The sequence below is a fragment of the Haliotis asinina genome, chromosome 1 (assembly GCF_037392515.1).
Source record: "Haliotis asinina isolate JCU_RB_2024 chromosome 1, JCU_Hal_asi_v2, whole genome shotgun sequence".
NCBI lineage: Eukaryota > Metazoa > Mollusca > Gastropoda > Lepetellida > Haliotidae > Haliotis > Haliotis asinina.
The window spans coordinates 74,495,656-74,557,831 of NC_090280.1; the positions used below are offsets into that span (position 1 = coordinate 74,495,656).

The 62,176-nt window shown below is 40.8% G+C and overlaps 2 protein-coding genes across 2 annotated transcripts; one reads left to right on the forward strand and one right to left on the reverse strand.

The window, feature by feature from the left end:
- Window positions 1–310: 310 nt before the first annotated feature.
- Window positions 311–23,478, forward strand: LOC137282512 (uncharacterized). Its single transcript, XM_067814270.1, has 22 exons — window positions 311–384; window positions 1,237–1,344; window positions 2,266–2,342; window positions 2,494–2,601; window positions 3,610–3,684; window positions 3,806–3,934; window positions 4,190–4,450; window positions 4,934–5,072; window positions 5,367–5,581; window positions 11,946–12,895; window positions 13,080–14,271; window positions 14,455–15,854; window positions 16,117–16,759; window positions 17,009–17,125; window positions 17,341–17,648; window positions 17,889–17,996; window positions 18,110–18,266; window positions 18,459–18,642; window positions 18,805–20,414; window positions 20,517–21,776; window positions 22,003–22,521; window positions 23,016–23,478. The coding sequence occupies exons 1-22, from the start codon at window positions 311–313 to the stop codon at window positions 23,279–23,281; spliced, it is 9,900 nt and encodes a 3,299-aa protein (XP_067670371.1). The 3' UTR covers window positions 23,282–23,478.
- Window positions 23,479–24,879: 1,401 nt separating this feature from the next.
- LOC137282521 (uncharacterized) lies at window positions 24,880–48,118 on the reverse strand. The gene is made up of 23 exons (XM_067814282.1): window positions 48,071–48,118; window positions 47,794–47,883; window positions 47,338–47,445; window positions 46,335–46,411; window positions 45,274–45,381; window positions 43,622–43,696; window positions 43,283–43,411; window positions 42,402–42,662; window positions 41,815–41,953; window positions 40,703–40,917; window positions 39,434–40,380; window positions 36,548–37,739; window positions 34,750–36,110; window positions 33,975–34,623; window positions 33,687–33,803; window positions 33,147–33,454; window positions 32,919–33,020; window positions 32,238–32,394; window positions 31,753–31,936; window positions 28,617–30,211; window positions 27,076–28,329; window positions 26,306–26,830; window positions 24,880–25,783 (listed from the first exon to the last, which is right to left on the reverse strand). Exons 2-23 carry the CDS (start codon window positions 47,865–47,867, stop codon window positions 25,518–25,520), a joined length of 9,843 nt encoding a protein of 3,280 aa, XP_067670383.1. The 5' UTR covers window positions 47,868–47,883; window positions 48,071–48,118; the 3' UTR covers window positions 24,880–25,517.
- Window positions 48,119–62,176: the final 14,058 nt, after the last annotated feature.

Genomic DNA, 62,176 nt, shown 5'->3' on the forward strand with positions numbered 1-62,176 from the left:
TCAAAATCAAAATGCGATACGGCTCGATTGGTGTCACACTGAGCAGAGTTACTTCCTTTGGCGTACCCAAATCTAACATGATCGGTTCAAATCCAACTGTGCCTTCATTATATATCTATATTTATCAGCACCATACATTTGTTCTTGGAAGTTCTCCAAAGTGAAAAATGTCTAGACCTTGCATCTCTTCAGACTGTGTTCCCACCTGAAGATGACAAGTGGAATATTGCTTGTAGCAACGTTACATCAACATCAACCAATCACTATGATCTTCCACCAACTCTCCACATTTTCTCTTTCCATGTCAGCGATGAGATCCTGGACATCCATTGTGTTTTGGGTCGTCTACATTTGCTCATCTGCGGAAGGGCTCAGCAATACTGGGTATGTCATCTGTTATCACCAAGGATACGTCATTCCCTCCGCTTCTGATGCACGCCTCCACGAAGCCCATAGAAATGGATACATCTCCTTTCAAAACTACCTCTTTGGTTGTACATCTCTGACTCTACGCATTTTCCTTTGTTAACACTCTGAGTTTACTCACAGCCTTTATCAGCGTCTGCCCATGTGTTGATTTCCTCTTTTATTATTATAAACGTATGTAAATTTTCCATTCCCTTCTGATGATTTGCTCCATCAGGGCCAGTAACAAACAGAAACATCTCCTCTTTTTCAATCTCTGGCTCTCCTGCCTTTTCCTATGTTACTGACTTTGTCAGCTTACTGCCTACTGCCTTCCTGCCTGACATCATGTTAATAATTTATGGGGTTTTTGTTGTATAGAGTACATCAATATCCCTTCCACTTCATGTTACATTCCTGCTTGACAATGGTAGAAGAAAGAGCTTCGAAAAGTCACTCTACAACAGAAGTTGATATCCATAACGTTTGTCAGTATTGTACTTCTCAGCTTTAGATATGCCACTTAAACAAGTCAAGCGTTGTTGGTAAAACTGTTGCAAACAAACATCTACAATTTCTTCTGAGAGAGTGAGTGACTGAATGAATTTAGTTTTAGGCTACAATATACAAATATACAATCCAGTGATCAACACCATGAGCACCAATCTACGCGAGTTTGGATACGATAACATGTGTCATTGTGCCAGCGACCCTGACAGACTGAACCTGTTAGCCGCCTCTAACGACAAGCATTGACTACTGAGGATCAATTCTAGCACGCACCTTCACTTTTCATCTGGGAGAGTATTTATTTATTATTTCCTGTTGCAGGGCCCATGTCTGTCACCACACAGTAACTTACTCTGGTTCCTACCAAGAAAGGTACACGACTCATTGTGGGACTTTCCACTGGTCAAGGTGTACCCGTCATCGAACCAGGTAAACATGAATTGTGCCCAAAAAGACTGATATTTTCCTATCATACTGTGATTGATTCGGTGAGATGGTAGGACGATAAAGAGGTTTGTTTGAACCATTCAGTTAGATGAGTGAATTAGTTTTGCACCGCGCTCAGCAATATTCCACCTATTTATCGGTAGTCTTTAAAGAATTGAGGTCTGGCCAAGGCACTCCAATGATCAACATCATGAGAATCGATCTTCGCAGCTCGGACACGATGCCATGTGTCACCGGCCCGTCATTTCTTACGATAAGCATGGGTTGATTAAGACCAGTTCCAGCTCGGATCTTCATTCATTCAGAAGTTCAAGGTCATTACTCATCAATAACGATGCTGCGTTTGATATTACGATATCAAGTGGAAGGTGCATGACATAACACAATTTTCGGGAAATGACGTAAAAACGTCATTGACACAACCTAATGGTAAGACAAAATAGCGGTTGATTTACGTCATACTGGTAACGCAGTAGGGGATTTACGTAGCAGAATGGTGGGTTCAATATCTACCACAGGACAATAGCTCAGCACAAAATGTTTAAATTTCCTCTCTACTGAGTCAACTGGTTTATTCACAAGATAAACACACGTGTTTGCTGCTGCTTCCACGTACATATTATCCAGTGTTTAAATGGGGATGCTGCATTCATATTACGCCGGTCCCTTTCTGACCCTACTTGGATCTGACTTACATTATCGAACTTTAAAGTTCTTCTGGTTCATCATTTTGAAACAATGAATGCCTGATACAATTTTGTGAGGTCAAATATTTTTTATTAGAATTTTATTATCGGAAACATTCAATTTATTGTCGGATACTTATGCTTACACCTGTGCTTATTTTCTTCTGCTTATCACTAGTATAGTCACATGGTGACATCAGGTATTGGCGTGTTGTAGGTACCGCGTACAGTCACGTGTAGTGTATGAATGCTGCGCTGGGTGGCGAAGTACCAACGGTGTCGACTGCAGCACAGGTACTGGCACTTATTATTGTCACTGATAACACAACAAGCAACATTATAAGCAAGGGAGATTATGTAAGTAAATTCGAACTGACATTCAATTACCTTATAGCATTGACAATATCAGTGTTGATTGAATTGCAAACGCTGCCGTCTCCTCCAGCAATCTGTTACGGAAAGGACAACACCAATGGAGCTTGCAACCAGAGGGGAAGCTGTGTTGCACCAAACAAGTGTTCCTGTCGAACTGGCTACACTGGATTACAATGTGGTAAGCGTCATGCCATCATGTATTCTTTTCAATTTGGGTATTCAAGATTCCAGGGTGTTCCAACAACCGTCGACAACGACGACTGACGGAAAGCAAACTGCTACAACGGACGATCGTTTTAATATCGTGCCTTTCTTGGTTTTATCATTAAGTGCACACCCTCTTCTAACGGCACTTGGTCCGCAAATACGACGTGATTGGTTGTGTTCAGATGTTGTTGGCAATTATCGCCATGATCACATCCCAAGTTTTGTCCCCATTTACCGGCTGCTATATCTTCTGTCAACGCGGGCTAGATGGTCGTCTGGGCAATTAGCTCGGAATTAAGGTGAAGTGTACGTTGACGAAGACAAAGGCATAGTTGAATTCTAACTGCACTGCTTCCACAAGACATGGCATCAATAAGTACACACGAATGAGATGAACGGAGTTTCAGCTCAACTCCAGGGCGTTTCCTGCAAGCTTCACGTCCCTACACAGGCAGTCGGAATACCGACGGAACACCTGTACATTATGGGTATGAACATATATGTAGCTCTAAACAACAATGGACAGGGGAAGGCTCAACAGTGTACAGACAGAGAAACAATACCACTTCTTTTTACACTTGATGTGATGCTAAATGCAGCCAAGAAGGATGACCAATTAAGACCATAAATACCATATACAGTAATTAAAGACAGTGACAGTACGGTTCGGGTTGGCTGATAAGACAATTTACAGTGCGTTAGTGATAAGGATTGGGAATGCAGATTGAATACTTACAATTAGTTCTAGAATGGCTTGGCTACATACTTGGTCTTTGCAAATACTTGGACGATGGATGTCCTGAACTACACTCTATAATACTTCTTTGCATATTGTAAACAGTTATGTATTACAATAGCTTACTTTAACAGTTGAATATTATTATAACAGATATTTCTAAAAGATTCGGTCCACTGATAAAGTTCATTTCAAGATACACAAACCATTTTAGAATTTTTTTTTTATTTTTCGTCATTTCAGAACAATGTCTTGATGCTCGAGGTGATCCTGAACATTCAATCTGGTGGAACATAACCAGTCATCCTGACTGTGCTCGTGAGTTCTAAAATTGAATTGAACCAGGAATATAGAAGCATACTCGTAAACGGTGAATATCTGAGTAATTACTTGCAAAGTTATTTCATTGATACATTTGTTACGTATTTTATAATGTCAGTGACGTGTTCGTGGAAGAATCAATGGTGTTGGCCCGGCGACTGTCTAGACAGAAGACTGAGGACATCTTGTAAATGTAGGACGGGCTTCGTGAAGAAAGATGGAGGTTCCAGCTACACAAAGTGTGACCGTGAGTCCAAAAGCGATCGCCTCAAATTTTATATGATTGTTGTACAGAAAGGATTGGCGAATGTCATTACGGGAGACCAGTTAGTTGGTCAGTTATCATTTCAATACTTTCCTTGAGAACAGATCTAATAACACCTTCCCGGCTATTGCTCTGTGCACATAAATGTACAAACATAGCATTTGTGATCAAGCCATCTGATTGAATAGCTCTAACAACACCTGTGTATGTTTATGACCCTGATTGTGTCATTCACAGTTACTTACAAACCCGAACTTTTAACCTGCAACATTGGGATGACGGACGCACACCATAGCATAAGGAACTCTACACATGGATCCAGCACTGGCTGTGCACATGAAGCAGATACCTACGTCAACTTGAAGCCAAAAGCTGTTTACTATCTGCTCTTCTCAAGGTTCGACAACATTAATATAAAAAATCCCCCGAACTACGTCTACGAACAAGGCTATGGAATCGTGACGTCATCGGCACAATTGAAGAAGATTCTCATTAACGGTACAGTGATTGTAATATTCTGACCTATATGTGACGACTCTTCATCCCATGCACAATATTAGAGACATTTGCTTAGCAGTTAGAATACACTTATGTTTTGGACTGATTTTGTACCACAGGAGGGTTGGGGTAGCCTAGTGATTGCAGAGTTCGCTTGTCATGCTTAATACTCGGGTTCACGTCCCCACAGAGATACAATGTGTAAAACCCATTTCTGGTGTCTCGCGCCGTGCCATTGCTGGAATATTGCTAATAACCTCACTCACTCACTAACTCACGAAAATATTATCAGCGGAATAGAATGGAAAAGAGAACGTTACCTGGCGAATAGAACTAACGTTCCATCTGCATATTCTTTACAACACTTCAGAATTAAATTTCGTCCTGCAGTTAATCATGCCCAGATGTGATCTTGAATTGATTTGAAGTTGATGACTGGGCATGATTGGGTTCTTTACATTATTTAGTAAAGTTTCAATTTAGGAGCCGAGACTACTCTATCAACAATACCATTACACGGGGCCAGTGACTGCTCGACAGCTCTGAGTGATACTTCACCGTCCAGCAATCTGGCATGTTCAAGAACCCTTCCGATTTCAACAGATATGCATGATGGGGAGAGGTAATTGCGTTTAATAAATTAAATGCAACTTTGGTAAATTGAAATACTTATAGATTTAAAAAGATTTCGGTTGATTGATTATATAAGGCATCAACGAAAACGTGTTACTCCCTCTTTAGACGTGCACCTTACGTTTTCCTCAAAAAGTTGACGTGACACTGCATGTGTTTGTGATGACTGTCCCCGTTTCACGTATCCTTTCTATCACCACATTTTCACATGGTCACTATCACCATATAACATGTACAAAGACCAACCTCGTGACTTCAAATAAGCTTAATTTCACCTCTCCAGGCTGTGCATCTACTTTTCCGCTACTGGAGGAGGATATTTCAAATATCAGAACTTCGACAAACATCATTTAGGAACCCAGATTTACAGTCATCAGACTTCTACCAAACAGCTCTGTTTCCGGTATGACGTTGGTAAACCACAACACTGCTCCAAACTCAGCACAGGACACTGCGTGTCACAACCACTGGAACTGTCAACCCACGTAACACGAACTCGTATGTATTCTTAGCATTCATATTCACCATTATCTGACAGGTATTTCTTGGTTTTTGATAGTGCATACACATGGAAAAGAGTATTGCATTTTCAATATTTCCCCTAGTATTAGCACGCTGTTATGGAGGCGTAGTAGAGTCTCGGTAAAATTATTTTTAGTCCATTATCTCTTCTTAATATCTTCTACTTAGGAGATACTATCTCTTACGTAAGGCATAATATCTCCTACGTAGTACTTAGCATCTCCTACATAGGGCTTAATATCTCTTACGAAGGACCTAGTATCTCTTACGTAGGACCTAGTATCTTCTACGTAGTACTTACTATCTCCTACGTAGGACTAAGTGTTTCCTGTGGGAGATAAGCGATATATGTTAATATGCATTAATCTCAAATAGCCGACTTAAATCCCCAGACGCGGAAAGAATCTCATGTTTCTCTGTTTCAGTCACTGTTAGAGTCTACAGTCATTGTGTGTCATTCATTTTAAGAGTCTGCGGTTTACCATCCGAGTCTGCTATCATGTTTTTCATTTACTTTAAGAGTCTATTGTTTCATTCACCATTAGACTCATGTGTCCAACTAATTTTTGCACATTACTGTCTGTCAGGTATAGGATCAACTGTTGTACTCTACTGCCTCGCGTTCAGTTTGCTCTACCGTTCGGCGAGTTATTTCATTGTCATATGCTGCATTTTATTACACTTTACTATTATTCGTTGGATATTGCAGATGATTATTCGTTGGATATTGCAGATGTCGTTGTCATAATCTGTCTGCAGAGACGTGTCTTAGACTATCGGTGACAATCTGTACGTGCTTATTCCTTTATATTCACACCACTACAATGACACTCTCTTGAATTTTTAAGAGTGGTATTGTTTTACGCCGTACTCAACACTTTTCCGCTCTGGTCAAGTCCACTTGTAAAGAATCACGAAAACAGAAACCTAGAAGAAGAGAAGCAAAGAATTGGAGGACGTGTTATGACTAGAATTTCATATCCGGACCGCAACCCGATCCAACTCCACTTGTGTGTGTGTGCGCGTGTGTTTGTAAGGGAAAGTGTGTGTGTGTGTGTGTGTGGGGGGGGGGGGGGGGGTATGAGATATTCAGTCGTACGGAAGAGATACCAAGTACTAACACCTACGTAGGAGAGAGTCACACCAATAACAAAAACAATGCTCACGGTGACCCTACTACGCTTCCGTACGCTACCATTAACCACAGCAGAGGAACTTATCCTCAGGGTATAATAAGTAATTCAAAAAGCTTTGTGTTGATATAAGGAAACATAGCAATTTATTGTTTCGTTTTGTGGAGCGGATAAGTATTAGTCCAGTCAATCTAACCGAAACATAGGGTCAACCATCAACTCATTTTCAAAGTAGGGGTATATGACACTGAAAATACAAAAGTCTAGAAAAATCTAATGGGTGGAAGATGTTAAAAATCAACCTTAATGTTATCCCCACAAAAGTGCTTTTTATGCTTTTGCTTAATTCACATGTCGGTTCTTATAGGTTTTCCTCAAACACATAATGCATGATTAGTCCATTTGTCCATATATATATATATATAGAGAGAGAGAGAGAGAGTCATGGGAAAAGTTAAAGAACATCGCATTTCAATGTGTAGTAGAAAAACGTACGTTCACACTATTATATTTTTCTTAGAGAAACATGAGCGTTTCATTGCTTTCTTTTACCAGTTTGACATAAAGATAAACAATACTTTCTTTCTACGTAAAGGTATTAAAAGTGGACAGATTATTATTTTCTGAGTGTCACTTAAAAATATTTTGTGATAAAAATCCTATTTGATTGCTTTACTGTTTTAATGTTCTATTCGCAAGTGCAATAATGGAATGTTCATAACGCTAATATCTATTTATGAATTCCATATCTTTTGTCAGAAATTCACAATTTGATTACCATTATACTTTCTTCTTATGTACATAATTGCACGTCATCATCCAAATCATGTGAGAAGACTGGATGAATTGCTGCAACTCAGTCCACGGCACTCTCCACATGCATCTGAGCACTTCAGTCCATGTTTCCTGCAAGAACAGCGTTTGGATTCGCACTCTCGTTTACAGTTACATCTGATGACATACAAAAGTTCTTTTGGAGCTGGCGGTTTGCTGCTTCTCACAGGCATCATATCAGTCTACCTTTCTCCATAGTCCAGTCCCATTGGTGTGGAAGCATGTCAGGATTGGTTGCTGTCCACTGACACACTTGGTAGTGAGTGTGGTACGACGCAGCGATTTGATGTCTGTGGGAGAGAATGCACATTGACAGGAACAAAAGATGTAGCAACCTTCTGACAAATTTTCCCAAATCTTAGTTCATCAAGGCTCTCATTTTCTGTGCCGCCATAGAGATGCACAGTAAGTCTACCACCTGTATTGATAATGTCTTCTCTGGTGGATTTGCTACAAAAGGCCTGTGCATGCTTGACCGTCGACGGCATGGAGGAGATTTTCTGCAGTCCGACTCCTTTGCCTATTCAAAGGTTCTAGATGTTGCATCACAAAGCATGAATAACTTGCAGTGTTTGACAGATGCTGCTGCCGATACTTTTTACTTGAGACTGTTAATGTTCAGTGATGCTTTTTTGGTTTGTTCTGATTTAAAACTTAATGTACATGCTACCTGATCAGCATGATAAAGCAAAAGAACCAGGAGATCTGTGTCTTCTCCTATTAGAATGGTTGGTTTGGTGGCGGCACACTGCACTGCTGTTTCTACAATCAGAAGATCTGCATCTTCACAAGCTTTCATAACCCTGTAACCACTGTCCTCAAATTTTGCACTCAGAAGATCAATAAATGCCTGTTTGTTCTCATTGTTTGAGAGAAACTGTTCTTTCTTTGACGTCAGAATCATTTCTTCAGTGAAATTTACTTTTGGACCACAGATGCCTCTTGTCCGTCGTAGGTGTGCAGTATCTTTTGTCGAAGGTCCTGACAAGTACCCATCAAAGACTATGGTCGCATTTGTGTACGTTCTACTGACATATTCAGTATAGATTTGGGAAATTGCGGAGAACGTTGAGCCAGTGGTCCATGTTATGCGTTGGTGAAGACTACTTCCATTTTAAGACATGGTGATACGAGTCTTCATGAATGTTCTGATTTGGAATATCTTTGCAGTGGATCTTCCATATTGCTTCAGTCGAGGAGGATTTTTGAGCTTCTCTCATTAACCCAGAAGAGTCAAAGAGCGAAGAAGGAAAGCTTGACAACTCATAGCTAAAGAGGTCTTAAACACTGTCAAACGTGGTATCTGCTGCAGTTATGCTGGCCTAAATAGTATCCACTGAGATCTCTGTGCTTCACCGACACCATGAACTCTTGTCATACCACCAGTTGACTTCCGACTTCTCATCAGCACTTGTTCAATTACTAAGTTTGAAGATAAACCAGCCCAATACCTGTCACTCCTTGTAACATATGTCCAGATAACATGATGTCCAGACATGAACGCCAGATAGACATCTGGATGATCCTGTTGGAGTCGCTGCATTGATTGCAAATAAATGTAGGCAGACTTGGTATACATATTGTGCCCACATGCAGCAAAAAAGGAAACATTTCCATAACTGCTTGGAGATGCAGATTCCATTTTTTTTGTGCGTTCTCCTTTCAAACACTTCTTCAAAATGTCCACCATGTCCATATAAAGAAGCCAAAGTGATGCTGTTCGTGAATGAGAAAGTGACTGCTTTGTCTTGCTAAGGTCTTTCTGTATGAAATTCAAAAATGGGCTACCGTTGATATCATTGGGAAATATTTCTTCTGCCATGATCTTTTCAAATAGTTTCGAAGCATCACAAAGATCTTCAGACAATGTGGTAGTGGATGATCCATCAGTTCGTGTATCAGCTTCTGCTGGCGTAGCATCTGTATCAGAGCTGCAGCTTTGTTGACAAGAAGATAATTGAGGACTCTATTGACAAGAAGTGTCCTCTGATAGCACGTGCAACTGCTTTTCCACTAAGCATATGAGCAACAGCATTTGAAGCATAAACCGTTTCCAGGGTCTCTTGCAACCCTGTTCCACCCATGATATAGCCAATGCATCCGAGCTTTCATACTATTTTCGACAATACATCAATACTCACAGATGATTCTTGAGCTTGAACATCACTTGTCAAATTTCAGTTCACCAAGTCCAATCTGGAGTGGAGCCTTGGTCTTGATGTCTGAATTACAGCCTGGCCAATGGAAGCATTCCACACTTCAGTATCCTTCTCAGGTATCATGGACATTAGGAGAGTCTTCAACGAGTTCGGAATGTAGTCGATGTTGTGTTGAATGGATGGCATCTCCTCTGATGATGGATAAGATATTTTTGAGGTGTTGATGTCCTTGATATCAGTTAGTGTAAGCTTTGCTGCTGTCTCCATTAGCTTTAGCTTTTCTGTAGTAGAGCCGTTTTTGTGTGGTTGTCCATAGAAGTCCTGGAGAACTATTTCTGCAGTTACTGAAAGTTACCACCTTTAACTTGCCATTCATTTCCGTAAGTGTTCTTGTAGTTTGCGTTTCATATAATTATGGCTATGAGCACTATCTTCTATCAACTGTGTCATATGGTGAACAAAGTTGCCAACTGTGATCTGTTCACTGTCATTATCTTTCACATACTCCATCACTTTCATGAAGGCCTTAGCGCGACTGGAATTTACAGAGTGAGAGTGCATTTCTGCTTTTGGTATTTGACGGCCAGTTTGAAAGTTAACATTGCATGGTTGATGACGCAATGCATCTGCAGCTGGTAAATCATTCACTGACTCAAGCTTTCCTTCAACAACCTGAGCCCATTTATCACCACGTTCCAGACATATTTTCTGGATGGTGCTTTGAAATTCTAACGTTCTGACAGGGTGTATTTCATAGGACCTCTTCTTCCCTGACAGACGTGCATATTGTCGACAGAACAAACTATGTTCAAAAGAGACAAAGCTTGATATTTTGGAACGTGTTGGTCACTTGAATCACTAAAAGGCGGATGTTGGGAAAGACTCTGTCTTATCACGTTTGGATTGGTATACGTCTTTTTTTGATTTTTTGATGAACAACTTGGCCAGCTTGAAGAAGCAAAGGGTCGACATGTGCTGAACTTGCTGAATTAATTCCATCGCAGCCTTTGTTCCTCAAAATTACAGTGGGCTTTTCGATTAAGGTTAAGACTGCATATAATGCATTTCTCCGTCGATGCTTTAAAATATCTGAAAATGGAATAAATGAATTTTATCATATAACTGAGAGTGAAATACATGTACAAATCATCTATTGGCTAAAGTGATGATAAAATGTATCTTCATTTTACATCAAGAAAAGACACATATCCACTTGTAACTATTTCATTATAAATAGTGCTTTGAATTATGTAAAAAAAAGTAATAAAAGACAACACCTCCTTCCGTAGATGAATATGACATAAATGATCCCTTACCGGTAGAACAAGCATCCATTAATGTCAGCTTTCCCTTTTTGACAGAAGTGATCACGACTGCAAAATAACAAAAATGCCATGTATTTCCATGCAAGTCTGTTTGACACTTATTTATATATTCTCTTGTGTGTTTTTTGTCACGTGTACTGTAACGTTTTACGAGAAAATGGGCTTTTTACTGAACTGAAAGCAATAGTGAACATTTTAGATGCATTATGGCCTAAACGGGCTTCTATAGATTTTTTTCTTCACCAGAATCACCCCTTGAAAATGTCAATATTTTATGTCACATAGCAACAATTAAGCATTATTATGTATAAGATGTCTACAGTTTCTGGCAATACTTCCAAAAACCCATTTCTAAGCTCCATGGATGGAGTGTTGTGAATCTGAGAAGGGCTATATGCAAAAAAAACAAAAAAAACTCAAATGCCATAAACATCAAGTACCAACTTTGGGTAGCTGGCAGTTTAGGAAGCCTATTATTTGCTCATCAACAACAAAATCAATTGATCCGCCAATCATAATGTTTTCTGAAATCTGATATTTGCTTAATGACGGCTACACTTACTACACGTGATGTTTGTCTTTGATCGTATCAGGTGTATTTCTGAAAATCGGTGTGTGGTGCGCTGGAAGGGTCAACGTAATCACGTAAACAGCCATGTATACATTAGAATATAAGTGTCAATATGGGAGTTGAAAAGATGTTGCAATACTTTTTTCAGTGTGTATGTAACACTTGAAAGTGATTATATTTACCACTGAATATTTGCTACTACCATCACAATCTACACCCGAGACGGCTTTTACTCGTTGTGGCGTGACTCCCCCGATGGGCACTCTTACTAGAAAACGAACTGCTTTTACATAATAGACTGAAACTTAAATATTGCAGGTGAAGTCCGTGTTAAAACATCTGGGTGGACGGACCCTGTTCCGACGGGAGGAAAGGCTGATACAGCATCGGGGTTGAAGTACATGAAAATACAAGTCCTCGAAACTGAACACAAAGGAAATGTGATCGACGTCATTCACACACCACTGAAAGGTTTGGACTTCAAATACGATAACAATTTCGACCTGGATACACCTATCCATCTCCCCAATAAGTATGGCCTTTATGTTGTCCTCCTGGAGGTACATGACACGGCTGGAAATATCCAATCTGTTCGTCGTTTGGTTCTGTATGACAACTCCTCCAAACTGATGACAGACTCCACGAAACCACTTCAGGTTGTGTCAGCGACACTGAAATCAGGGTACAAGTGGCAGACAAACCTGGGACCTGTATGTACGGACTGGAAAGGCCGTTACTACAATGATAAAATGAGGGACAATAATCTTCTGGAGCCGGTGCGTCCTCAAGTAGAAGTGGCATCTGGCTATGACCAAACTGTTGGAATACTTCCTGTTTCTGGGACTCCTAATGTCGATGGCATCGTCGAGGCAAAGTATTCCGTATCTGTTGATCATGGTGTCAGGTCAAGCTACGACTTGGTTCCCAAATTCATCAACCAGTCACTTTGCATCTCCCCCAAGCTGCTGGATGGCCAAACGTATAATATTTCAATAAGGCTTAAAGACATTGTTAACAACTATGTGGAGGAATCGGTGCGTGTCTACATTGACTCTACTGTTCCCGACATATCCAACATGTGGCTCGTGAAGAATGGAAAGAAGCAGGTGTATGTCCATGCCAGCCTCGATCTTTCTACCATGGTGCTCCAGTTTGATGTCAGTGATCCTCACAGCGGCATTGTGTATGTAGAGTGGTATCTTGGTACCAAAGACTCGTCAGACGACCTTGGTCATGGTGTACTGCCAGTTACAAAACTGAAAGAAAAGGTAATTATGAATTATAGTTTTTGAGTTTATTATGCCTATGCATGCATGTCCGATATGTAGTTCAAAATGTTGGAACTTTGGGCTTTTTAAACTTCCTTTTGTTTCATGACCCTTTACTCTTTAACATTACACAGTATACTTTTATTCATCATTCATTTCTATATGTTATATATTTTGTTTGCAGTCATGTCCATCCTCTATCAACTGCTATTGTCCATCCATTGGAGAGTGTCAGTTTCACAACTATACCGTAAAGCTAAATGCCCTTGTGGCAAACAAGACCAATCAAGCTCAACATAACCAACCCTTCTTCTTCACGGTCATGTCAACAAACGGAGCTGGCTTGAAGAACATCGACCACTTGGACATCCTCGTAGACACCTCCCCTCCTGAAGCAGGGATCGTTAACGAAGGAGCAAAGGACGGACCTGATGTGGACTACACAAGTGAAGATACTGTACTGGTCAACTGGGCAGGGTTTATTGACCACGAAAGTGGCATCAGCCATTACCTAGTCAGCCTGAGCCAGAAATGTCTGACACTTGATGACATGAAAACCATTACTGACGTGATTAGAATTCCAGGAAGCATCAATACAGCACAGTTTAGAATTCGTGAAGAGATGACGAAATATCATGTCACAGTTGTTGCCTTCAATGCTGCCCTTAGTCCTTCAAAAGCCGCCTGTTCTGATGGGGTAATCAGGGATAACTCACCTCCATCGGTATACAATGTCATCCTGAGATCGGCAAAGACATCAAAGGAACACGTCGCGTGCCTGAATGGGGCTCTTTGGCTTGTCAAAAGAAATCTAACATTACAGCTGTTTCAGAATACCAGTGAATGTTCACAGAGATGCAATTTAATCTCCGCATCAACCTTTGCCGACATACTGCCCAAGATTAACACCATTTTGAATGATACTGAAATGGCCAACAGCCTCTGTAGACATCTTCCATCTTTAGAAGATTCGGTGACCTTTCTTCCATCAGACAAGATAGACCTGCACTGGAACTGCACAGAGAATGAAAGCCAGATACAAGATTTCTCAGTAGGATTTGGTTCAGACAAGACAACGGTTCATGACCCAGATATTCTGGACTATGCATCCAGTAAAGGACGCCACTCATTTAAAATTAACCATGCTGGCTTTTCTGGAAAGAACATGTTCTACATTTTTCTGAAGGCAGTTAATAAAGCTGGACTGACTTCAGTTGTGACTTTTGGGCCAGTGATGATCGACAATACACCGCCTGTTGTTAATGAGGTGATAACACCAATGGCTGGAGGCGATTTTGTCACTATTACATGGAACAATGTGACATTCACAGATTCAGAGCAACAGGATTCCGAATTTACAGTTTTGTACAGAATTGGTAAGTTCTTAAAAACACTACTAGTTGTTCTTTTTTTTAAAACAAAAAAAAATAATCTGTGTTTTCGTTCAGTTAATCTTTGATGGTAACTCAGACAAACCAACGACGATTGTTTTGATGTGATTTTGATGACGGTTTCTGTTATTATTATTATTGGAAACAATGCTTTTAATTCTGTTTTAGTGCACGATGGAAATCACGTGACACCTATACTCCAAACGCCGAAGCACGTCACAAAAGCCTGTGAGATTCAAGGCTACGCTGGTTGCCTCAGATATCCTCTTGAAAGACTAAAAGAGATGGACTCGGAGCTCAACAAACCATTTATCTTTGAACTGTATGTGTACAATTCAGCTGGTCATTTCACTGTTGTCAACACAGAGGGGATTACGGTACCATCGAGATTCCCACCAGGACATGGCCTAGTCTATGACATTGACCCAATGGATGCTAATGGGAAGTATGATGTTGACTTTCACTCCACACTAAATAAGTGTTGTGTCAAGTGGAACGGCTTCCGTCATCACAGGGATATCCAGTTTGAAGTGGCCCTAGGGTCTGCTGTAAATGGAAGTGACATTAGTCCATTCAGATTTGTTAATGGTACGAGTTTATGCATATCTTCAACAAGCATCAAGCCACGTGTCAAGTATTATGCTACAATAAGAGCAACATGTTCTGGTGGAACATCATATGCTTCATCTGACGGTTTCATCATAATTGATCAACCAAATGATGACCAATTTGTCTTTGAAATATTTGATGGAGTATCGTGTGACATGGACATTTCTGCCATTTCTGAATTGGTCCCAGAAACAGATGTAAGTTCAGACATCAATATAACGAGGACATACTTTCCATCTGTATCTCTCGGTATAGGACAGAAATATCTTGTTAAGTTTGAACATTCCCTCAATGGCACACTAATGTCGGATGACGTTTTCTTTGTGTCAAAATCTAACACTGCTGGGAAGATTCAAGATCTGGACACGTATGAATTTGTTCCTTTTACACGTCGTCCTCGGTTCTACTCTACCAATACTACTGATGACATTTGCAACTCAACCATCCGCATGTGCTCACTGGACATTGACTACACGTTGTCTAAGAACAAAGTGTCATGTTTCTGGAAATATGCAGGTGCATGGAAAGTGCTTACAACCCATTTTGAAGCTGCTCTCAAAGAAAGAATGCACTGCACGAACAGTACGCAGTGTTATAAAACAGTTTCAACTATGTCTGTAAGCGGTGGAACCAACTATGCAGACTTCACTAATATAGTCCTCGAAGAAGGCAAGGTATACCAAGTGTTCGTGAGGCCCTGTTTTGACACTGTGTGTTCAGAATGGAAATTTTCAGATGGCGTTAAAGTTCTTCATGGACTGCCAAGAATATCAATGACAGCATCCTTAAACAACAGAGCCACATCAGCTTGTCATGCTGTGACAATTCATGTTGATAACACCGAATGTGAAGAAGAACCAGGAGATTTAAAGGCAATCATCTATCAGTGGACTGTTGTGGACAAACATAACGATACCTTAACCCCCTGGCAAACTGACCAGTCACTAGCCTTTGGAAAGGTAGTATAGTAAATATGTTTTTATATACAAATGAATGCTAACAAACTAGTTATAATAGCCCTAATGTAGTTTGCACACTGGAAATTAAGGTCACCGTTGACCTTAACATCATCGAAAACGAGATGGCTTTCAAAAGGGGATATTGTGTCTTATTGGGCTTGGTTTGCAAAAGGAGTACCGTGTCTGATTGACTACGTCCATATCATATTGTGTATCACAGATAATTCTTGTGACAACAGATAATTCTGCATCTTTCTTCCAGGCTGACGTCTGTCTTGAGGACCATGTTCAGTCACGCAGTGTCATAAACGTATGTGTCAGAGTCACTTGTCCATCTGGACTGTCTGGTACATCTTGTAGAACTCTACGTCAGACTACGAATCTCAGGAACCAGCCTGTTGAAGCGAACCAAAAAGATCTTCCGAAAATTATGAAAATGATGGAAATGCTGCAATTTTCCAATCTTCCCTCCTTTGATACTGACAGTGCCGAGTCTGACATTAAGCTGGCGGGTGCAATGCATGGATTAGAGGGCTTGAGGTCCACTTGGTACTTGATGACAGATCCGTACATTCCCAGTGACTGTAAATCTGACGACAAATGTATCACCAGTGTGCAAAAAGAAGGACCAGTTGCTAAGTTTCATGGTACACATTTACTGGATGGTGTAACATATTATGTATGCATCCAAAACAATAACACAGGATTAACAATGTCAGAATATGGAGATGGTGTTGTCATAGATGATCAACCGCCTATAAAGGGAGATGTTTGGGTGCTGAACCAACAGAATGGATTCCTTACCGAAACGGATGTTCTAGTGATGGATTGGTCAGGTTTCAGGGACCATAAATCCATGGACAGTACCCCTGAGTCAGGCATAACCCACTTCTCATGTGCCATAGGTAGGTTCATTTGTTGTGTTATAAAATGTAAAGATTCGTTTGAGCATACTCACTTTGTTTGCTCACTTATACAAGTGAGCAGAGGTAATCTTTGACAAAGTTTTCCACTGGTCAAGCACAAGGTATAGTGTTCGACAGCAAAATCGAAACACCAATAGGTGAGTTATATAGCTCTGTTCAATAACATTGACACAGCAATTCCATAACCACTGATCTATACATATATGTCCCCATTTCCATGGATTCCAGGTTCCTATCCAGGGGGACAGGATGCTATGGCTTTCACAAATGTTGGCTTTTTACATCATGCACACCTTTGGAACATAACGTTGGTGAATGGGAAAACCTATTATGCAACTGTCAAAGGTACGTAAAGAATGTATCCATACACACTATCCGAAAACAATTATCTTGTTTCTAAAATTAACGGGCAAAATTTATAAATTCATTCAGGTTCATCTATACAACACGTTATTTTTCTCTAATAACAACATGATGACTGTTGTTTGGTTCATTGTGATAGACTGGAAAAGCCGGGTATGTCAAAGCAAACAATTGCTATATTTTAGATGATATTTCAGCTTATGACCGACTTGGGCACTCAACATCGGCAACGTCAGACGCTGTTCTGGTTGACGTTACACCACCAGAGACAGGAGACATTTTCATTGGCAACACACTGGATAGCCACAGCGTGGTGTCAGTAGACAGGGTGACTGTTCACTGGACGGGATTCAAAGATCCCGAGTCTGGCATCCTTTCAACGTACCTAGCCATAGGGTCGACCATCACTGGAACACTGTCACCTTTCACGGAATATGCAGGAACATTCGCAGACATCCACATGAATGGATTGATAGACGGTCATGAGTACTTTGCAAAACTAATGGTACTTTTGTCATTGAAATCCACTTACTCATTCTAATTAAGTTTACGCTTACAAAAGTAACTACAGAAATCGATGATGTAACACAAATCGTGGATTTGCTTTCCTATATAATGACGAGGTGCTTGAACTAGAGACCACTTTCTCACTTCATATAACACCAACACTATTGACAGGATAGATCAGTAATCTGCCGCCAACATGAGCGTCGTAGTGTATACGTTCGTTGCAATGTGTGTTTAGATAACCAATCGAGCTGGCTTGACTTCTACAGCAGTGTCCAACACCTTCACCGTGGACTCGTCACCACCTACTCGAGGTGTTGTTGCTGATGGTGAAGATACAAACAAGGTACTTTTCTGCACTGATAAATGGTACTGTTGGGTTCCACATTTCTATGCAAAATTATTTTTGGAAAGATTGGAAGAATTTAATTGTTTTAACACACTTCCAAATTTCTTCAGGTTGAGTTAGACTACCAGGGCTACACTGACAGGTACGTTTGTCACTGGTCTGGATTTGATGATCCACACTCTGGGTTGTCCTCTTTCCGCGTTAGCCTTGGGACGCAGCCGTACCTGGATGATGTTGAGACAGAAACGCATACAGGATTAGGAACAGGTATATAGAGAGTCAAACAAAGATGAAAATTATGGGTATTTAATTTTAGCATTCCTGATGGATTGTTGCATTTGAAAATTGATTTTTACATAGTCAGATAATTAACTCATGTTAAGAATGTTTAATTGGCAAACAACATAATGTATAAGGAATCTGTTAGTTCTGAGAATAACAAAGTTCCTTTTATTCCAGCAATGTCATGGACTGGAGACTTGCCAATCGGGGTGAAACTCTACTGCAGTGTTGAGGCTTGTAACCGTGCAGGTCTCTGCTCTAAGAGTGCATCCGACGGGATCATCCTCGACAATTCTCCTCCTGTTCCTGGCGTTGTCTTTGTTGGATATGACGGGCATCATCGCAAATATCACGGACATGCGTAATTATGTTCAATATTGTGTTATATGGAGAGTCAACGTTGTAATGGAGTGTTCAGAATTATCTCCGAATCCGTATGTACTTCATATGCATACTGAATCGTTCATGTTCATGTTATATCCCAAGATGTGCTCATTTTACATTACTTATAATTGGATTTCAGTTCCACTCTTACTGCTCGATGGTTTGGATTTGAGGACCCGGAGACAGGAATCAACCACTTCGACTGGTGTGTTGGAACAACGGCTGGAAAGTGTGATGTCCTTCCAAGCACTAGCAACCTACTTTCTGACTCAGTTCTTAAAACTGGTCTCAATCTGCCATCTGGTCATCCCCTTTATGTTACGGTCAATGCTACAAACCCAGCAGGTCTAGTGACCACATCCACCTCTGACAGCTTCATCGTGGATGCATCCCCTCCAATAGCAACAGTGAAACCAGCATTCACATCTCCCTACTCTAAAAATATGATGGCTGCTGTGAATGTACAATGGGAGAACTCAATGCTTCAACTTCACTGGAAGTTCACAGACGCTGATAGTCCCGTTGAAAGACACCTGGTGTCACTGTCTACTCATCATGATGGATCATCTGCTGTGGAAAGCATTCACCTGGGTGCTCAAGATTCCACCACCATCCTCTTCAAAGCAGGGAATCTGATGAGAAGTGGGGATGTCTACACTGCCACTGTTACTTCCTGTAATGCTGCAGATCTTTGTTCTACTGCCACAAGTAACCCGATCCGTATAGATTCTACGCCCCCACAGTTGGGAGGATTCGAATCTCCGATGGTATGGGAAAGTATCAGTGACAAAGGTGCAACCAAGACACGCTTTAACCTGACATGGCTTGGCTTTACCGATACTGAATCTGGAATATATGTGTATCATATCTCTGTTAGTCGAAAATTTGATGGCGTTGAACTGTCGAGCGGAATTGTTGACATACTGCATGACAAAAACACAACTGTTCAATCAGCTGACTTCATACTTAGCGATGAAATTAAGACTGGTGAAAATATCATCCTGACAATCTCGGCGACAAATACTGCTGGTCTATCAAGTGGGATTGGAAAGGTGACAATGGCAGTTGTTGCCACTGATGCTAAACATACAAAGGGGATGCTGGAGCTCCAACGGCACTCATGTTCAGTTCATTACTGCACGGGCGACTGTACATGTGCTGTTGTAGGACAACATTGCCTGCCTACTTCATCACAACCGAACTGCACTGATACTACCGGTAAAAGGAAGAGCTCTGATATAGTCGTACATCCTGGACGGGAGTCTGATGCCACAGTTACCAGCTCCTCATCGTGTCTAACTGCTCACTGGGAGGCCTCATCAGCACAGGTTTTTGACAAAATCACTCGATTTCAGTGGAGTATGGGAGAAAGAGCGGAGCAAGCAGGAGTTGGTATATTTGATCTGAAAACGGAGTCTGAATGGCGGGACATAGGGAAGGGTACAAGAATCATACACTGCCTTCCGGACGGACGGTCCCTACGTCATGGTACCGAATATGTCATCTATGTCAAAGCCTGGTATGACTTCAGCGAGTTTGCCGTGTTCCAGTCTGATAGCATCCTTGTTGACCACACACCACCTACAGTTCAGAGGGCTAAGTCACCCCTTGATTCCGATGGTTCTTGCAATTTGGACTTGGAATATTTCAGTCAAGGCCAAACGATAACAGCATGTTGGAACGGAGTATTCATTGATACACAAACGCCACTGACTGGTTTTGAAATATGGGTTGGCACGTCACCGGAAGGTATGATTTGTTTCATAATTTTATTCATTGAAGTGAACCCATACCATAATACTGCAAGTGCAATTATGATATTTGAATAAATGAAATTTCTTTTTATTCTAGGAGATGACATTATACAGCCAACTTTCACTGGTAAACAAACTTCATACGCGATTCCATTGGCACTCTTGAAAAGTGGGACAATGTACTACAGCAGCATCAGGGCAACCAACTTGGCTGGTCTGCAGACTATAGCGGTATCTGATGGCTTTGTAGTCGATGACACACCACCTGCAGTTGGTGTAGTCTTCAACACTGATCGCCACAAGAATACAGGGTTTCAGTCGTCCAAGACAACACTGAAGGCTTCTTGGCATGGATTTGAAGACTATCACTCCTATGTTCAGAGGTTTGAAATCGCGGTTGTGAAGGAGGGAGAACATATCCTGGACTCAATGTTCAAATATCATGGAATGGAAAATGAGATCACCATAGACAATTTGAAATTGGAGGAAAAGGAGAAGTATCGCATTGCAGTCAGAGCGGTTGATGCTGCAGGTCTTCACAGCAGCACCGCATTGTCTCCAAGTGTGATGATTGACACATCAGCCCCAAAAGCCTTTCAATGCGCATCGTACCTTGAGAGGAAATTGAACTTTGCTTCAAGTAAATTCCACCATCTCCGATACGATTCTGTTCAACTTCACACATCAGAAAATCTAAAGAAGAATACATTCTATCAGATGAAAGTGGTGGGTGATTTCAACATCCATACCACAAACGTCATATTTACAGTTGGTAAACTGTATATTCCGGCCATGTTTGAGAAGAAAATAGGAGACACACAAGCATCGCATAACTTCCTGGCCCCAAATTCAGGCCTCACTAACATAAGTATATCAATCACAGGCTCTAACGTATCCAGTTCATTACAAGTGACACTCAGTGAATGTCAAAAGCTGGTAGAGACCAATTCAGAAAATGGCATCAACGTTTGGCAAATCCGACCCTCTGTTGTCGCTGTTTGTGCCAGGGTAATGGACCAGGAAAGCGGCATGAAAAGTGTGTGGCTTGGAGCGGGAACCAGTAAGGGAGGGTACCAGATCCGTGCCTTGTCTCCAACGTCTGTCAGCAACCATGAAATGATTCTGGTGGAAGAGCCACATGGTAGCCCAGTCCATGTCACAGTGATGGCGGAGAACAATGCTGGCCTGAGAACCATCTTCACATCCAAACCAATCATCATCGATCACACACCGCCAGTGATTCAGTTTGCTTTTTCAAATCTGGAGTACACAGCAGGATCAGATACTGTTTCAGTGAAACTGACATGGCGGGTCGAAGATGACGAGAGTGGAATAGACACATGCTTTTGTACACATGGTAAAAAACATAATTATTTAATTAGAAGGCAAGCATATTAAAATGTGACAATATCTTAATGTGCCAACCCTGACATGTAACTGAAGTTTTATTCACATTATAATTAGTCTGTTCTTCCGAAAAGCATAGAGGGAATCATCGCGTGTTCGCATATACTGTATGCATAATGCACGTATCACCCAAACTGTCCACCCTTCCAACGTATCCCACATTTTCTCGTTTTCAGGAACAAGTGTTTCTTACGAACCAAATTGGAGGGAGTCACCAGCAACGACTGATTGTGAAATCCAGAACATACCTGCTCCTCACGACACTGATCTCTATGCATGGGTCCGTTGCATCAACAATGTAAACATGGAAACCGTCATCAAATCAGAACCTCTGCATGTCACGTACCACCCACCTTCACTCCCAGTGGGCACTTTGAAGGTCCTTGTTGACAATCAAATATCTCCCGGAGTGCTCCCGACTAACACACAGGGTTACACAGACCATGTTGAGTTCACTTGGCAGGAGGCAGACGCTCCTAGACTCAGGACGTATGAATGTCGCCTTGTAGAGCACGGCGCACCAGTAGCAGATTGGATATCAACTGGAGGAAAGACCTCAGTAACCCTTGATGGATTGAGGCTACAAGATGGACATGTGTATGATATCCAGGTGCGCGCCGTGAATGACAGGGCCCAGTACAGTAATATCCTTAACAGTACCGTGATGGTAGAGAGCCGTTCGCCTGTGGTCACAGGTACGCATAAATATTTTAACGTTTAAATATGCTAAATCTTGATACCAAAACCATAAGGGGCAGTAGAAGGTGTATGGCATATTCCCGATGCAATGGTATCCGTTAACCGATATCACGCCCAGCTATCAGCTTTTTCTTTCATCTGAGATGCCTAGAGGTAGGAGTTTGAGTTTGAGGAGCAAGTCCAGCATGATCAAAACGAGTTGTCTGGTTAGGTAAACGTGCTTTTTCTAATGACTTCACGAAGATTGGGTCTAGCGTAGAAGCCACCGTTAACATGATCCTCGAATATCAAGATAGATGACTATGGTAAATATACAGACGTATTTTGTTCTTACAAGAACAGAGGCTGCATAGTAGCAGTGGTGGTAGTAGTAATAGTAGTAGAAGTAGTGGTAGCGGCAGTAGTACTAGCATGAACACTAGCAACAGAGGAAGCAACAACTGCGTTTCACCACTACAATAACAGTGTCCATATTGTTCTATTTTCCTAGGGGTCAATCCCACGGCTACTCTGGTGAATGGGCACCTCACGGTCGATTGGTCGGGCGTGTTTGACAGTTTCAACATGAAGATTGAATATGAAGTCACCATCGGTACGAGACAAGGTTTTGCTGACATTATTCAGCAAATGGTCTCCACCGATACATACTTGATGGCGACAACATATACAGATGCCCCTGGAGTCTTCCTAACAATCAAGGCAAATGCCCAAACCGGGAAATTCGGCATTTATTCACGCTTCTTGACGCTTTATTAGACCCTTTCAAATGAAATCTCCTTTAACACATTTTGTAGTTTGGTCATGTAAGTCAAAAACCTTATGATCTGATATTTATGTATCTCAAATCAAATTAGTATTATATTTTCTTCAGTAGAGAAAATTTTGGCTTCTTGTTTTGAGATGTATTTCTGCTTTGCTTTTACACCAATAAAACTGTTACATGCCTTGTTTCATACGTGGATATTTATTGATCTGTACCTGCATACATCACAACGAAATGAACGGCGGTGTGGTACCCCAGTGGTTAAAGCGTTCGCTTGAGACCTGGGTTTGATTCCGCACAGGGGTAAATTGTGTGAAGTCCATTTATGGCATCCACCATTTATTGGTGATGATGTGGGAAAATTACAAAAGCCGGCGTAAAACTCAAATAACTCACTAACTCACAACGACATGAATGTGTCATGTGTCAAGCTGTGTCTTGTCTATTGCATTTGTGGCAAAGTGGGTTCAGAAGTGGGGTTCTTTTGTATGGGGACGAAAAGGTAACGACTTCGAACACAGATCGTGTCATACCAAAAATGTTAAACTGTGGGAATTGTTACCTTCGCGTCGCTCGGCATTACAGATGAGAAACACGTCGGCTGCGATCGGTGTGAGTGTACTCTATCTGAGTAGCGTATGCGGCTTGGTACGGTGAGGACTTAACGTCGGACTTAAGAATATGTCGATCATATGGCGACGTGCCTATGTGTATGTGTGGCTGCTTGTACTAGCACAGACCCAAGTTGGTTTCATAGTGCTAGTTCACTTACATACACTGCCGCGGTCAGGCATGAATACCGTACTCACACACATGATACTGACTCCGAGCCGACCAGTCCTTGTTGATCCCACCAATACCGATCGCCAGACAGGTACCAACAAGCACCATGTTTTAACGTCGTTTGGAATGACGAGGCCAGGCAACGAACCTTCAGCTCCCAAGGCGAACGCTCGAGCTACTGTACCACGGAAGCGGTCTCATAAAGGTAAACTGTTTTATATCTGACTGGCAAAAGAAATCTCTTTCCGAACATAACAGTGGAGCTGGAAGATCAGTAATCCCTTTGAGTCGTTCATCCAATTGATAATGATCATCTTCATGAACCTAGCTATTCTTTAACATTTCACATGTATTTCGATTGCGCCATGACAGAACATATAGGTGTATTTCTTCGTAGGATGGAAGTTAATAATCTGTGCATAAAATCTCCGTGCAGATGAATACGCAGTTTTTTTATGGCCATACGATGTCATTAGCTGAAAGTGAACGAGGTAGTGCTGGTTTGCACCATAGTGACATTATATATTACGTTATCGTTGGTGTTCATGCACCAAACTTGAAAACGTAACTGCGTGTAAGTTTGTCATTTAATACTGAATTATCGTTTGGAAAGATCCAGAGAACTTCGAACTTGCAAAGTCCAATGCACTATCAACGCGTGTAGTACGGCCATAATCAACTGAATGAAGGTTAAACAAACAAATAAGAGAAAGCAAACACTAAACCACCACTAAACCCTTATATCTGCCGTGGTCATGCTTGGTAACTGAATATTGCATTGCCTTGTGTATAAGAATGACAAGAAATGTTTGATATGAGAATACCTAATTTAATTGCTTTGAAGTGCAGATAAACTGATTTGATCTTATGAACATGAATCACCTGGATTTTTTCGTATAAGTGTTTTCCACAAATATGACAATGTCCCCCGCCGCTACAGAACAATGAAATATTGATGACATTGACCTTGAAAATAAGGTCAAGGTCACCACAACTGACTGGTGTCTGCGTAATCCCCCAATGAAGGCTGTCACCAAAATTGAAGATATTGGGTACAATAGTTCGTGAGATTATTACGTACAGACACCGCTGAATACATAGGTCCCCGGGGTACAATTATAGCCAGATGTACGGTAAACGTGGCTAATAGTACACGTGTCATGATGTCAGACCAAAACAGGTGAAGAAACCAGGTGTACTGCTGATTAGAATATGCGCACAAATAATTACAAAAAAGGACGCTAAGAACCAATTTATTTTTTAAAATTTTAAAGCACAGCAATCAAAACCCGAGAGTGAGTAGTATTTTCATTAATACCCTTCAATTCATTCACTAATTCATGATGACTATTGCTAAATTTCTCCACAAATGTTAGAAATACAGAAGCAGAGACATACAAGGTTCTGCTAGGTCAGTTCTATTAGGTCAGGTCTTCGGCCAGGCAGTTAATGGAGACGGACAAGGTGGGAATATGTGCTAAATTTCCCCGTTGCGAAACTTGCTTTGATTGTCACAAACACTTCCTGAGGATTCCCATGGATAACAGCTGTCAGATGTGTTCCAGAGGTAACCGAATTTTTAACAATGTCACCATATCCTTGTTTGGTCCCAATGGTTGTCTCATAATGAACTGTCCTGTTGAAATCGTCAAAAGCTCTTGCCCAGTCCACCTCGAGTAATCCTCTCACCACTGTCGCGGTCGGCTCGACTCCTGAACAAGAAAGGAGATTCATTAATAGTTATGTTATAAATATTATAATACTTCAAATATTCACATTGTTTCAAACATGTCTACCAGTGACGTCAACCACCATCATGACAATAATACGCTGTCATATAGATGGATTATTGCTGAGTGAGGCGTAAAATAAAACTTACTCATAACACAGAATAAAATCACTGCCCTAATGATGACTTCAGTTTCTGTTTCTCTAGAGTACTGGTACTGACCAAACACGTTTACCATCCATCAGGGTTAGAATTGGTCTTCAGTAACCCATGACTGTCGTAAGAGGCGACTGAGAACATCGGATGGTCATGCTCGCTGACACGTGTCATCGGATCCCGACTGCGTAGATCAATGCTCACGATGTTGATTGCCTGTTCCATACTCGATTATATACAAACCGCTGTCATATAGCTTAAACATTGCTGAGTGCGACGTTAAACAAACAAGCAAAACCACAACAAACCGACCTCGATAATCGAACAGCACTAGCGTCTTTATGCGTACCTGTGGCCTTGGGCGACCGACTGTCTACTGTTACGCTGCTATTGAGGATATTGCTGTACCGACCATGGTCATTCACAGCTCGGACCTGGATGTCATATACCTGTCCATCGTGTAGACTCAACCCGTCAAGTGTTGCATAGGTCTTCTTTCCGGTAGATACCCAGTGTGCCAGTGGTCTACCATATTCGAGAAGGCGACATTCATAGCTCCCAACCCAAGGAGTGTCCGTGTCCTGCCATGAGAACTCAATGCGGTCAGTGTATGGCTGGACGTTCGAAGGGGCGAATCCTGAAGATATCATATTGTCCACAAGGACTTTCAAAGAGCCTAGTGGGAGTGCAGGAGGATAGTATGCAAGACGCAATGATCCTGATCTGATGACTGTATCCATGTTGACACTGTTGATACATCGTGTCCATACGTAGAGAACAGTGTCGAGGGGAACATGGATGTTCTTTAGTTCGCAGTGTGTCAAGTCCTGTGATTTCTCCCACTTGTGATCATCGTAGGACAGAGGATGTGTTCCTGTGAACAGAAAATTGTTAAATATAAATTTGATAAATCCTTCTTAAGAATTATTTATAGACGTCAACATCGGCATAAAATCTGAACATTTTCAGTAATGGAGAAAACGTTCATTTTAAATTACCACTGGTATGCAGTTTAAAATAACAGTGTTTGATCTAGCACGACACTGGCCCATTATCAACCTTAACTCCAACTAGGTTTTTTAATATATAATTGTATTCCGCAGGAAAGTAAGGCATTACCATATGTACATAAACAGGTGTTTATTCCACTTTCTGAATCTTCAGCCCGAAAACGCATCATAAGAGAGACAATATTTTCCTTTTCATATGTGACACTTGCTTCTGAGTGGTTCATGACTGGCGGTGTGTGATCGATGATGATTGGTTTGGATGTGAAGATGGTTCTCAGGCCAGCATTGTTCTCCGCCATCACTGTGACATGGACTGGGCTACCATGTGGCTCTTCCACCAGAATCATTTCATGGTTGCTGACAGACGTTGGAGACAAGGCACGGATCTGGTACCCTCCCTTACTGGTTCCCGCTCCTAGCCAAACACTTCTCATGCCGCTCTCTTGATCCATTACCCTGGCACAAACAGCAACAACAGAGGGTCGGACTTGCCAAACTGCGATGCCAGTTGTTGGATCGGTATCTGAAAGCCTTTGACATCTCCCAAGCGTCACATTGAAGGCATGCGATCCATTGGTTCCCGTGACTGATATAGATATGTTACTCAGACCAGATTGCAGTGTGAGGAAGCTATGGGAAGCCTGTACTCCCAAAATTTGTTTCTGAAACATGGCTGGGATTTGAAGTTTCCCAACAGTGAAGAACACATGTGACGTATGAATGTCCAAGTCGCCTTTCACTGTTATTTGGTAGAATGTATTCTTCTGCAGACGTTCAGTCACGCGAAGCTCTACAGCGTCGTAGTGACGTGATTGGTACCTTTGTACAGTGAACGCCACCTTCCTGTCAAGAAACGACGTGCAGGTAAATGCCTTTGGGGCTGATGTGTCAATCATCACACTTGGAGACTCAGCTATGCTGCTGCGAAGCCCCGTGGCGTCAACTGCTCTGACTGCAATGCGATACATGTTCTTTTCCTCCAATTTCAAATTGTCTATGGTGATCTCATTTTCCATTCCATGATATTTGAACATCGAGTCCTGAATATGTTCCCCCTCCTTCACAACCGCGATTTCAAACCTCTGAACATAGGAGTGGTAGTCTTCAAATCCATGCCAAGAAGCCTTCAGTGTTGTCTTGGACGACTGAAACTCTGTATTCTTGTGGCGATCAGTGTTGAAGACTACACCAACTACTGGCGGTTCATCATCAACTACAAAGCCATCAGAAACTGCTGTTGTCTGCAGACCAGCCAAGTTGGTTGCCCTGATGCTGACGAAGTATTTCGTACCACTCTCCAGGAGTGAACTGATCGTATAGGACGTATTCTTTCCCATGGACTTTGGTTTGATAATGTCATCTCCTAAACAAGAGAAAACAACACCGTTTGTATGTAAGGGGCTTATGCATGAGTGGTCTTCAAGATCAGCACAGGAATTTCAATTACTGGGCACTATTAACTTCCCATCATTACATGTGAGATGTGCATGATATGAATAATTGTATTTTAGACTGTTCAAACCGATTACCCTATCCTATGGGATATTTAACTGTACTGTATAAACTATGAAAGGAAAGCAATGTTCTGTTTTTCACAGAGATGCTTACGACACACATTAACATTTTGTTCTTGAGATAGTTTGTACACACCTTCTGGTGATGTCCCAAGCCACATTTCAAAGCCTTTCAATGACGTTTGTGCATCATTGAATACGCCCTCCCAGCATGCTACTATTGTTTGACTAGAATCGAAAAAATCCATGTCCATTTTACAGGAAGCATCGGAATCAAGGGGTGACTTAGCCCTCTGAACTGTAGGTGGCGTGTGGTCAACAAGGATGCTATCAGACTGGAACACTGCAAATTTGCTGAAGTCATACCAGGCCTTGACGTAGATGATATATTCGGTACCATGATGCAGTGATTCTCCGTGAGGAAGGCAGTAAATGATCTTTGAACCCTTCCCTATGTCCCGCCACATAGTGTTCAAAGCATCTATTACAGCTGTGTCGCCTTTTTCCCCGAAGCTCCACTGAAATCGAGTGATATTTTTTGAAACCTGTGGCGATGAGGCCTCCCAGTGAGCAGATAGACAAGATGATGAGCTGGTAACAGTAGCATCAGACTCCAGTCCTGGGTGTACAATAATATCAGTACTCTTCCCTTTAGGAGCCGTATCAGGACATTTTTGCTGAGAGGAAGTAAGTGAACAGTGCTGTCCCTGGACGCCACACGTGCAGTCGCCAGTGCAGTAATGAACTGCGCATCCGTAACGTTGGAGTTCCAACGTTCCCTTTGAGTGTTTAGTATCGCCGGAAACAACTGATGCGGTCACCTTTCCGATTCCACTTGATAAGCCAGCGGTATTTGTTGCTGAGATTGTCAGGATGATATTTTCTCCAGTCTGGACAAGATCACCCAGCGTTAAGGTTGCTGATTGTTCAGTGGAATTACTGTCATGCTTCATTTCCACGACCCCTTTCGACAACTCATCGCCATCAAATTTTCGACTGACGGAGATATGATAGGTTTGGATACCAGACTCAGTGTCCACAAAGCCTAGCCATTTCAGGTTTAATCGTGTCTTAGTTGCACCTTTGTCGATGACGTTTTCCCAGGCAACGGGGAACTTGAATCCACCCAGTTGCGGGGGTGTAGAATCTATACGGACCGGGGTACTTGTGGCAGTGGAACAAAGATCTGCAGCATTACATGAAGTAACAGTGGCGGTATAGACATCCCCACTTCTCATCAGATTCCCTGCTTGAAAGAGGATGGTGGTGGAATCTTGAGCACCCAGGTGAATGCTTTCCACAGCAGATGATCCATCATGTTGAGTAGACAGTGACACCAGATGTCTTTGAAGGGGACTTTCGGCATCTGTAAACTTCCAGTGAAGATGAAGCATTGAGTTCTCCCATTGTACAGTCACAGCAGACAAGTTTCTAGAGTAGGGAGATGTGAACGCTGGCTTTTCTGTTGCTACTGGAGGGGATGCATCCACGATGAAGCTGTCCGAAGTTGATGTGGCCACTAGACCTGCGTGGTTTGTAGCATTGACAGTAACATAAAGGGGATGACCAGATGGCAGTTTGAGACCAGTTTTAAGAACTGAGTCAGAAAGAAGGTTGCTAGTACTTGGAAGGACATCACACTTTCCAACCGTTGTTCCAACACACCAGTCGAAGTGGTTGATTCCTGACTCTGGGTCCTCAAATCCAAACCATCGAGCAGTAACAGTGGAACTGAAATATTTATAACACATGGAATGTGCTTAGAAAAGCTGTTAGAGCCATTACAAAATTACGAACACAGACACACACACACACACACACACACACACACACACACACACACACACACACACACATAGTCAGACCATCGCCAGCAACTGCTCTAAAGAGAAACGTGCAACCAAAAAAATCAAACACAATTAGAACATTGTTATCACTTATTCACGATAACTAAAATCCATTGCTGATTAAGAAAAAACTAATAAACAAAATTATATAACCGCAAATCAAAAGTGCAATATTTTATTTTCTACCTCCCTACGCGATACCGAACCCAGTCAGAGCCGGTGGATGTGCACTCAAGTGTAACGAAGCTTTTTCATTGACCACTGGTTCGTTTGCTGATACGAGTAGTCGGCTCTTTGTTTACGGCTTATAACCGTGAAACATATTAATTTCAAATTGCATGTGGTCAGTCAGTGATTGAAGGAAGGCAGGCATATAGGTGTCAATAAACCAAAAACTGAGTTTTCTCTGTGACAGTCTGCTTAACACAATCAGCATGTTTTGTTTTTTGTTTTGTTTGTTTGTTGTTGTTGTTGTTTTTCTTTTTTGTTTGTTTTTGTTTTGTTTTTTATGTAATGTGTAGATATTTACTTGTTTGTGTGCACAACCAAGATTAGACTACTGCTCACGACCTCATACTCCGGGCAGGCATACTGTACTGTTTCAAGCTCTACGAACCTATTCACTGAGCATGTGTTATGACAGCCACGCAGCATAGTTGTTGAAACCACTTTTATTCCCAGCGCTGGGGGAAAATTAGTGAATCGTTTTAACTCCGATTTCGCTGGCCTTTTTGGTCGCATTGTTTCAACTGTATAGGTTCAATTGATGCTTTTGATGATGTGTTAGGGTAAGGGCATACCGAAAGGTATCACAATCTGCAGTTTTACGTTGCATGTGACCTTTAAAATCACATTGCGAATTCTAGAGAACAAGTTAATATATATGTTATTCGGATCACAACGTTACAACGACATGAAATACAACCCTAGCATAGTTGAAAAGATTACCAAAACGTAAATACAACATAAATAGGACGTGCGCAACACGTGGTGACACCATAAATGCGACTTCTTAGTATAATGTTCCTCAGAGATAATTTCATAACACTGCGACAACAAAGTTTGCAAAAACCATTTGACGACGTGACATCATTAGCGTGTAAGAAATAAATATTGCTATCGCACTCTTAGTCCACATGATCCCTAGAATGGTGACCGATTTTCTGTTGCTGGTGACCTTTAGCCTGTTTTTATATTGTAACGTCCTAAATAGTACATAACTGTAAGCCACTGACTAGTTTAAAATCTCTAACTGTGATATGCTAGTTATTTTACTGTCCTTCTCAGACAGATTTTAAGATATAACTTTAAACTCATTTAAATATAACCCTTTTAAGTCACGTTGTGAAATGTTGCCACAGTAACTATTGATATTAACTCACTTATATCAACATCATGCAACTACAAAATAATGAATATAATTACGCATGTCCATGGTATTTATGGTGTTGTCCATCATGTCCAACAAAGACCACGCCAGGAACTGGAGGCGAGTTGTCCAGGATGATCCCATCTGATGCAGACTTCGAGCAAAGCCCTGCATGGTTGCAAGCTTCTACATTGCAGTAGAGTTTAACCCCTACAGGCAGGTTTCCAGTCCATGATATGTCTATAAACAAGACGATATGTAAATGCTTGTGTCATCTCTGAAATTCACTGTGCATTCTTTTACACAGGGAAGTGCATTGGTTGTAGATTGTGATCTCCTAGTCGTTTGATAAGGTTTTACGCCATGCATTTGTGAAACATCTTCACTGTGAAGCATAGCATTTACGTCTGTTCGCATCATGAAGAGTGTAACGTGTTCGTATTATTATGTTGGTAGACATCGCTAACTAAAGTTTTTGTTTAGTTGTATATATTCCAGTGAGTGTATTATGTGGTAACTAAGTCGAGAATCTGATATATACCTGATCCCAGACCAGCATGAGTTACGGTCTTAACATCATCCAGATGAGGTTGGGTCCCTAAACTCACATAGAAGGATGTGAGGCCAGAATGGGGATCATCGAATCCGGACCAGTGACACGAGTACCTGTCTGTGTTAGTCTGGTAGTCTAGCTCATCCTGCAATTCACCATGAAGAAAGCAAAGCTATGTGAAGTTGAAGCAACGAACAACACTTTATTGATATCCTGTGTCAAACATACTTTGTTTCACTTTGTCATCAATATTCAAGCTGTATGGTGGCGGTTTGTAAATTATCTGAAGTCTGGACCAGAAAACCCAGTAATCTACACCATGAACGTCGATCTGCGGGATCGCTGCTGTAACTAAGGATACGATGACATTTGATCGCGTAAGTCAGCTGTAAGACCTGGGCCCTGTTTCACAAAGCTCTCGTAAGCCTAAGACCTCGTAACGTTTCTCGTAGTAATCTTGTCACAGTGCGGTGCAATGGCTACGAGAAAACTTCCGAGATCTTAAAGCTTTCGGCAGTTTAGTGAAATGGGCACCAGGGCCTAGATGTTCGAAGCTCCTTAGCGCTAACACAGTCATACTTCAACATTAACTTATAACCACCTCAGCGCTAAGAGGCCTTCGAAAATCTAGGCCCAATCTTCACGGGTCATATCAATGCTGACCCTCACCTGCTTTCCAGCATCTGTAACAACACCTTGTGAAGGAGGCGATGTGTCCACGGTGAAGGGATTGGAAACCGCCATGGAAGTCAGGCCAGCTCTGTTTGTACTCTGAAAATACATTTAACACCAATTTCATTTGTCCCCCGGTATATTTTAGACATACGTACAGCGGTATGCCTACGCTAACGAAGGGGCTATGGATACTCAAGGTGGAGACAAGAACGTCGTTTGTACCATTATTCTAGCAAAATATTCATGGCCATCTATAAATCCATTTATGTTGATGTCTGCAAAGGCCTCTGCATATTCCGTGAAAGGCAACAGTGTTCCAGTGATGGTCGACCCTATGGCCAGGTACGTTGAAAGGATGCCAGACTCGGGATCTTCGAATCCCGTCCAATGAATGGTGAGTCTATTTGTTGACACTACACTGTGCCTGTTGAGTGAGTTGCCGATGAAAATGTCTCCTGTCTTAGGTGGTGTAACGTCAACCAGAACGACATCTGATGTTGCAGATGCTGAGTGTCCAAGTCGGTCAAAAGCTGAAATAACAACCAAAATATTGCAATCATTTGCTTTCATGATATATGTAGTTTTCAATCTATCACAGCGTATACACCCGCAAAGCACACACAATAAATATTTGTAGTAAGTGTATGTTACAAGATGGCACACACCTGTTCTTCTGCCATAAACGACCAAATGCACAGCACAACACAGCACAGCACAACTGCTTTGTCCTTTAAGCAAGCTCGAATAATAAATGGGACTTACCTTTCACTGTAACATAGAAGGTTTGACCAGTTGCTAGTGTAACATTTGGTATATGGACGCTGTGTGCAAGGCCAACATTGGTGAACGACTGAACATCTTGACCACCTGGAAAGGTACCTGTAAACACATGCATGTTAGAACAACTGTTCATTCAGGATATGTGGATACATGAAAATATTTGTATGCGTTTGTTGCATGCTCGGTACACCATTAGGCAATAATCGAGTGTGATTTCCGTGTCTGTGATGCAGGTATGTTTCAAGAAATGCCCATTTTTCACATACGTACCTATGGCATAGGAGTAATAGGCGATGCCCAAATCAGTTCCCTCCAGATCCTGTCCTTGGTCGCTAAAGCCTGACCACTCTGTCACCAAAGCATCCAGTTCTGTTAGAAACCCATTCCGTAGGTTCAGTATCCGAACTTCGCCTTGTTGGGGAGGAAGATCATCAATGGTGACACCGTTGCCACATTCCGATATTCCTGAGCTGTGTGGTGTGACAGGCGGGCTTTGCACACATATATAGTAATTCATACGGTCCATTAGCTTCACATCGTTGAAAACAGCAATAGGTCCTTCAGTATTTACATTTGTGATGCATTTGTCATCAACTGTGCATGTGCTTGGAATGAGGGGTTCTTTCATTAGGTACCAAGTGTTTCTGCCTTCTAACCCATCCATCACACCAGCCAGTTTAACGTCAGATTCAGCGACATCAGTTTCAAATGAAGGAAGATTCTCAGTTTGCTGCCTGTCTAACATCTCTTCAATCTCCGGAATATCTTTCTGGTCAACTTCAACGAGTCTGTTCCCGTGGTTTCTTGCATGATTCAGAGTTTGGCAGGATGTACCAGACAACCCGGATGGACATATGACTCGGACACATATGTTGATGGTACTGTGAGAATGAACATGGTCATCCAGACAGACATCAGACTGGAAACAAATGCAAACACATCCATCACATGACAATTTCCCCATAAGAGTTAGAAAATCAAAGTGTTTAAAGAATATGCTAATCTTTATCATACGTCGGATACAGAACATTAGCGTTTATATTACCTCTCCTTTGGCAAGTGACTGGTCTGTTCTCCAGGATGTAAACGGATTGTGATGTTTATCTGAAGCAGTCCACTGGTAGATGATCCTCGCTGAATCTTCGGGATCCTCCTCACAGTCAACACTATCAACATGTATGGCTACGTTGTGACAAGAGGAAATAGTTCTATTAGTAAACCATGGTGTTATGGATACTGTTGGCATTTTGGAGATAACCCTAACTCCATCTGAAGATTTCCATGGTAAACACACCGTGTCAAAGCACGGCCTTACAAACGTGTGATATACCTGACCATGTTTTAGGACCATATTTGTGAAGTCTGCATAGTCAGTGCCACTGTTTACTACAGCAGTTGACAGCGTTTTAAAACACTGTGTGTTATTTACACATTGCATTCCTTCTTTCAGAGCAGCCTCGAAATGCGTTGTAAACTTCTTCCATGGGCCATCATAGTGCCAGTGAGATGACACTTTGGACTTGGACAACGTGTAATCAATGTCCATTGAGCACATGCGAATAGTTGAGTTGCTGATGTCATCTGTAGAATTAGTTACGTTGAAGTGAGGGAAATGTGTCAATGGTATAAACCGATAGGTGCCCTGCTTCCTTCCATCAATGTTTATGCTTGACATGAAGAGAAGATCTTTCGATGTTATTGCTCCATTTAAAGAATTTTGAAACTCAACAAAATAACTCTGACCAATATGGAGAGAGGCAGCTGGCGTGTAAGACCTGTTTGTTTCTTTGACTAAACCAAAACTGGCGTGGTCACACGCTGTTCCATCAAACACTTCCAATATGAATCTGTTATCAGCTGGTTTATCAATAATAATGAAACCATCAGATGAAGCATACGATGTTCCCCCAGAGCACGTCGCCCTTACCGTGGCATAATACTTCACACGTGGCATTAGACCTGTTGCAGTTACACATGAACTTGCGTTGTTCACGCGTCTGAATGGGCTGATGTCACTTCCGTTGGCAGTAGATCCTAGCGCCACTGCAAACTGTACATCTTTGTGATGGTGGAAGCCGTTCCACTTGACACAGGTCTGCTTTAGTGTAAAATGAAAATCAACATCTTCATTCCCATCAACATGCACTGGATCAATGTCATAGACTAAGCCATGTCCTGGTGGGAATCTCGATGGTACCGTAATCCCCTCGGTTTTTACGACAGTGAAATGGCCAGCGGAGTTGTACACATACAGTTCAAAGATAAATGGTTTATTGAGCTCCGAGTCCATCTCTTGCAGTCTTTCGAGAGGGTATCTGATACATCCAGCATGACCATCTGTTTGACACGCTTTTCTGATGTGCTTTGGTGTTTGTAGTATGGGTGTTACGTGCTGTCCATTATGCTCTGAAAATGAATCGTATCCATGGTACTATTAACGCTTCAAAATATGGTTAAATGCAAAAATGTGAAAAATGGGTTATGACCAGGTCATATTCACATGGCCGATCATGGAGCTGGTTATTTGTTAAGATACGTACTTCAGAACCGATCGCGTCAAGATTAGTTCAATGATGAGCAAGTGAAAGACATTCCCTCATATCGACTATTATCTGTTCTAAATCTTCCTGAAGTTCACTAATATGAAAGGACGATTCCAGAACACATCTACAGTTTTTAGATAAATCACTGTGAGGTTTGATTCAAATCACGACAATCTTCGTGATAATATCCCAAATTCGAATTAAATTATGGAACGTTTTCGCAGGAGAGATATTAACTCAGTTTCAATCGAATGTCATAATCGCTATGTACGTAAGGTTTTTATAATGTCAAAAACTTACTAATTCTGTAGAGAACAGTAAATTGGGAATCCTGCTGCTCTGGATCTGTAAACGTATTCTTCTGCCAAGTGATCATAACAAAATCGCCCTCAGATACCGGTGTTATTTTCCCAGTTATGACAGGTGGTGTATTGTCAATCATGACTGGTCCAAATGTTACAAGTGTGCTCAATCCAGCTTTAGTCACTACCTTCATAAATATGTAGAAAACGTTCTTCCCAGCAAACCCTGCATGGTTCAGCTTAAAGGAGTGTCGCCCTTTACTTGATGCATAGTTCAAGACGTCTGGGTCATGAATGGTTGACTTGTCACTTCCAAATGCTACTGAAAAATCCTTTAGTTGACTATCGTTCGCTGAACAGGTCCAGTGCAAGTCGATCTTGTCAGATGGAAGAAAGATAATGGAATTAGTAATGAAATCAAGCGATCCGCAAAGACTATCAGCCAATTCTGTATCGTTCAAAATATCATTGCTCTTTGGAAATATGTTAGCAACAGTTGGCATTATCTTGGATTTGCACCTCTGTAAACATTTAAGAGTCTTTGTAACTGGTCTAAGTGTCAGGTTTCTTGTGACAAGCCAGAGTTCGTCATCCACACATGCGATATGTTCCTGTGATGTTTGTGCCTTGCTAAGGGACACATTGAAGAGTGTTGGAGAGGATATGTCCCTAGTGATCCCGTCAGAACATGCAGGCTTTGAAGGACTAGATGCCTTATTAAACCCTATAACTGTTGTATAATATTTTGTCATCTCTTTCCGTATTGTTAATTTTGCAGCATTGATGCCTTCTGCAACAGTGACAGTGTCTGTATTGTTCTGCATTTCATCCAGGGTCAAACACTTTGAGGCCAGACTGACCAGGTAGTGACTGATGCCACTGTCACGGTCAATAAACCCTGCCCAATTGACCAGTACAGTATCCTCACTTGTGTAGTCCACATCAGGTCCGTCCACTGCTCCTTCGTTAACGGTCCCTGCTTCAGGAGGAGAGGTGTCCACGAGAATGTCCAAGTGTTCGATGTTCTTCAAGCCAGCTCCGTTTGTTGCCACAACTGTGAAGTACACGGCCTGATTGTGTTGAGCACCATTGCCTTTGTTTGCCACAAGCTTATTTAGATTGACGATGTAGTTATGCAACTGACATTCTCCGACAGAAGGGCAGTAGCAGCTTGAAAGGGAGGCACATTCCTGCAAACAAAATATCATCACATGATCACTGTAAAGTAGTATAACATGACAATATTAATTCATTACAGAAACTCGTTTTTTGACACGAGTATTCCGTATTTGACAGATAGGGAGACAGACAAGTTATCTTTCTGTTTAGGCCTGTCATTATCAGGTCATACGCAGAAATAGACATCGTGGATAACTATGTCAAGAAAATACACTCTTCAAAAAAAAAGAAACGCAAAACCAAAATATCAATGAAAATATGGTGTTATTCAAGGACGTGTAGATCAGAGGAAAACATGAAGACGCATGAATGAAGGTTTGTGGAGCAATGCATTGCTACCGTGTCCATATTTCATGAGAATAACAGTCATCACAGTCAGTACTGCTGTCCACCAGGTGGTGTTGAAGTCAGTACCTCGAATGGCCACCTCCAGCTGCTACCACTGCCCGACAGGTCCTGGGTACAGATCGAATCGGTCGTTGGATGTTTTGGTGTGGAATACTTCTACATTCCTCCTGCAGCATGTGGAACCACTGTTGAAGATTCTGTGGTGGATTACGACTTCGCCGTATCCTTCTATCGATCTTATCCCAAAGGTGTTCGACTGGGTTTAGATCCGGGGCTCTGGAGGACAAGGGGAGGGTACTGATGTTGTTATTGGCCAGGTAGTTCACGGGGGCACGTGCTGTGTGGGGCCAGGCGTTGTCCTGTTGGAAGAGCTGCCGTTGACGGTCAACAAGGTGAAGGACGCGCGAACGGAGAACCTGGTTGATGTATCGATTGGCCGTCAGATTGCCTTGGACAAGCACAAGTTCCGATCGGGTGTGTGAGATCGCAGCCCACGCCATAACACTCTCTTCACGGAATCTGTCCACCTGTCTGATGCAGGTTAGGAGCAAAACGTTCATGACGGCGTCTGTAGATACGGTCTCTACCCTCACGTCGCCTGAGGAGATAACGGGATTCATGGCTACACCATATGAGCCTCCAGTTTCCCAGCCACCATGACAGCACCGTGTTACACCAGCTCACTCGTCGAAGTCGATGTAGTCGAGTCAAGGAGGGGGCAACTTTTGGACGTTTGGCAAGTATTCCGGCACGTACCGATCTTGGACAGGTGTGGTGACTCTAGGTCTTCCTGATCTTAGACGGTCGTTTGTCGAATTCGTTTGAAGAAATCGATCCCACGATCGAGTTATTGTGCTGGGATGAACGTTGACGATCCTTGCCACCTCACTGTTTGTTTCGGCAGATTGCAATCATCCATTTGCCCCATTTTGATAGGCAGTGTTGGGAAATCCCATTTTCGTGTACAGAACTTGCAAAGATCGTGCATGAAATTGTGAGATTCGTTTGGGTCTTTTATAGTTACGTGCTGTACTCATGATTTGCACGCGAGAAACAATCCTTGTGCCAATCCCGACTGATAAAACCGTTCAAAATCATTTTTGGTTGCGTCTGGACAAGCAAGATCTTCTACAACAATCAGCAAGACTAACGAAATGTTTGAGTTTACATATGTGTACAAAATTGTAAGTATCATCTTTTAATTTCATTTTGCGTTTCTTCTCTTTTTTCTTTTTTGAAGAGTGTATATTCTGTTAAAGCAAAGAGTTACATTCTGAACTACATACACAACATCATATATTATGGAACCTACATCGGTTCTCAACTAAAAATTATTCCTATAATAATTCATAGTTACCGTTCCATTCAGTTTTTCTACAGGTAGTACGCCATGGCCAAGGTCTTGTGATGAATCTTTGGTGCCAAGATACCATTCCACAGTTATGATGCCACTGTGAGGATCCATAACATCAAACTGTAGCTCCATGGTAGAAAGATCGGGATTGTCGTGGGCATAAACCTGCTTGTTTCCATTCTTAAGCAGCCACATGTTTAAAACATCAGGACCAGTCGAATCAATGTGGACACGTACCGTTTCCTGCAAAGAGTGGTTTACTATATCCTTCGGTCTTATTGCGATATCATACGTTTGACCATCTTGCAAGTGAGGAGAAATACAGAAAGATTGATCGATGAAGTGGGGAACCATTGCCCAGTTTGTCTTGGCGTGCTGGTCAATGGTGTAAGAATACATAAATTCAATGATGCCATCGACGTTAGGGGTCCCAGATACAGGTAGCGTCCCAGATGTTTGGTCATAATCAGATGCCAAGCCTGTCTGGGGAGATACTTTATCCAACAGCTTGTTTGTCCTCATTTTGTCGTTGTAGTAACGGCCCTTCCAGTCAATGCAAATGTGTCCCAGGTTTGTCTGCCATTTGTAGCCCGATGTCGTTGTTGCTGACACAACCCGCAGTGGTTTAGATGGAGCTTTCATCAGTTTAGATGAGCTGTCGACCAGCACCAAACGTCGAACGTATTGGATGTTTCCAGCTTTATCATGAACCTCCAGAATGACAGCATAGAGCCCATATGTGTTAGGGAGGTGAAAGGATTTATCCAACGTAAACGTTTTAAACGTTAGATCCAGACCTTTAAGTGGCGTTTGTAGGACATCAATCACATTTCCTTTATTTACAGTTTTGAGAATCCGCAGTTTCATGTATTGTAAGCCAGATGCTGAGTCGGGCTTTCCACCGCTTGGTACTGGATCTGTCCAGCCAGAGGTTTTGACGTTAATCACACCTACAACAAGAGAATTCCGTGATGTGCAAAAGACAATGAAAACATTCATGTTATGATAGCACAAATGAAACTTGTGACAATTCGGGTTAGAATTGGTCTTCAGTACCATATACTTGTCGTAAGAGGCAATACACGGGATCGGGTGGTCAGGCTAGGTTTGCATGGCATGTACATCGATGCTCATGCTGTTGAACACTGATCCAGACTCGATTATTTACAGACTACCTACATTTAGGTGGGTTATTGCTTTGTGCAGCGTTAAACAACAAGCAAACAGTGTTAACGCAAATCGTCAAATGGCCTTAATATTTCTAAGACACACCTGTACGTGATATGCGTGTTGATAACTGTAACGGCTTGGATGAGCAATGCCCTGTTCGTGTCTGGGAGCAGTGAACTGGTTTACCACTGTCATACCGGAAACAGATATCTTTAAAGGATGCTCTTGAGGAATAGATCTGGGTTCCTAGGTGATGTCTGTCAAAGTTTTGATACCTGAAGTAACCTCCTCCAGCAGCCCAAAAGCGTACACACAACCTGAATAATGTGAATATGCATGAATAAGCTTTGCATCTCCATGGAAACTGAAGTACAATCAGGTGTCTCTGAACACTGATATGTTCAGGGTTACCAAGAATAACCGCGACGGAAGGGTTTGAGATCATAGGTTGATGGTTCAGTAATATCATGGACCGGTGAATATTCTCGTAAGTGTTGATCTTCAGTGACCCATGCTTATCTTACCAGGCGACTAACGGGATCGCGTTTTCAGGCACAAGTCATCAGTTCCCAGTTGCGCAGATCGATGCCCATGCTTTTGAATCACTGGACCGTCTGGTTCCGACTCGATTATTTACAGGCCGCGGCCGTGTAGCAGGAACATTGCTCATTGCTAAGTGGAGCGTAAAAATAAACTCACTCAGTCAGTCACTAATATCATGGTCATGAAATCACTTTGGGGTTACTCAGGAAATTTCATAACGTGTCAGTGTAGTAGGTTCTTATAACAGAGGGCGATAGGACGTTGTTAGATGTGCATAATGAACCTGCACAATATGGAATAGCGTTTGCTCAGTCACACCAGTCCCTGACTGATCTACCAATAAACATGTCATGATGGCTCAGGGTGACACTGACTTGACGTTCATTTTGACGTCATCATACACGACCATGACCATCCAGGAACTGCAGCATGGCTCCTCCCGAACCAAACAAACGTTACTCAATCCATTATTCGTTGCTCTCAGGAATGCCTACATGCCCACACAAATTTTGACCCAGATTTTACACTGTTTTGTCATACAGGGAGCAGCAAAGAAACGCAACCCTGTTTGCTATCAAGTTTTAACTAGATCAAATAAACATGAACGCTTACGTATACTTCATTTTTTTTCGAAACTTGCGTTGCTTTTGCCGTTCACTAAATGCTCATACCTTTCCCCATCGTGGATTCCTGGATGTACAGACACTGTTCGTTGACAAGTGAAAGAAGGAGACGGTGAAGTGTTTACAAGAGGTTTTGAGCAGTCACTGCCGCCATGTAAAGGAACTGTAGACAGGCTAGATGCGTGACCTGGATGAGAAGATATTTGAGCAGATCAGTGTAGAATTTGTGACTGAATCTCATCATCATTACACATTATTGCACTGCTACAACTTTTTTCATGTAGATGAGAGGGGAAATAAGCAATTACACAAAAGCTTAAGCGTTTCTTTCTTTTTTTAAGGTTTCTTCACAAGCTTTGTATCGCATAGTTTGGGACGAAACCAGTAAAACATAAAGGAACAGTAGCACTTTCAGGTGATCCCCATTTTTCATTCAGAATATATACCTTTTAGTGAAAAGTCAAAGCGATGTTTTGATCATGAAATATGTTGCCTTAAACTTATTCAAATCTCCAACCCAGATCATATTATGACAGAAAACAGCAATTCATTTCTTTTCATCAAAGTGTTTATGGGTGTACTATCTAGATTAGTTTGAATTTGCAAATGTCATGTCCATGTAAAACAGTTTATACCAGTTACAGAAATCTTCGTCAATGTTGTCTTAGCAGCAACTATTCCGTATCCTTGCTGGTAGATGTAGTTTGGTGGATTTCGGATGTCAAGATTATCCAACTTGGCACCAAACAGAAAGTATACAGAATTCGGTATCAGGTTGACATAAGTATCGGATTCTTGAAGACATCCAGTGTTGGAGCCATGTGTGGAATTCCGCACCCTCTTGTTTGCATCGGCCATACCAAGGTGGCACGTCAGAAGCTGTGGCGTCTGAACAACTTGAAATAGAAAATTGATTTCTTTATTTCTGAAATGTTTACGCAACATAAATGTTCATATTCTGAAATATTTCAAATTTACATACTTAGACACACACACACACACACACACACACACATACACATGTATGTATGTATGTATGTATGTATGTATGTATGTATGTATGTATGTATGTATGTATGTATGTATGTATGTATGTATGTATGTATGTATGTATGTATGTATGTATGTATGTATGTATGTATGTATGTATGTATGTATGTATGTATGTGTCCATAGATTTCAATGTAAGGATAAGTGTTCTTTTTGTATGATATCATAGACATTGGCTTACTGACTGGGTTTGGTTTTACAGAGCTTTTAGCAATATTCCAGCAATATCATGGCAGGGGACGCCAAAAATGTGCTTCACACATTGTACCCATGTGGGGTTTCGAGCCCCACGAATCAAGGTGAATGTTTTAAGCACTAGGCTAAACCACCGCCACAAATCTGTACTAAATATTCTGTCATGTAAGATTACGTTTAAAATGACGTATCTCACTCTTCATCGTGTTTATTAGTATCTGTCAAAATTATTTCAGTATTCCATTGGGAAAAGACGTATTCCTCCTCTTACGGTCACACTTTGTGTAGCTGGATCCTCCATCTCGCTTAACGAAGCCTTTCCGACATTTACAGGATGTCTTCAATCTGGAGTCGGGGCAATCCCCTGGCCAACACCACTGGTTCTTCCACGAACAGGTCACTGGCACAGAAAGTAATTTCCCAAAAGAATGTCAAAAGAAGAAGCAGACTCTACACGAAGTCTCAAATGATTTTCGTATATTGTGTGTTTACAGAACGTCAACAAAATTTTATTGGTCAAGCATATATTAATTAGCAATAATGTATTGTCTACTAATCTTGAATATTCAAGTATGTGTACGAGTACCAGTTGTAACATGTGGACACTTACATGCACAGTCGGGATGGGTCCTGGTGCGCCACCAGATTGAGTGATCAGGATCTCCTCGAGCATCTAGACATTTTTCTGCCAAACAAAGTTGATGCAAACGTTAACGGACATGTAATTCCAAGCGTCTACAACTGTATCCTAAAAGGGGGGGGGTTTAAAATATCGTAAATATATTGTCCTGAGAGGGTACCTCCAAAATGTTTCAAGGTAAATTTTGCTAGACCAAGCTTTAAATCAGTAGAATATTTTTATATTAAGTTATGGCACACTTTTCCTACCATCGCCAGCGGCTGAAGGGATGGTGTAAATTCAGCTAGGGTCCATGCAGGTAGGAAATTTACTGCAAGCCCCCATGATCCCTATAGTCTGTGTCTTGTATTGTTCAAAACAATGCCATTTGTTTAAACTTATGATACTAGTTGTATTTCTAACTGTTATAATCTAGTTATTTCACTGTCCTTAGTATCCACATATTCTTTATTAACGTCAAAATTGTTCTAGTCACGATATGGATGAAACATTGCCAGTGTGAAGTTCAATACTAAATCACTCATGCGCCTACCATTGTGGAAATTAACACCGTAAATGGGATTGCTTTGAATCGAGTTTATGAATTACAGCAGTCAGCGTTGTCTATCTCAGGTTTTGAGGACAGGAGCAAGCACCATTCTGAAACTGTATCAATAGGCCTCTGCATGAAACAGAATAAAGTGTTTTGAGGCATTTTGCCATAGCATGTTACAACGTGCACATCGTTTCTTTTAGAACCGATTTCATTCATTTTGGCAACCCTACCTTGGTAAAACAGGATTCTGAATTTTGTGGGGATACCAGAGATGGGCAAACAGGTGTATCTATGGGGAATCGAACCTGGGTCTGTAGGGTGGCGAGTGACTGAGTTATATTTATAGACACATCGGCAACATTTCAACCATATCGTGACTAAAACAAATCATTTATTGACAATGAATAAAGTCATATTAGCGGAAGGTAAATCACCATACTAGGGTTCATGAGGACCTACAGTACCTTCACTACCTGCATGGGCTGGATTTACTCCATCCGTTTCACCATGCGACTGTAGGAACACTTAGCCATAATTTGACAGATACACCTGTTTGGTGACATATTTCACTCAACGCATTGTGATCCCGTGTTGTGAAGGGGACAGATACACCTGTTTGTTGACACATTTTACTCACCGTATTGCGATCCCGCATAGCCAGTGTGACGGATAGACCTGTTTGGTGACATTTCACTCACCGCATAGCCAGTGTGATAGATACACCTGTTTGGTGACACATTTCACTCACCGCATTGTGATCCCGCATAGCCGGTGTGACAGATACAGCTGTTTGGTGACACATTTCACTCACCGCATAGCCAGTGTGATAGATACACCTGTTTGGTGACACATTTCACTCAACGCATAGCCAGTGTGATAGATACACCTGTTTGGTGACACATTTCACTCACCGCACTGTGATCCCGCATAGCCGGTGTGACAGATACAGCTGTTTGGTGACACATTTCACTCACCGCATAGCCAGTGTGATAGATACATCTGTTTGGTGACACATTTCACTCAACGCATTGTGATCCCGTGTTGTGAAGGGGACAGATACACCTGTTTGGTGACACATTTCACTCACCGCATTGTGATCCCGCATAGCCAGTGTGACAGACACACCTGTTTGGTGACACGCAGCTTCCTTTCCTGCTGCAAGCTCCATTAGCGTTGACCTTGCCGTAACAGATAGCTAGAGAAGGCAAAGGGAGACACAGTGATGATTGAGCAGAATCTTCCGTGTAAGAGATATTTGTACACCATAAAACAGATTTGCCATTATACCGACAATATGAGTATGGCTTCACGCCAGTTTCATCAATGTAGAAAAGATGGACTTCACGTACCCATATGAAGAACAGGGCCCGGGCCTTCAGCGTGACGAGCAAACGCTTTAACCACAAAGCTACTCCACCACCATTACAACACGGAGGCGGTTGGAAACAACAATTTGTATGAGTGCTGAAGGATCTAAAGGAATACACACTTGACCCCACTTGACTGATGACAAATGTCGACTGAGAAGAACGAAAATCCAACAGAAAACAAAATCGGTTTCAGATAAAGACCCAGGCGCAATGTTGTATGTATCCAGCCGTTTGGAAATGTGCCAGGAACATTGTGTTCAAGCTAGCTATTACAGAGTTGAGTGCGTGAATGTAGTTTTACGCCGGTTTTACCAATATTCCAACGATATCACTGCTGGGGACACTTGAAATGGGCGTCACACACTGCACCCATGTTGGTAATCGATCCCGTGTCTTTTCATGTATTACCACACGTTTGTAGTTTAACGCCCAACTCAGCTAGCGTAAAGCCATATCACGGCGGTCTGTAAATAATCGAGTCTGAACAACACCATACAGAGCTCAGTAGTATGAACATCCTCGAGCATGGGTTCCTGAAGACCCTAAACCAGATCTTCACACGTCTTCACTGTTAAGCTTGGAGAGTGAGATGATAACGCAGAAGCATTGACAATGTGAATGACCCTACCTAAAATTTATATACAACTTCTCATTCTTTTTAAGCATGTTTTATTTTTGTTTACATTTCTATGTATGCAATTGATGTCCCTAGATTCCTACTACATGTGTGAGCAATTGGTGACCCAGTGACAGAGTACACTAGCTCATAAATACACACCTAAGGTGCAGTCTACATTATTCGATGACTTCCATCCTGCGCAGCACGAATAGCTCAGACGTGACCGAGATTCATACCTACAAAAAACATCTGGAATCAAATTCTGAAATCAGTCATTTCGTGAAATGACCATGAGGGTCAGTCACTTTGCATAATTTTGTGTAACAACAATTAATATAATTCTGTCATTTCATGAATGAGTGAGTGAGTTTATACTTATAGTCATTTTGGCAATATTTCAGCTATATCGTGACGAGAACAATTAATAATTATATTGTAAATCAAGGCAATTAGAACTAAAAACACCTGTTGAGGAAGAAGGGTAAAATCACTAGTGTATCACACTATATATAAAACTAGTAAGTACATCTAAAATGCTTTTACCACAATAACAAGACAATGCAAAAGAAAAAGGTTATAGATTTGCAGGCAACTGAAGGTAAGTCACCCCTCATGTCATAAAATTTCATTTAATTTGTATCTGGTGGATAAGGGTTTGTGAGGTGTGGCTGCTCTTATCACAGCAGGTGTAAAACAAACAAGTGTAAATGCTTCAAAGTCAACATGAAGTGCAACAGTCGCTGCAACAAGAGGTTTTAACTGTTTATGACAATAAGTGATGTTGAAAGTGTGATCCATTTTTGTAGATTACGTGAAAATTCATGAAATGACTTAAGTACAACTGAAGCAAAACTTCAGCACCCATAACTTAAAACCACAAAAAAACCTGCATTTTAACCCTTCGGGAAGGTGAATTTTGCTTGAAAGTTTTGGGACTTATGTAATCCTACAGGGGGGACATAAAATTTACAATACTTCAACATCCTTTGAAGATACACCCACACACATTCTCAGCTCAAAATATATGTAACAATTCCATTTCTATTACAATTCAATTATTTTGACATTGACATACTTTTCCCATGTGATGGAAAACATCACGCTGGAGACAAGAGTGCATGTGTATAAAAAGGGGTTTAGTAATAAATCAGATTGTACTTACTTTGTCCGGTATCTAGTGCATCGGCCCCAACCAAACAACTTACAATGCGCCTTGTAGCTCTCTTTGACTGAAACCTTGTATGTTACGGTATGGTGACAAACATGAATACTGAAACACAAAATAAAAGTTTCGTGAATTTACAATTAATATGAATCCTAAAACAGCTGCCATATAAACATATATCCGTTGTAGTTCACCACAGGCGACACTTTGCAAAAGCTGTTTACATTCCTAGCTCCGTGTATATGCGAGTTATGACACAGACAAAAATATAAATATACGCAATATACAGGGATATCATGTATTTTGAAATTGTAAAAATTACATCAAGAGTCAAATACCTTTTGCTACGAAATCATAAAAGATGTAACTCACATATAACATAATTTGACTTTTCGATTGATTTTTCCTATTGATTGATATATAATTTAATGTACGAAACTGAAAATCACATACCCGTTACTCCTGAGACTTTCTGCACACGAGCAAATGTAGATGGCCAAAACTGCAAGGCTTCCCCAAAGTCTCATGACTTTGCTGAAATCACTGTCGAAACAAATACTTATAATCTTTACTGAAGTTATTTCTGTATCCAAGAAAAAAATGAATAAATTTTACCAGAAACAGAGTCAAACATGCACTTCATCAAAAACACACGTGAAATACCTGGTACTAAATAACTTTGTACCAGCAACCTATGCAATTAACTGTACAGTAAGACCGGTAGTTTTACCTGGCAATGCTTGTCCATATCAATCCGCTCGCTGTGGTGTTCTGAGCTAAAGCTCAAACCTGAAAGGGGCATTTGTAGTCACGTGTTGGGCTATACACCTCAACCAAGATTTTGGGTCACATCTGAATCTATGCAAAGAACTGAGATTTTACGAACGGATGAATGACTCTGGAGTGACTCTACTGGAATGAGGTTATTCCCAATCTGCGTTTGTTTGGTTGGGTTTTTAACACTTCAATATTACATCTATATGGGGACGGACTGTAACTCATCGAGCGTGGACCAGCCAATCCAGTGATCAACATCAGGAACATCATTCTAAGCAATTATGGATAGAGGAATAGTGAGTTAGTGAGATTTATACTCTTCAAAACAATAGGGGATCCTGAACTTTGAAGTCTGGTAGAACGAAAACTCATTGAGGAACGTTGCAACGAGATTCATCTTGTGTATTCAGCATCATTTCACGTTATCACCATCCGCAAACACAATGCATGTGAGGCACGTGCACAACGTGGGAGCTTCCTACACGTGCATGGGGTGTAATTATGAATCTTGACGTTTTCCAGGCAGGTCGATAAATCATTGTAGACCATTGTTTCCCATACTTTTCTTGCATCTGCGCATGATCAGGGTTTTCAGGGTTAAATCACACATTACTGACTGAAAGTTATAAACCTGAAATTTTCATGTCATTCTCAAAACATGCATTATTATTGAAAAACATTAATTCAGTCCCATATATCTCCCAATTTCGACAATCGTACATGGAAAGTACAGTTCCCCTGCTTTTCTTGAAGAACATATAATGATTAATAATTAAGTTATTACCACTTGACAGCGAAGGATTGTGAAATAACTGGATTATCACAAATGTAGATTTAAAACCAGTAATTAAACCTAAAACAATTTAACTATAGAGGACGATACATTATACAAACTGGCAATGGCTCGCCAACAAATGAAGGTAGATCACCATGATATCTGCATGGACCCTATCTGCATTTACACTATCCCTTCAACCATTGGCGACTGTAGGAAAATTTAGTCAACAGTTAAAATAACAAAAATACTACGTTTAAAATGTGGTAACTTTAAACTTTACTCTGAAAGTATACCGTGATGAAAACAGTTTATAATATAAAGATGAAAAGATTCTGAAAATCTTTAATCGCAATATTTCAGCCATACACCCGAGTTTCAGTGGTTATACAACAACATTTCTGGACTTTGATTTCCAGAGAGCAATCCAAGTGTCCCAAAACTAACGTAGCGAACGTCGGCGGCAGTTACGTTCCTACGGCGGCGTATTAGGGACACGGTGAAAAATGTTTTTGGTGTCGCTATCTCCTACGTAGGACTTACTATCTCCTACGTAGGACGTAATATCTCCTACGTAGGACTCACTATCTCCTACGTTATCACCTACGTAGGACTTACTATCTCCTACGTAGGAGATAATAAGTCCTACGTAGGACGTACTATCTCCTTCTACGTAGGAGATAGTGACACCAAAACAATTTTTCACCGTGACTTACTATCTCCTACGTAGGACTTATTATCACCTACGTAGGACTTACTATCTCATACGTAGGACTTATTATCACCTACGTAGGACTTACTATCTCCTACGTAGGACGTAATATCTCCATCGTAGGACTTACTATCGCCTACGTAGGACTTATTATCACCTACGTAGGACTTACTATCTCATACGTAGGACTTATTATCACCTACGTAGGACTTACTATCTCATACGTAGGACGTAATATCTCCATCGTAGGACTTACTATCGCCTACGTAGGACTTATTATCACCTACGTAGGACTTACTATCGCCTACGTAGGACTTATTATCACCTACGTAGGACTTACTATCTCCTGCGTAGGAGATAATAAGTCCTACGTATGACGTACTATCTCCTCCTACGTAGGAGATAGTGACACCAAAACAATTTTTCACCGTGGCCCTAATACGCTTCCGTACGTTCCCATTTATGTTAAGTCAAACGCATTTTTATTCGATATGACGTTAACGCTTTCTTTCCTTTGGAGGTTTTGTATGAGTTTCAACTTGATTTTCCAGATGTTGGACCACATCATTGTGTTTGTGTTTTTCATCCGAAACTACTAAGCGTGATCACTCTTCTTCCAAAACTGACAAGCAAACCACTAAGAAAATAACATTTTCGAAAACTAGTCGGAATGAAAAGAAATACGATTCTTCGTATTTTTAACTGGTTTTGGTATGAGGTAAATAGTTTAAGGAATCCATCGTATCTCGTATAACAATGTAATAATGAATGATGGGAAGACTATGTAAGTGATATTTCAATGCAGCTGGATAGTTAGCACAACTATGTTATCAGCGTCAGGGTCAAATCGTCAGTGTTCTGTTTAATATCCTGATATTTGTGATGTTAAGTATGCTGTAATTGTGTCACACTTGTTGCATTGGCTTAGATAGCATTGTCGTTGTGTGTTCATACATATGGATGTACATGTATGTGCGTACACGACTGTCTAGAAGTATATTCCGTCTTCACGCATGTGGCATGGGTGCTCAAGAGTGAGCACGCTGGTTGAGCACCTTTTAAGAAAGAAGTCAAACCACGTGGAACTTACACGCGACTGGTTTTCCGTGGGAAACACGGGACTGGTTTTCTTCTGAATTTGACAAGCAAATCAAACGAATAGCGAACTGAACGAAAACTGTGAGATGAATATCTCGAAAATGCAATGGCTGTTGACTGGTGTACATCTGATCAAAGACTAGAGGACGTAGATTTTCGAAACTCTCTTAGCGCTAAGATAGTGGTACGTCAGTGTTAATGAATGGCACTTACGACTATCTTAGCGCTAAGAGGGCTTCGAAAATCTAGGCCATGGTCGGTTTGTCTTAGTTAGCGTTCGGTGACATGACGTAAATGTGTGAACAACTCCAAAACCGAAACAAGACTTTATCGCATTTCTTTTACTTGAGTAATAACTTCATTTAGCATTTCAGGAATATAAATAAAAGAGCCAAACTTCAACATCAAATCATCTCGACTTAAAACACTCTTCCTGCATGAAGAAGAAAACTTGCAAGTGATTCTAGTACATCTATTCAGAGATTCGCCGGGCGCTTCGCCGGGCCGACCCGCGTGAGTCCACCTTCAGGTACTTTCATTGAGCCTTTATTTTGAGACAACTGAATGCTTGACATATCACGCTCTACATATTTGTGTTTCACTGTATCAGGTCATATATATGTGTTACTTTTCCCCACTGGATCACTACTAGTGCCATATGTACACACAATATTAACAATATTACATGAAAAAGCCAATAGAAAATGCTTTCTCGCCACTCTTTTCTTAAACCAGGTTCGATAAAAACACTGAAGTGGCTAATAATGTAATTCTTTTAAAATTCAGACCACTGACAATAGTTTTAAGAAGTAAGTTCATGAACAAACTGGTGAAGGAAAAGTCAACGTACAGATAGACATCAACAAGCTGACATCTATTGTCTTATGATGAATTATGTCCCTTGTAAATCTACCTATTCAGGAGTTTCCTCCACTAATGTAAGTAATGGGGATTTAATGAATAATGAATAATGCAGGATGAATGCTTGACTGCAACCAATCTCACTTTAGTAACTCAATATTATCGAAATGACTGAAATCTGATTCCAATAACGCTGCAACATGCATGACTGCTATCTCGTCAGGTTACTTGCGCTTGTGTAGGCATAGGATGTTCCTATGGTTCCTGATGGGGTCAGCAAACATGTTCTGTCTTTGTCGTTTCCTGTAGTTGAAGATGGGGGATGGAGTAGGCCGAGAGGGGCCGCTATAGAAATAGCCTAGAGGTCAAGGTGTTTGCTCATCACATTAAAGACCCGAATTCCAGCCCCCATATGGCAACAATGTGTGAAACCCATATCTAGTTTTCCCCGCAATAATATGGCTGGAGCATTGAACAGTGGTGGTGGTGTTAAAGGTGGGTGGTGGGGGCCTTTATTCTGTTGTTCCTCTTCGACTAGTTAGCTTTTCCGTGCAATGTCGTGTAATACTTTTTCAATGTCATACTTTCTTGAGTAAAGTTAACACAAGAAAATAATCTCTTACAGGCCACATTTTGTTTTGATCATAAAAAATAATTAACACATGAAGCAAAAATATTTTAAAGATATTTTAGTTGAAAATAGGCCTATGTCAATGTCCACAATAAACAAGTGCGAGGCTTCAGTTTTGTTTGTAGCTACACGAGAAGACTGTCGTCGATGTGCCTCACAGCTGCCTCACCATTCCAAAACGCAGACCATCAAGCGCCCACGATAGAAGCAGAACCATTGCATGGTTACAGGATGGTAAATCGCCGTCTTCAGGTGTCTATCTCTGTCATTAACATACTGAATGACGATTCCAGGCCAGTGGTAAACTACAGGGCAGACCTCGCTCTGGAAGGTCAAGAAAAACATCAAGGGCATATGACAAATATGTTGTGTTCCAAATCTTCCGGAACCGATTCACAAAAGCCAGTGTCCAGTTGCCACAAGCTGCATGGAATATCTGTCTCCCGTATACACTAGCCTGTTGTGTTTGGAGCTTGAATCGAACATGGTGCTGGTGTGTTGCAGAGCCCTTGCTTTTCACTGTGTTTATTATTCCTATAGTTCCATTTTCCTCCAACTCAACGAATATTGATTCAGTTACATCACTGCAAGTTCTAACCGTTTACAGAGCCCATTAAACTCACAAAATGCTTCATTTCCCTTAGAGTATAAATGACCTCACCACGTTTTAGTTTACACATGTCTGTCATTTTTTATGGTGTTTCCATGCTTTACGTTTATAGTATGATATTTTCAAAAGTCTCATAAGCATCTAAGAGCGCTGATCCCGAACAACTGACAGCGCGATGGAAGCTGTATCCGTTACTAAACACATAGGACAGTTAACCAGTAGAGCCTTCACCGTCACTGATACGTTCACGCTGGTGTATATGGACAGTTTATATCAATTCCCTTGGCTCATGATATATCACGTGTTATGTGCTGAAATATTTGTTAAGTGATTCCATGAGACAACGGGGATATCCGTGACTGCTCAGATTGCAGCAATGAATCGCGAAACGGCTATGCGAAGCTACGCGGTGCGACAGCCTTTGACCCGTAGCAAAGAAAAAAAACAAACAAAAAAGCGATAAATCTCCCTAAAAATAAACAAAGGATCAGTTTTGAAAAGGTAACTTTGTTTTATTGTGATCCAGTGTTACACTTAAACAGGCTCTAACAAAGGTTTGAAGCATAACTTGAAAAGCTAATACGTGCATTCTCTCAGGATGTCATATAGTTTCGTAATATCTAATGATATACTGCCTAAAATTCTGAAAATGAGAAAACGCTATTGTCAAAATAACAAAAGACTCCTTTTATGGCCTGGGTACTGCTAATTCCTGTTATCTGCTGGAAAAGATGGTAAACTGCCTTTGTTCTTCTCTTTCTTTCTTGTTCTTTGTGCCCGAACTCCAACTCCTCATCAGCACAGTTTGCAGATGGGAAACATAATGTGGATGGTCATAAGTTCATCATCATCATCATCATACCCCTCTTCACGCACTCCAAACAGCGAATGGGACATTTCCTTGGAAACGCTGCCACGTCGAACCCACCAAGAACCTTCTGGTGAATATGCAGACTCTCCAACATTGCAGCATTCTGCATTACCCAGAGTGTCAGAAGGACTGTACATGTGGAGAACCCCCATGGACCTAGAAAACAAAGGAAATCATGACGACAGTGTACATGGGATGCAAGCGAGATATTGCAAAGGCGAGATGCGAACCGCATATTTAGTATGCTTTTCCTGAATCTTGCCAATCACGTTGCTTTCAAAAACAGACAAAAACGTGAATAATACGAATAAAAAGGAGGCGATAGGGCTTATTATTAACATTATCAGGACAGGTGCCCATGATGTTTCCACAGTGACATCAGAGAACGCTTCGTAATAAAGTACAAAGTAGCTACGTCTGCAGTCGGACTACATCAAGTTCAAATTAGATCTATGCAGACTGCGGTATCTCCTCGTTTACGGAATTCTGGGACTATATTTCTATCAGACTCACTGAATCCAAATGTGATGGTAATTCCATGCATAAAAATAAAAAAAAAAAAGAATAATTCAGACAAAGAAACAAGATTTCATGTGATCGGGGTTCCGGGTTTTATTGATATGTCGGTGCGTTTGATCTAGGAAATTCAGTAGCGCTGTTAGTGCGTCAGTGTGTGCGGAATTTTGGTGGCATCGGGAGCGTTCCAACCATATCGTGAATAAAACAAGTTATATATTCATGATACGCAAACTTACATAACTGAGTGAGTATGGTTTGGCAGTATTTCAGCATTATCATGGCAGGGGACCCCATAGCGGCACGACCTTAACATATTGTATCCCTGTGGTTTCTAGCCAATGCTTTTCAACGACCACCAGTTGAATTGTGACCTACGAGTTTTGTTTTGTTCATAGTTTACCACCGGACAGAGCTATAGTCGTGCTTTATGGAAGTGGTCTGAAAATAGTCCAGTCTGGACCAGACAATCGAGTTGTCACACCACGAAAATCTATTCAAGTGAACCTGACGACCTGGTCCCGTTAGTCGTTATTACATCCATAGGTTGCTGAAGATCAGTTCTAACCCGGATCTTCACGACTCTCACGAGAAAACGAAAAAACTTCTTCCGTTAAGAAATACTCCTAGATTTTGAAAAGAGTTAATGAATATTTGTAACCATGACAACAGAAGTTCAAATAGTCGACATGATAGTTGGTCGGATCATTTTAAGAATGTATAGAAAAACTTACCTGATACTAATAATGACACATATGTCCAAGACGACAAACTATTTGATGACCTTCATGCATATATTCTGCAGTCACCTATGACTGATTCAGGAGGTTATGTTAAATTCAGCATTTAAAGCATGTCAAAATCCCAGAAAATCTTCATATCTTTATTGAAATGTTAAAATGTTTCATCAGTCATTGTCACATTTTTTAGAAAATTATTTAACACGTTATGTAATGATGCCTATTTTCCGGACCACTGATTAAAGGCAGTTATCGCCACTCTTCATAGAATGGGTAATATAGAAAATGATGACAATCATAGGGAACAATATTCTGGATTTTGCACTCTGAGTAAAATTTATGTATTCGCGTAACTTTGATTCGTGGATGTAAGGGAAGTGCAACGAAAAGCCTGTTTGAAATAAGGTCTTAATGTTGCATACCCACTGATTATTTTATCCATTGTTTCAGCAAACGAAAAACGCTTAAAATTCCATTTTTGAATGAAACATTTGTTTACCGACGTTGCAATCATCACCCTTTCGTGTGCACACAAAATGTGAGGTTACCTAGTTTCTTGGATTTAAATAGATTGTATTTTTTAGAGAGGACATCACCTTATATCATGTGATTTATTGACATCTAAGAAAGCAGACAACGAGATATGAGAAGGATGGTGCTGACGGTATCGTTTTTCACTTGACATTTTATAAACATAAAATTTTGTCATCTGCTTTTTATCATAATGTTGGACAATAAGATTTAGATTTAGTATATATTTACATGTAATGCAGAGATCCCTTTTGTTCTGAAATTTTGTTAAATGACCATTAAACCTGTGGTGAAAATGAAGTGTGCACTCTCTCTACCCTGCTCCCCCTTTTTCTCATTAATGTGCACTCCCCTTTTCTCAAAAAGTTGGAGGCGTGGCAATGTGTGTACATCAATCAAAAGTACTTCATCATGACGTCATACGAGACATGGTTACCGAGATGGAACGATACTTACCGATATTCGCAGTTTTAATTATACATAATTATATGTCAAAAGCACAAGATAGATAAATTGGGCTTCTCCAAACGACATTTACAGAAACCCAGGCTGGTTATACCGACGGACGTTAAAACAACAACAACATACACCACATTTTCTTTGAGAGGCATTTTAAAGCTGTATAGGTGAGGCAAATGTAAGCTCTGTGCATTGTCAACTTCTTTATTGCAATGTGTGTGACGTTTCTGTGTAGGTAGTAACACCGTTACCAAACAAGGGATAGAAAAACGTTGCAACAATATACATACATAGGTGCATAGTGAGTATATACAACTGAAAAGGATTGGGTTGCTAATTAGTGACGATTTGAGCAAAGTAGGTACGTACGTATGTCCCGAAACATTCAAAGGAAATTTTAATTTTAGATTTTTAAACTGTATTATTTCTGTCATTCATATTTTGGCTAAACGATCTCCAGCATAAATCCAGGTAGGGTTTATGTAGGTAGCAACGGTACTGTAAGTCCGCATGGTCCATATGAGGTGATAAGAATTCTGTTGCTGTTGATCTACAGTCCGTTTTCATATTGTACTGTTGTCTATAGTGATTTATTTTCATTATAGCATAGTCGTTTTAAATTAGGAGCTGTGATACTCTAGTATATATATTGTCCTTCGATGACATGTTTTTCCGTTCTACATTTATTGATTTTAATATTGGTAAGAATCAAATTGTTCCCGTCACAATATGGCTGGCATTTTGCCGACGTGACTCCAGATATAGGTCACTGTCTCAATCATTCAAAGCATACTTCATTAAAGTTTTGCTTCTGTTATAATTTTATTTCAGACATGAACCAATGGAAAAATGTATTTGCTTAATATCCAACTTTAAATGTCGTGACCATTAAGTCCATTGAAAATCAATGACCATCTTGTACAGTCATTTCTTTACACACATTTACCCAATACACCGATGTAGTAGTGGCTTATTACATTTACTGAGATAAACAAATAAAGATCACAGGAAGATTCAAATTTTCCTTAAATATTTTACAGTTTTCATTACCAGCTTTGAATAGCGCTGTAGTGATGAAAACTGGAAAATAACGCTTCAATTTTTCTGTGATCCATTCTTTGTTTCTCTCAGTATATAAACCGAATTTTTTTTTAATTTATATAATGACCACTTAAAATGACAAACATTGATGCACTGTGCATCAATCTAGTTTGCCCATTACTGGTAGAAATACATAAGTAGGGGAAACAGAGAATGAGTCCACTGTTTGATAACGTATTCAGGAAATGCTTCGGGAGCTATATTTGAAACCTGATGTTACTTATCCTCAGGTTGTTGAGAAGTTTCTCCACTCATTCTGCGAACCTATTTCTTTAATATTTTACACGAGAACTAATTTTCGAAATCCGAGAAAACGTATAAATATTTCAGATTTAGAGTGGACGTCGTTGAACGTAAGGTGTCAAAGCCTATGTAGTTTCAGCCGAAGGACGTGGTAACGACGACCATCCTGACAAAATGCAAGATGCCGTCGACATATTTCACTTTGTGTTGGCATTCAAAAGTCTCATCATCAACGACCTACAACCTCATCCTCATGCAATGTCGACGGTGAGGTGTGGCCAGCGCTGTTATGACGACAAGACCTGCAGATCCTTCTTCCACGAGGTGAATACCAGGCAGTGTTACTCCTATCGTGGAATCCTCAGCCAAGGCAACACCAGCCTCATGAAACTTAATGGGATTAAGTATTATCTCTACAGCAAAGGTAACAGCCTTGTTCGTGATTTTTTGCTTCCCAGTGGACTAATTTCATGACATGTTTGCCGTTCGTCTCGTACAAATGGCGAAAATGTAGGTTCTATCGAAAGGTAGCTACAGTGGTGTCTATATCAAATCCATAAATGGTGCTTGGAAAATTAATTTAAATTTTCTCATTTAAAAACTTGTTGCATCCACTGATATGGAAGAGTCCTTTGATATAATTTTTCAACAATCATTTGATCTCTATAACGCACGTCAAATATTTGAAAAAGTAAACGCCTAGAAACCCTAAATTTGTTAAATGCTGATTGAAATTCAAAGAAGGGGGGCCAGAAAACCCTCCTCCGTTTACACGTTCAAAACTTGATTATGGCTCCATCGTCTATGAACCCGCTGTCCTTAGACGACAGATGCTATAACATGAAATTATGAAATATTACTGGCTTGGTCACGATATGGCTCACTGTGGACCCGTGAAGATCCGAGTTAGTATTGATCTTCAGCATACCATGTTTGTCGTAAGAGGCGACTAATGAGACTGGGTGGTCAGGTTCGCTGACTTGTTTGATACGTCATCGGTTCCCATTTGCGTGCATAGTGCTGATCACTCGATTGTCTCGTCCAGATTATTTACAGGCCGCCACTATGTGGCTGGAATATGTCTGAGTGTAAAACAATAACCAAATCAATCCACCGTCTAAGATGAAGCATGTAACAGTGATTTAAATGTGTTGAATGCGATCCATAATCAAGTCCCGAGGCTTTGCCTTGGCGCCTTCAGAACGACTCCAGCCTCTATGTAGGAGCCGATGAGCCATATCCAAAACGACGCAAGAAAGTGTCTCTTCAGTACATGCTAACATTTGTGTTCGAATCCAGACGGTATCTTTAATTCACTATATGAAGATCTAATCTTCATCATAAGAAGAAACTCTCTTATTCCGTCCTCTTATAACTAGAATAATGAGGAGATAAACCTACTGTGTTTGAAAATCAGAGAATTGATGGCGACTAAATTTCAGTTGGAACCGAACGCGCAGCGTCAAAATCCATGGAGTTGTTATGACCTGCCATCATTGTGGTCAGATGGAAGTAGTTATCACAATAAGACTTGTTAATGCGCAGTGAAACGGCCTAAAATCAGATAGCGTCAATCCAGAAATGATCTTTACAACATTTGCCCAACTGAATATGTTTCTGCTCCTTCGCCGTAAATGGTTAAGGCATAGCTGGATCGTTCATAACACATCAAAATAGATCGGACACATAGCCTCTAATTTATCAGCTGGTACATCATGTATTATGAAGCAGCTACCATACTCAATGTTTAATGCCTCTATCGTTGGAATCACAATTACTGCAAATTAGTTACAAACAAAAAATGTCTATAAATCATGATACATACCGATTTCTTTCAAGCAGATCCCTATGCTACAACATCACTTGTTTTATAAACTTACAGCAAATGAATTTTATATAATCCTCAAACACCTATAACGTTTACTACATCACCATGACATTGCTCAAATGTAAGAAAGCCAATATCAAAACACAAACCACCAAAAACAGTGATGATCTATACAGAAGCTTTTCGTACAATACAATATACGCACACTCTGTAAATAATTGATTGAGTCATTGATTATGGATTTCAAAACATTAAAACGTTACAGTCACTTAGAATCTAATATAGACACAGGTTATTTTTCGGGCTTGAGCAACCCATCTTTGATCCGTGGCCACTAACGGGATTTGGGTTGTCCAACTTGCGTAGATCGATGCACATGTTGTTGATTAGTGCATTGTCTGGTTCGAGTCCATTACCTATAGATGGCCGTCATATAGTTCCCTCTTACGAAAAGCCTGCTGAAGACAAAGTATAACTATATGTTCGACGGTTTAAGATTGTTTTGGATGTAAATTATATTTATGTATATTGGATAGCATGGCAGTCATACCCGCAGCTGTAATTCTATCAGACGAGACCCGTGAAGGTCCCGGGGTAGAATACGCCTTCAGCAACCCATGCTTGCCATAAAAGGTGACTATGCTTGTCGTAAGAGGCGACTAACGGGATCGGGTGGTCAGACTAGCTGACTTGGTTGACACATGTCATCGGTTCCCCATTGCGCAGATCGATGCTCATGTTGTTGATCACTGGATTGTCTGGTCCAGACTCGATTATTTACAGACCGTCGCCATATAGCTAGAATATTGCTAAGTGCGACGTAAAACTAAACTCACTCACTCACTCACTCTATCAGACGAGTGTGAACTAGATGTTTGTGTTTACATTTTAGGCCAAGCCTGTCGGGACAAAGGATACAAGTACTGGGCCAAAGGAGACATCTGTTATGAAAGAATGCAAAGAAAGAAAAAACGTTATGATGCCATTTTGGACTGCGTGGATATTGACGGTACTTTGTTCTCCATTAACACAGAACAAAAACATCTGTTCTTCGTTAGCGTCGTGGCCAAGGAACGTAAGTTGTAAACTAAGTTTTACATGAAAACAGCGAATGAGTTTAGTTTTACGCCATACCCAGCACTATTCCAGATACTGGGCTGCGGTTTATAAATTATTGAGTCTGGACCTGACAATCCAGTGATCAATAGCGTGAGACCCGATTACATATACCCACCAAGTCATTGAGTCTGACAACCCAATCCCGGAAGTCGACTCTTTACGAGACGCATGGGATACTGAAGATCACTTCTAATCCAGATCTTCATGGGTAAATGTGAAAAGTCAAAGTGAAATGAATGAGTAAGGCTTTGCAACATTTCAACTATAACCCAACGATGTCACTGTGGGAACTCTGACACTGGCCTTCACATTTTGTACAGATGTTTGGAGTCGAAACGGACCTTGGGCGAGACGGGCGGGCGCTTTAACAACTAGGCTGCTCCATCGCCTCCAAAAACAAAAATGGAATTGTCTAAATGTCGAAGCGACAATATAGCGACTATCTCATGAAATGCGTCAATATGGTGTCAGTGTGTGTTAAATTGAGTTCAGAACGACGGCATCGTCTCTCTGCGTGCTTCCACAAAATGACGTGACGTCATAATAAATGATAAAAGCAGTAGAATTAAGGTTGTTTAAGAGTCTGTGAACTAAACCAATTATATCTCCTGATGACTATCAAATCGGTGCCAGCCAAATTTGCATTATATTTTGAACATGTCAATATTAAACATCATGTCCAGCTAAATGTTACCCAAGCTTGTTCTTCTTAGGATCTCAGAATATTTCTGGAAAATTTTCATTGTGATGTAATGTGTTAGGTACTAAATGCGATTTACTTTTTCAGTTTGTGGGCCATCGGCCCACATAAAAAGAATACAAAAGAAATTGTGCATGAAAATGACAATAAGCAGATATTTTTATTGTAAATTTGAAGAAGATCGACATTAAGTGATGATTTGATAAATTTAGTACAATTCCATAAAAGTACCATGTCATTAGAAGTTATTAACTTTATGAATTTTGAAACATTTGTTAAATTAATCCATAGAATTAAATGCGTTTTTCGTAGTGTTACATCTGAAAGTGGACTTTATCTCTTTTTCTACATCTACATCTTCCATTCAATATTAGGTCATAATGGTAATACATGGAATCTTTACATGGGGCAATGATGATAAAATACATGTAATATAAGACTGGATGAGTCCATGATATTGCTACTGATATTTTGTTTTGAACTATCAACTAACCCGTGCTAAAATGATGATAAAATAATGACACATTGCCCATATCTTGGGAAAGACAAACATTGCCAAATCCATGCTCATTTAAAAGTTTGGGCATTTGTGAGTAATCCTTCCAACAGAATCTAGTCTAGGTATATACATTGTAATAATAGCATTGTTTAGGATAACGATCAGTAGACATTCTTTACAGTTAAACCGAAATATAACACATTTCAGATGTTAATCTACATTCATACTATGTCTTCTACATTCAGCTAATGCTGGATTACTTATGTTTACATACCCCTCAAATAAATTCACAAACATTATTATGAAATTTATCAACAACACTTTTCTTCTGAAATCCCCGCACAGCAGTATTGGTTTTATTTTACAGTAAAAAGGCACAGGAATATTTTTAAAGTTATGTTGCAATTTTTTTAACTAATAAGGATTTATTGGCTTTGCAACAAACTTTCAGAAAATCAGAAAACTTAGATAATAATAATATGTGTCTCTTTTCAGTAGTACGCATTCGAAAAACCATTTGTCATAATTAAGAATATAACCATGATTTCAAAAAATTGATATCTTATGCTTATAAACTTGTAACAACCAAAACTTAGAAATTATACACAAGATGTCGGTTCTGCCTTCCAACATAACCACACTATCATTACAGGTAAATAAACCATCAGCATTCAAAAATAATAACTCTAAATATTCTTCACCAATAAATATACACCTGACGTCAGAATCTTCTATCATAGATTGAATTCTGAGAAAAACATAATA

Coding starts and splice junctions, on each gene's coding strand:
- LOC137282512 (XM_067814270.1), top strand. CDS start 311: ATGAGATCCTGGACATCCATTGTGTTTTGGGTCGTCTACATTTGCTCA. Junction 5,073..5,366: donor GATATGCATGATGGGGAGAG/GTAATTGCGTTT, acceptor TCACCTCTCCAG/GCTGTGCATCTACTTTTCCG. Junction 20,415..20,516: donor GGTTGGCACGTCACCGGAAG/GTATGATTTGTT, acceptor TTTTTATTCTAG/GAGATGACATTATACAGCCA.
- LOC137282521 (XM_067814282.1), bottom strand. CDS start 47,867: ATGAGACTTTGGGGAAGCCTTGCAGTTTTGGCCATCTACATTTGCTCG. Junction 41,954..42,401: donor GACGAAGATTTCTGTAACTG/GTATAAACTGTT, acceptor CTTCTCATCCAG/GTCACGCATCTAGCCTGTCT. Junction 40,381..40,702: donor AACACGCATATCACGTACAG/GTGTGTCTTAGA, acceptor CTCTTGTTGTAG/GTGTGATTAACGTCAAAACC.